The following is a 69,430-nucleotide window of genomic DNA, read 5'->3' as shown; positions in this document are numbered from 1 at the left end:
TAAGGTTGTGACACTTTTAGTGGTGAGATTGAATCGACAAACATAATCTTGGTTGTAACAGTTGTAGTACAAAGCCCCTCCATACAGAACATTATTTGGACCCTGGATGGTGTTGGTAGTTGGGTTTGAGGAGTGGATCTGGACGTTACCTGAAAAAGAAGAAGACAAACGATATGGAAGAATAAATGTGAGAAAATAGTTTAACAATTCCTAGTATGTAAAAAAATGTGTCATTAATAAAAAAGAACTGCAAAAAATTGTTCATAAGGACTTTCTAAATGTAGGTCTCAGAAGGAACCAAGGCAGAGCTGACTATGCACGTGTGCAGGACCAGCACTCATTGGTGAAAAAGAAAGATACTATCCTGCGCCAACAAGTACAGTAGTTGCTAGTCCACCAAATGCTTATCAGTCTCTCTCAGTCTTCATTTACAAATTAAAGTGCACATTAATCTTTGTAAAGATCTGCACAACTGTTGAGCTGAATGCCTCAAATAGTTAGGTATTGTGGATATGCCGAATAAACTTTATATTCTCTATGCTTTCCTTCAAGTTTTACCACAAAATCTGGTAAACCTGCAGGGTGAATGATTTTTTTACATAAAATCAACAAACCACTTCAAAGTGATTGCAATAAAACCCAAAATGCTTTATACATAAATTGTACCTCTGACAATTAACCACAAGAAGAGAGCAGTTCCTTACCTGGGACGCTCACTCCAATGATGAGAGAACTCAGACTGCTGTAAAGACGAACATAGTGGGCATATATATTACTGGAAGTCAACATGACCAGCCAGTACCAGCTTTCTTTGCCTTCCTCTGGTCTGGGATCACGACCCCAGGCTCCGTAAGCGTACGAGCCAGGATATTCTCCTGCTGTGTAGACCCTTGGTCCAGTGACATTAAGAAGCCGGCTGCGTGGACAGGTACCTGAGGGGAGAAGTGTGTAACAGTTGTTCTTTCTGCTGCTACTTTTATGGATGCAGTGCATAGTACAACCAGCTGTCAGACAAATGGCCTCCTACTTGTCTCTAGAATACTTTGTATACCGAGGCAACCCGATATCACAACGAAGCATGGAGTAGACATGCCGGTTCATTTCATGCTTTGCCTCTCCAAAATGTGAAATGTACACACATGCAGAAGTTGCAATAAGCTGCAGTAACAGTAGAGGGAGATATTTATTTTCAAGCCAACATCAAGATAATCACTGGAAAAGGTTTAAACAGACATTATTAACACATTTACATGTATAATAGATTCTGACAAGTAAGGATCCTGGAAAGTACTTAATACGTTTTTGGTAAATAAGGCAAATGTTGACCAAATGCCAATAATACTTCACATTATACAATAATGGCCTTCAAATAGTTTGGTAATGCCTTCATAACTCGTCTTTGTTTGATGGTTTTTAGTTTCATTGTATTGAGCTCAGTTTAGTTCATGTTTGGTCTTCTGTAAAACGGTTTATTAACCCCTTCAGGGCCTCAGTAGCAGCCATCCAACCCCCAACCCCACCTGGTTGTTAGACTCACCCTGTGGGGGCTCGGTTGGCGTGACGGTAGTGTTAATTTTTTTGTTGCACTTGAATAGATCTGCCTTCAGAGCAGAGTTGACTTGCTGTCCCTTTATCACCTGCATGGTGTCAAACCTCTCCAGCTCTTGCATCTCTGCTTTCAGGTTATCCAGCTTGGAGACAGCAGATGTTAAAAGATCAAGCGAAATAGAAAAATGAATACAACACACTTATCAATATCAAATACTTTTCAAAATGCTCTTTTGACCTAATTTCAAGACTTTTTGTTTCCATAACATAATATAACATAACATAACATAACATAACATAACATAACATAACATAACATAACATAACCTAACATAACAGTGATGATGATTTTACAAGACAGTGTAAAAACAATAGTAAATATGCTCTTTAGAGTGATGTCAGTGTTTTGCAGCATGTGGTTGTGAATCTACCTGTTCAGTGGCGTTAGCAGTGAGGATCTGGTGTTGCTGGGTGGTGCTGTTGAGCTTGTCAATCAGCTGCTTGATCTCAGTCATTTCATTCTCTATAACATACAAGCTGAGAACTCCATACAGCTCTCCGTCATCCAACTTGAGGGGGTAGGGACAAATAAGTAAATACTTCAGCCTACTCCTTTTCAAACAAATAATGGAATGATATTTTGTAATGATTGTGAAGGCACATGTTTGAAATGTTTGAAATAAAAATGAACTGAACTGAACTGAACTCTCCGTCATCCTCCTCCTCCTCCTCCAGGATCAGCACATCTTTGTTCAGCTGGGAAAGACGACGCTCCAACCCCAGCAGCAGACTCTCCAGCTCCACAGTCTGCAGAGGCAGCAGTGATTAACCAGGAATGGAGACACACAGCATGAGAGCTTTAAAAGACTAGTTACCTTCTGCGGGGTGATGTTGCTGTTGCAGTCTGATACGTTGGTTTCAACTATCCTGAGTTTTTCATGAGGGAATGCCTTCTCTGAGTTATTCAGCTCGCATGCACACTTTTCTCGTGGAGGAGCCTGAAATTTAAATGTATTTTTAAGTGAAATAAGCAGCAGCATTTAGTGGTATTTGGTATTTGTCACTTCATTCAAAATGGATATTTTATCATTTAAAGGAAGTCTTCAGTATTTCTTACCTGATGGGTGAATGTGAGCAGAGCCCACAGTGAAATGATCACGTACAGCTTCATGGTGAATCACAGAGAGCAGAGCTGAACAAAACCATCTGTAAACTGCTGCAGCAGCTTGTGAACATTCCCGCTAACCTCCGTATGTGAGGAAGTGGATGTGGGTGTGTTTGTATTTCATGCATCATGCATCTCAGTGACATTTGTCACTGTTTTTCATGACATTTTTTGTTAATTACAAAAACTTTTTGAAGTTGTTTTCCCCTTTTCACTGCTGTTCAGCACAGGACATTTAATCATCTACGAATTTAATCAATATGGATTCTCAGAGCCAATGGCAGTAATGACTTACGAAACACAACACTGCATTCTTCAAGATATGAGTTTTCTGTGTTTACTGACATGCACATATTTTAGCAAACCCACTGCATCAGCAAGTTTCTTTGCAGATTTAAAACTGTCAGTGCAATCTGAGTCTTTGCAACAGTTTGCTCAAATGCACTCTTAAACACTATTAGAACACACAACAAAAAACATAATACAAAATAAACTTTATACAATATATTTACTTACTATAATTTTACTGTATTTGCTACATACAGTAAAGTTTATGCTGGGAACATTTTTTGTTTTATAATGTGTATGAGTCACAGCTAAACCTGCGGTGACTTGAAAATGAGACAAGTCGTAAAATAGCCAGAGACTAAAATCACAATGTGTCCAATTGCACCATTTGAATTTTATATTTCGTTCTGGTCTTTGTTATTCGTGCAGTGTGTTAGCCACTACCTCATTTTGGTGCACGCTAAGCTCTTTTAACCGTATCACGTGAGCAGTCTGTGCTAAAATAATGCATAATTTATTTATGCCTCATACAATACCAGACTTGGATTAGCAATACATATTTGTCCAAGAAATTCAAGAAATGTAAATTATTTTATTATTTTTATCTATTTAATTTTCCCAACACATAACATTTGTCACTCCCCTAAGCGTCTCATAGTAACGTAAAAGGTACCCTTTTGTCCTTATGAAACGCTCTGAACAGAAAGCCACTTAAGACACAGTGGTAAGACACACTTGAAGCACAGGCTCCAGCCATCCATTCCAGCCCTAACCCTAACCTTAACCATACACATAGTGTTTTCCAAAGTGATTCAGGATCTGAAAGTGAACAGATTTGATCTTCATGTCACACATAAAACACATTTATAGATTCAACCTGCTCTCATGCCGACGACTATGACAAATTGTGGTATGTTACGTGTTGAGATGAGAACGTGTTGAATAATATTACGAACTGCAGGCAGGTCAGTTTAACACCAGGACTTTTTCACAATATGCTGTAGACAATTTATGATGTAACATATGTGATTTGGACCTTCCCTAAAAAATGTATCAAAGGAAGCTGTCATGAATTTACTAAAGAAATTAAAAATGTGTTCATACCACAGTTTTGTTCTGTGGAGTATGATAAAGACAGCTCTCAGGTGCTAGACACAGCTCCCGACTTCTCTGACAAAAACTAGAGACCACAAAGACAACAGGTGGAAAACCACAATGAAATGAATCAAACAAGAGTGGACAAAGAACATGAATCCAGATTCCAAGATGGGTATTTCACGGCCATTTGAAATTGTCACTTATACAAGACTGAGGTCTCCAACTGGAAGCAGTCCATCTATTTTTTGCCACCATATTAAAGACATCAGATAAACACAAGGTTAAGTAAACATAGCAACAGTAATGTTAGGCAGTGGATGTCAAGAACCAAGTACAGTCTATCTGACAACACAAAGATAATTGTCTGTTTTGATACAGACATCTCTTAAACCTTTATTTATTGAATAATCACCAGAGATAAAGTTTTGTGTACAGGCAGCAGTCTAAACCTGTTGTAATAACACTCTGTTAACACTATTACAGTCTGCTAGTCAATAAGCATTCATAACTCAGTGCTGTGGCTGGATGATGCAATAAGACCCTGCATAAACGCAGACGGTGACTAATATGTACCCTTCTGCATGTAAATTCTGCATTTACATGCAGAATTTTTGTTGTAGATCCTGTAACAGTGAAGTTTTAGGAACAGAAAGTGCCCACTTTGCACTCAGACTGCAATAATAATTTTTTATTTTTATATTGTGGTTTGTGTTATGCATGCAATGTCTTAGCAATGGTTGAATTTATTGTGTTCTAAGCTCTTTAACTGCTTTACATACACCAAGTTTCCGGTAATACCTTTAGCACAGAGTTTGATTATGTTTTAAAGTATTGCAAACACATTTTTAGAAATTAAAAGGTTTCTTTTAGATTTTCAAATGAAGTCTGAGTTGGTCACTGATATACTTTAGTGGAATATAAGCACTAAAAGAAAAGAATGGGCTTAAACTTAGTTATGCTTAGACTTGATAATCAATATGCTTTGTTCATATTTTCATTTTGAATTGGAAATGTTAAATTTGATTAATTTGCTGTGCAGATGTGCATTAGAAGATTTAATTTGTGTTCTGGTTCAAAAGTAGTTCACTTAGGTCTTGGCAATTAGAGGACAACACAAATGGTCATTTAAACTAACATCTACTGCACAGCTCATAACATGTTTTCCAAAGAAGTGCTCTTTTCTTAGGCCTTGGGGCCATTGTTGTGGTCAGCGCCAAAGATGATTTAGACTTTAGAGGGTAAAGGATCAGTTATTCATTTTGTAACAGCTGTAACAAAATAAGTAGTTTAAAGCAGGGGTCTCGGACTTCACAACTCAGATTTTAGATGTGTCCTTGATCCAACAAAGCTGATTTAAATGGCTAAATTACCTCCTCAGCATGTCTTGAAGCTCTCCAGAGGCCTGGTAATGAACTATTTAAGGTGTGTTGATCCACGGTGAGATCTACAACCTGCAGGACACCGGCCCTCAAGGCCTGGGGTTACGAGACCCCTGGTTTAAATCAAATACAGCTTAGATAAATTTGGCAATATTGCATTTCAGCAAATGGTTTAATGTAATTCATTAGAATGTTAGGGGGCAAAAACACAAAAGTATTTGTCACCTCAAACACAAAAATATTGACTCTCATTAGAATTTTTTTTTAACTTTTATATAAAGTCAGTTAAAGATGTCAATAAAAAATCTCTTAAGTCAGTAAAAGACAAAAACAAAAAAATTAGCAAACTAACTAATAAAATTAGCAAATTATTAAACACTGACCATTACTATGAAAATTAACCTTAAAAGTTACCCCATATATGAAGGTTTTTCAGCCCTTTTTTCTGACCTTCAGAAATATTTATTTTACTGGTGCAGTTATTTGAATCGAATCTTTTATGAATTTACTCAAAAATCACTTTATAGTAAACCATGTTGGAGTCAGAGTAGACATGTAGTGTCTGGTCCACAGGGCTGTAGTTCAGGGCTTGAATGTTGGGAGAAATCTTGCTGATGAAGATGCCTAGGTTGAACCGCTCCTTCCCCGTCACGGTATTGAAGGAGTAAAAGATCTCCTCGAGCTCTTGGTTGACGTAACGTGTGGCGTAGAGAACACCGCAGGCCATGAAGGTGTTGGTCACCGCCTGCTTGTACACTGACGTTTGCCAGGTCTTTCCAAGTGCAGGTGGTTCACCCTCCTCCACCTTGGACAGGATCATGTTGCCAAAGTCCAGGGAGGTGGTGAAGACCACCCAGACACCAGATTCATCTGTTGCAAGATCCAGATCAGTGTATGGGTAACACTCCTCAAGGTGGCAGAAGTTAGCCTTTGAGTTATATCTGGTTAACAGAGGACAACAGTGAATGTTTTACACTTAAAAAGCAACTCTTATTCATAAATGAATGTTTCCATCATAGTTATGTCTCATATTCATGAGCTCAAAAAAAAGTTGTGGAAAAAAACCTAGTGCCTTGGTGTAGTTCTAAGGTAGTAACGTGTTTGGTGGTGAGGTTGAAATGACAAACAGCATCTCGGTTGTAACAGTTGTAATACAAAGCCCCTCCATACAGAACATTATTTGGACCCTGGATGGTGTTGGTAGTTGGGTTAGAGGTGTGGATGTAGACATTTCCTGGCAGAAAAAGAAGTGAAAGGAGAAGAAGCAGTGTGATGGGGAAACTCAAATTTAAGTATCATTGGTTGTGTTTTTAGAGAACGAATAAGCAATTTAGATCTACACAGTATGACACATTAAAATATGCACAGTTAGTAAAGCATCAATACATAACATTCTTTAATAGAACTTTATCAGGTAATGACTTATATTATTCTCTTATGAGAACTATTTACTAGAATATCTCCTAGGAAGTCTTCCAGTGCAGGTGAAGTTATTTCTTTCTTGCAAACATTTTACAATTTATTTCAAAGAATAGTCACAGTTTATTTAAACGTAATATTTGCTAGAATCTGCACCCGATGCTACTTTAGTCAGTTTTTTTTTGTTGTTGTTGTTGTAAAATTTCAGTGCATGTTAACTTTCTAATGATCTGTATCACCGGACTTCAACATTTGTGAAGCTCTGCAGTCACTGTCATTCTCATTTATTTTCAGTAACACAAGTTAAAGGAAAACAGGTCTTCATTGTCTTTAAAAAATCTCAAAGGAATTCGATCCTGTCATCGGCCACTTCAAAGGGACAACTGGCACGTTTGACACTACACAGCAGTTCCTTACCTGGGGCACTCACCCCCCTAATGAGAGAGTTCAGGCTGGAGTAAAAACGAATGTAGTTGGAGTATCTGTTGTTGGAAGTCATCATCACCAACCAATACCAGTTTTCTTTCCCTTTCTCTGGTTTGGGATCACAGCCCCAGGCTCCATAAGAATACAAGCCAGGATACTCTCCTTCTGTGTAGAACACTGGCCCGGTAACACTAACAAGCCGGCTGCGAGGACAAGTACCTGAAGGAAAATTAAAGTGTGTATTAACTGTGAGCCATACTAGTCCTATAGAGGTTTCAACCTCTTAACAATCGCAAGTGAGGCATAACTCACCCTGTGGAAGCTGTGGAAGCTGGGTGAGTGCCTTCACTTCCTTTTTGCAACTGTCCAGGTCTGTCCTCAGAACCTCGATGGTTTGTCGTCCCTTTATCGCCTGCATGGTGTCGAACTTCTCCAGCGCTTTCATTTCTGTTTTCATGATCTCCAGCTGAGAGAAAGAAGACATTCAAATGTGGAGCCAAACAGAGAAAAATGTATTTCTTAACATGGCTTGATACTCCACAAATCAACAAAAGGGCACTCAAAACAATGAATATACAGAATATGTTTAACAGAATTAAATGTCACTGTTCTGTTAACACCATCTATAATATCGAATAGTGAAAACACAATAGTAGATGTACACTTCAGGGTGATGTCAGCGTTTTGCAGCATGTGGTTGTGAATGTACCTGGCGAGTGGCGCTAGCAGTGAGGATCTGGTGTTCCTGGGTGGTGCTGTTGAGCTTGTCAATCAGCTGCTTGATCTCATTCATTTCATTCTCTATAAGATACAGGCTGAGAATGCCATACAGCCCTCTGTCATCCTCCTTTTCCAGGATCAGCACATCTTTGCTGAGCTGGGTAAGACGTTGCTCCAACCCCTGCAGTAGACTCTTCAGCTCCACAGACTGCAGAGACAGCAGTGGTTAAACAAACAAACAGTATGACACTATGAGTCGCAGGGTAACTTACCTTCTGTGGGATGATGTTGCTTTTGCAGTCTGATGTACTGCTTTCAACTTTTCTGAGTTTTTCATGGGGGAATATTCTCTCTGAGTTATTCAGCTCGCATGTACACTCTGTATGCTCCTGAAAATGTAAGGGTGGTGTATTATGAATTGTACTAAAGTTTTAAAAAGATTTCTATGTGACCTGAGGCTTCAGTGTTTCTTACCTGCTTGGTGACGGTGAGCAGAGCACACAGTGGAATGATCACATACAGCCTCATGTTGGACCAGAGAGAAAATTTTGTGTCTGACTGAAGCAGCAACATCAAACTTGTGAGGAATCGTGCGAACGTCTAGAGAAGAAATAAAAAATGTTGACAATCACAGACACAGAACGAAAGCGAGAGAAAGCACGACACAAAGAGAGAAAGAGAACAACAAGAAACAATAGCCACAAAGAGGAAAAAAGAAAAACACACTGTTACTACAGATACTGCAACACAGTGAAATAAAAGCAACAATAAAAAAATGCAGAAAACTATTACACCTTAACTGAATAAGCACATTCCTGTGCATCTGATAATAAAACTTGGAATACGTGGAATATACAAAGATAATCCAAACAACTGATTCATGCACCTTTTTTTGAGGATTTTAAGGACATTTCATATGCAGCTTCTCTCAATGGAAGATGTAGTAACAGGTTTCAGGAACAGGAAGTGAAAATTCTACATGAGTGCAAAAAATACCACGGAAAGAAAAATCATGTCATGTCCAATTATACCATTCACAATTAATTTTTAACTCTAGAGGTTGCTATCCATGCTATGTTTTTGTGCCTGTTAAGTGTTCAAATTGTGCAGTTGTTATCGTTACTCGTGCTACACAACTGGAATTGGTGATATCCTGTACAGTTCAGTTTAATTTAACTGATTTGAATTGTAATGTATTTTTATGGGTTGATTAACTCACCACCCAATAACATTTAGGATGTGAGGAAAACAATTTGTATAGTTTTGAAAAAATTTATCATGTTTTTCCTTTTTTATATATGAAATATCGATAAACATATCTGGTAAACGTTTGAGGTCTCCATTCTCATATGTTGTCTTTTATAATTATTGACAAAAACCAGCAAACAGAAATGAGTCAACTGGAGAAAGACTGAAAGATTTTAAAGCAACACATTCTCTTCCCAAAACGTAACATACCGACGCTATCGCCGTGTCTCAATTCCTAGGCTGCATCCTGCTGCATTTGTAGACCGATTAAGGCACAGCCAGGGGACAAAGGCTGTCCCAATTCGAAGGATACTACAAATGCGGCCGACAGATGTGTCCCTCATTTCGGGTGTATCCTTCGTGGCCCAACCTATCCCAGAACTCATAGCGCGGCCCAGCCAATTCCAGTTTCCAACAATCGTGGCAGCTCCTTACTTTTAATATTACTCTTATTACTACTTTCTGTGTGACAAAATAAACCTTTAAGATCTTTTCAGACAAGAATGTAACAGTGTACTGAAAATATAGTAAAACACAATTTACTTGTTTTTTAAATATATTTTTTGTAAATATGCATATTTCGATTGTAAAAATACATTCAGAAATGTATCATAATTTCCCAAATATTTGTCTGTTATGTGAGAGAATGATCTGTTAAATTCAAATGTAATACTATGGAAAAATATATAAAATGATCAAAAAGGAATGAGAATAATCAATAATTAAAGGAGTAATTTCAATAATTCAGAGGTAACAAGTGAAAATATAATTAATAGGAATAAAAACAAAAAAAAACATATAAAACATTGCACGACCACGCTGTGCTAATTATATATTTTAAAAAATAAATGTAGAGGTAGGAATTGCAATTAATATAAATCTCAAAGTATTCACAACATTTCTGAACAGAAATAGGCCTCTGCACCTGGGGTGAGGGTGTGGCCATGAAAACAATGTGACATGCCATTGGATGTTGGGACACATAATAACATGACGCTAGGTATCGGCCAATGAATGTGAACTAACAACCACAAGGTCGCGGGTATGGGTGTACTGTAGGAAAATCCTAATATAAAAGTATTTTACTGTGCATTTTACAGTTTTGTTCTGTTCTTGTAGAATATCATTAAAGTTACGTAAATAGACTGTGATTTCACATTTCAAATGTAAATTAACGTTAAATCACTGTAATGTGATGCCAATGTTCACATTTTGGACAGAGAGGACAGATGTTTTGAAAGAGGAGTGAAAGAAGCCATCTATGTCCACTGTGAGCGACCATCTTTGAACAGAGGCGGGGGTTTACGACACCAACTGTCTGCCATCTATAATCCACTTTTGAGTTAATGATTTCACAAATATCTGTCCGTTATTTGAAAGATTGAATTGTTGAATTCAAATGTAATGCTATGGAAAAGTATATAACATGATTCCTATAAGCTTGTGTTACGTCACATAAGTATTATTATCATTGCTATTTAGGGCAATCGTGGCTCAAGAGTTGGCAGTTCGCCTTGTGATCAAAAGGTTGCCGATTCGAGCACCGGCTCGGACACTCTCGGTATTGTGTCCGTGGTCAAGACTCTTCACCTACTGGTAATGGCCAGAAGGGCTGATATGGCAGCCTCTCCTCTGTCAGTCTGTCCCAGGGCATGCAATCATTATTATTTAAGCAAACTGCTAACTGTATATTTCTGTATATTTACGTATTATGATTCTTATTGCCACATTCATTGACCTTGTTTATAGGTGATTTCATTGTTTGATCACGTCAAAATGTTCCTAATTTAATGTCTAAAAGCACTTGGAAAAGGCAGAATCCCAAGTAAAATTGGCGCAACAAACTCTATTTTCATTACTGAAAATAACTGTATTTTTATGAGAAAGTTATTTTCTGTTATTTTACGGTAGTATTTTGGCGCCCCAGCTGCTGGAATATTACCAATTTTTTAAGATGTTTTTTTTAACAGTGCACATAAAGGCAGACAGTGACTAATACGTGCATCTATTTTGAGACATACATGCTGAATCTTAGTTGTAGATCCTGTAATGGTAAAGTTTCAGGAACTGAAAGTGTCCACTTTGAGTCAGACTGCAATAATAATTAGATTTTTTTTTAATTCTGTGGTTTGTGTTATGCATGCAACATCTTACAGTAAATCATTTATTGTGCTCTTTTAACAGTCTCCAAGTTTCCAATGATAATTTATGATAACGTATAAGGTTTCGTTGCTAAGCAAGTACATGTTTAGAAGTTGCTACTTTTCATTACATATTAATATGTCAATGTAAATGCCTACCTTTTAGGGTACGTAACAGAGATTAGAAGGGCTTAATTTTTTACTTTTTTATTCAGAACTGATAAAAATAGTTTAACATAAAAAAGGTGATAGAATTTAAAAAGTGTCTCTTGTTATTTAGTTTCTAAGAGTGTATCACTTTTATCTAAGTTCACCCTTGTAAAAATCAGATTAATTTGTTACAATATGCTAAAAGGGCCGTTTCCATTGGTTACAGGTTTTAACATTTTAACGTTAAAGTAAATGTATAACATCTGCCAGTAGTAATCTATAATAATTAAAAAAATTTAAAAAATTAATAAAGTAGGAAATAATCCTGTTAGGAAGGAATGAAAACATTTGGAAATGAGAGCTGATAAATTAACAATACATGAAGGAAGTGGGAGGGGTCCTACAGAAGTCCAGCTTGATGCTTTTAGTTGTGTCATCCAATTGCTTTTAAGTCTGTGACGCAACCCATCAGTGACAGGAAACAGGCCAGCAGGCTGTGTGTTTGTTGTCAGTGAGTTTATTAGAGAAAACAGAGGAGCACTGTGTGTGTTTGTGTGTGTGCATCTTTGTTGGTCCAGTCTCAGTTTTTCCAGCTAAACATGCTGCAGATACTTCTATTGCTACTGCTGTCATCCACGGTAAGTTACACTTCAAAGCTAATGATTTAATATAGTATTTTAGGAGAAAAAGTTATTTGAGTAGCCCGTGAACAGTTCCTCAGGATTTAACCTGCTGTACCCACAATCAGGCTGACAGCCGGAGTCAGCGAGTGTCGGGCTACAAGAAGGCAAATGCATGTGTGTGCCAGCTAAACTCCACCATGTGGCTGTTCCCTGCTCAGAAGTTTAAGTACGTGTTGGAGGAAGTTCACACCTGTGAAGGATCTCTGAATAACCTACAAGAAGAGGTAAGAACTCATGTAGCATTATTTTACTCACCTCTGCTACTTAAGCATAAGTACCAATTGCAATATTATTGCTTCATTATTTATAATTTTTTTATTATCACATATACTATATATTGGTATGTAATTTTTAAATGTATGTGTTACTGAAGTTTATATTTTCATATCATTCCTCTGCCACCTTCAACAGATTTATTTTTGAACAACAAAAAGATTTGTAGGATTCATATTGAAAACTAGAAAACCTATGGCTTGTTTTTGTTCTTGTTAAACTTACATTGTCAGTTGGGATTTAAATACACAGCCGGCGTCCACGGTGTTTTATTTTTCAGTTATATTCCACATTGGCCTTTTGGAATCTCTATTCTATAAGTACCTCCTCGTTTATTATACTCTTATACTGAAATTTGATATGATATGAGAAAGTATGCACAGTAAAATTTGTAAAATAATATAATGTAAAATAATCACTTTTCATAACCATTTCAATGTTTGATATTAAATACTTTAAAAAAGTTTAAAAAGCAAAAACACTGAAATACCCACAGAATTGATTTCCTGTTACCATTAATTTTATGTTATTGTCTGCCAGATAATATTTCAACTTCAGTCTGGGATCAGAATATCACAGGATTTTTTTGTCTGCATTTCTTGCAGCTGACGTTCTCCAGCCAACGTCTTCCACTGATCCAGGATCAGTTTTCCAACTTTACGGCTCGGCTGGAACCCTACAACTACCTGCATTTCAGGGGCCTGTATACAGAACTGTCCCTGCGCCAGCTGGGCCAGGAGCTCAGCCAGTTACAGGTGGACATCGATGTGGTCCACAGCCAGCTTAACAACTCCGAGACACAGAAACTCTCCAAAGAGGTAGAGCTAAAATAGCAAATGGCAGCAAAAAACAACAGAAAGAAAAGATTTAATGTTATACTATGTCAGGTCACATGTGACCTGTTGTGATGTAACAGAATTATCAATAGAATAATATTATATCCATTTCTGATAGGCTGATAGACTACATAAACATGTAAACAAGATGCAAACAATAGACACGCTTAACATGAAGACTGTGAAGGAGAAACTGCGCTACCTAAAGAATAATGTGGAGACCTGCAAGTCAATCCCCAAAGACTTCAGAGGTATGTGTGTGTGTGTGTGTGTATGTGTGTGTGTGTGTGTGTGTGTGGTGTACATGTTTAGATATCTTTGTGAGGACAGAAAATTAACATGCTGCTATACTTATGCGGACGAAATGCCCGTTCACACGAGTTTGAGGCTCAAAATGTGATTTTAGTGTCAGGGTTACAACAGGGTTAGGGTTAGGCATTATTTTTGATGGTTAGGTTTAGACTAGGTGGCTGGGGAAAGCATTATGTCAATTAGATGTCCTCACTATGATATGAAAAAATTGTGGGTGTGTGGGATTGTCAGTGAGAGACAATTATCAATTAATTTGTAATAATCAATTATTCCTGAACACAGTATTTCTCAGTGATTGGGGTATTGGACTTTCTTTGTATTTTGATTCTACCTATGCACAAGGAATGGTGGAGAAGACCCAGTACAAAGCTGTGTCACTCAAGAACTACAAGAACTAGCTTATTTTCCCTGATCCTGTCTGAAAATAATATTTGAGCCAAACAGACACTCTCACGGGATCATAAATAAATGATCCCGATAGGTGACAATGATTGACTGTATCTTATTATCGCCTTCAGAAACCTCCTGATCTTTCTGCCTTTCCAGGTCATGACAGGCACTGCCTCAGAGGTCTGATCACCAACATCAGTGACCCTATCACAGCTAAAGTCAGTCCTCATGGTAAGAGCTATATCTCTGGTTCGTGGGGAAAACAAGCCCAGAAAGAGAGCGAGGGGCAGAAGAACAGTTACTGGGTTCAACCTCTGCTAAGCAGCCACATCTGGGGCAACACTGTGCGCCTTTACCAAACCTATGAAGACCTCATGGCCTCAACAAACCACAGAGAATTTACCTTTGCTTCATCTTACAGTCATCCCAGCACAAATGAAGGTCCGAACGCCGTCCTGTATGGCGAGGCTCTGTATTATCACTGCTACCGCTCTGCAGACATTTGCCGGTATGACCTGGAGACCAACGAGGTCAAACGGGTGACTCTTCCAGGCACCGGTGTGGGTTTCAACAACAAGTTCCCCTATTGTTACTACGATTGCCGGCTCAATAGTGATGTTGATGTAGAGGCAGATGAAACAGGACTGTGGGCTCTCTATGCCACTATAGGTAACCATGGTAACCTCGTGATCAGCCGCTTAGTTTGGGACAGCGAGGTGAAGAGTCTCAACGTGACACAGACGTGGGAAACGAGGTTGTTCAAGAAGGCAGTAAGTAACGCCTTCATGGTGTGCGGTGTGATGTATGCGACTCGTTACGTTAATGAGTACCGGGAGGAGGTGTTCTACGCCTTCGACACAGCCACAGGCAAAGAAGACAACTCACTAGCAATACCACTGGAGAAGGTAGCTAAAGCAGTGGCTAGTCTAAGCTACAATCCCACCAACAAGCAGATCTACATGTACAACGATGGATACTTGCTGGCCTACCAGGTTTACTTCTGATCTAAAGCTTGTTAAACAGTTAGAAAAAAGCAATGATTTAAAGTTCAGTTTGAGGACTATTTTATGCAAGCAATACAAATATCACAAATATGTCATGTATGCTGTAAAAAATTAAAAAAATCTATCTATCTATCTATCTATCTATCTATCTATCTATCCATCTATCCATCTATCTATCTATCTAGGCCTAGCTTGAGGGTACACGTTAATATTTTAGCTGTTATGGGGCTACAACTCTTGATGCTTCCTCTACCATGGGGGCTGCTTTGGACTTTATCTTCCATATCTGCTTCCATTGCTGCACATGGACGTCCCTCTCCTGTCCTGGTTCTGCTGGAGGTTCCTTCCTGTTAAAAAGGAGTTTTTCCTTACCACTGTCGTCAAATCACTTGCTCATTGGAGTGATATGATTGTTGGGTTTTCTCCGTTTTTTTATATTATTATAGGGTTTTTACAATATAAAATGCCTTGAGGGAAGTGTTGTTGTGACTTAGTGCTATATAAATAAAACTGAACTGAATTCAAATTTAGGGTTTTGGTGTTGCAGAAACTATGTAATGTAAATGAGAAAGTAAACACTATTTCAAATTTAGGGTTTTGCATATTAGCAAATATTAACAAAAATCATTGGAACCTTAAAAGAAAATTATTTAAATACAAACTCAGATGAAAACATGACATATTTCATCATGTCACTTATTTAACAAAATATATAATCAATGTGAAAAATTAAGTGCAGTGTACTCTATGATTCAGTAAATTGTAGAGACACGTGTATAATCTTTTTGAGAAACTTTATCAGTCAGTCAGATTATTATTGACACATTTTGACTCTCTTTTCTTTACAAAAATTGTTCATTCGATTAAGGTTCTCAGGCATTGATTTGTGCACTTGTATTATGAACCATAAATGTGTAACATTTTATCTGATACTTGAAGGAGAAACGAAAATGTTATCCATTGTAAATTTCAGTCATTGTAAATGCACTGCAAAAAATTAAATTAAATTAAAAAAACTTTTTCTACTCACATTTTATGTTTTTTGTTAATACAGTATGTCAAAATGAAAACATAACTATAAATTCAGACACGTGAGGTCGTGCTGAAAACAATGATACCAAACAAAAATAGTTTTTAAAGGTGAAATGTAGAGGAAACATCAAAAGTAGTTAAAAATGTCCAATTATACCCTGGACCCCAGAGGGTTAAAAAAATGTTTAACCCTCTGGGGTCCAGGCCCAGTAAGGCAATAGTTACTTTTCAAGTAATTAATTACTTTTAGAATCTTGTAACTCAGTTACTAACTCAGTTACTTTTTGAAGAAGTAACTATAATTAATTACTTAAAGTAACTTGCCCAACACTGCATATTAAAAAAAAGCTAGTAAATGTTGTGATATTTTGATACCATGGTAGCATTAACAGGATATTGTTTTATAGTGATATTATACAGGAAAACTGTTACTCAATAAGGCCCATTTACTAGTTGTTTTTCTCTTTCTCTGTAACCTAAGAATTAATGTGTAAGAATCACAGGATGGTACCTCAAGGTTGAAAACACCACAGAGATCACTTCCTTACTCCCATCCTCCCTTCCTTATCTCTTAGAAAGGAGCTTGTTAAAGGCCAGGTGGTTCGTTTCAGAATTCACTAATGAAAGAACTCTGTATTCTATGTCTAGGAGTGTATTTTGCTGGGATAATCATAAATTGTAGCTGAACTGATAAACTACACAAAGGATACTTCTTTGCTCACAAGGCAGGAAGACGTTCCCTTATTTGGTCTGTACCGGTTTGAACTGAGAATCTGTTGACACACGAACCTTTTTCCTCTATATATACTGTTGTAAGATGAATAAACCTTTGTACGAATAAACCGTACAGTTTCTGTGTCGTTTTGTTCTCCCAGTTGCTCCCGACGTCGTAACTAACACGCTGAATGGCATATTTGACTGTTACTTGAGAATATTTCTTTGAGTTCTATAGGTTATGGACAATCTCTGCTGATAGGTGCTCACGCCTCGGAGGAAACCCGATCCACGGAGAAACCCGGGACGGAGATTTCTTTCAATTTGGTGTCAGAAGTGGGATTTGCTGACGAAGGTAAATACGTGTCTTTTTTTTATTTATAAGACTGTATTATACCTTTCTCAGTGATTCATAGAGAAACGGGATATACTGACGAAGTTTTCCTTAGTGGCCCAGATAAATGGGGTACACTGACGACTTCCTTAGCCCCGATTAAAGTAAATTAAAAGCAGAGAGATACAGGAGGTTGCCTGTTGTTTTGAAAACGAAAATTGCTAGCAATAAAATCGAAAGTAACCTCAACTTTGCCTCAGCAAAAATACTAACATAAATCCTTCAAGCGTGTAAACCCCTCTGGAAATCACTGAACATGGGTCAGAATAATTCAAAGACCTCAGACAGGTCCGAAAAAAAAAATCGAAATTAACTGCAAAACAAAATAAAATAAAATATAAAGTCACAAATAACGGCTCAGTACGACTCCCACTTCCGGTCACGTGTAATCCACGTCCGTGAATCGGTGAAGACTTTCATGATTACGTATCCAGAACATGTGGAAGTGCTTACGTGACTGACTTTGTCTACAACTTAAGAACTGTAAGTTCAATGCATTCTAATTTATTTCCAGAGCCCTATCCCGAACGATTATCGCCAGAAAACAGGTCAGTAGAAAATGTTGAATATCATTTGCGATAAGTAGTCTGCTTAAAAAATCCTGTAGAAAATATATGATAGAATGTCGTGACGTGATACATCGAATATTACCACTATGGAAAAAGGGACCGGAACCAGGTATAGATGCTTTAACATCAAATAAAACTAGTGCAGGCTCTAGCATAGAAAATAAATCTACCACAGGAAAAGCTAGTCTTGCATGTCCAGCCGTTCTGCCTACGGCCCCACCCCCTTACGAAGATGAGACCAAATTAATAGTCGCTGTAGCAGCTGCACGCACACAACGTCAACATTCTGATCTAACCAGCTTAAAAGAAAGTGACAAAAAACCTGAATCAGATGCAACGAATCTTAGCCATCTCCTTGAACAGGACCAGGAAAATCAATATATACGCCGCGAGGAAGAATTAGCAGAACATAGGAAAAGAGAAAAACTTTTGAAAGAAGAATGTGAGGAACTTATGAAAAGCAATTTAGACGACTGTGAAGAAAAACTTTTGCATCAGGCAGTGTCCATAATTGACACCCACATGAAACGCCACGATATCGTGGCTAGAGGTTTAGAGGTAGCTAAAGAAATACCTATTACCAGAACTTTAATAAAGACTTATCTAAAAGGAAAAAAGGAAAAACAAAGCCAGAATGACAAAGGTCCTTACACCAACACTCGCAAACAATCAGAATTAAAATCTAGTGACGTCAATGACACTTACCCCTTTATGATAATAGGAGATCAGTGTTGTATTCAGCCCCCTAAAATCTCAGAATTAGTGGTAACTATTAAAGAGCTTCCTGATCCTCTTAAAAATCCTACAGCCTTTGTCTTTGCATTACAGAGAAGTACCAGGTATCACCACTTGGGTGGTCCGGATTACAGGTACATATTGTGTCAATGCATTCCTGGAGTAACCGAGTCACAACTCATAGGAGAGATAGGTGAATTAGATCCAAAGCATGATAAAGCATCCACAACTGCAGAGTTCTTGTGGGTAGATGATGACAAAATCACCGGTTTCTTCAGGAATCTAAAGAGATTCCTGTTAACAATGTCCAGAGACAAAATTGACTTAAATGCAGTAACAATGTGTAAACAGAAGCCTGATGAATCTATCCTAGTATTCATAAAACGCTTTATGCACTGTTGGGCTAATGAGGCATGCATGCCAGAGGATGGAAATGATCAGATTTTCATTACTACCTTTTTGAACAATATCCACCCTGAATGCTCTCAGTTGCTAAAAGTGACAGCTACTGATAATCTCTACGAACTGAGTAAAGATGCTTTCTTAAAGCTTGTAAAACTGAAGGCCAGTGAATTTTAATCCACAAGGTAGACAAGCTAGAGGTGCAAATTTGGCTCCGTTTTCCAGCAGCCGCAGACACCCAGAGCAAAAATGAATTTGTGTATTTCATTTAACACAAAGGGTGAAATGTTTGCTGACACTGATAACAGCTTATGTTTTTTCGGCCCTATGCACCGACATCATGGAGAAGGAACAGCCTCTGTGTCAGCTGGACGCCTCAGCAGAGAATGAAATCAACATCTTTTTGTCCGGTACTCCACGTCACACACTGTGTCAAACACGTGTACAGATGCCACTACCAGGATGGCTCAGACAGGCTTGACGTTCATGACTGCATGACACGCATACAGGAATCCACAGCACCACGTCCAGATCTAGAGCAAACACCTATCCCAGACTCAGCCACGGTTTATGTGGACGGGTCCTGTTCAAGGCCGAATGACAACTCATTTCTTTGTGGCTATTCAGTGGTGACATTGCCTGACATCATACTAGAGGCTCACTCATTACCATTTCACTCAGCACAAAAAGTAGAGCTCATGGCTTTAATACGCGCCTGTGAGCTACATGTGGATAAGCGTGTGACAATTTACACAGACAGCCGCTATGCGTTTGGCGTCGTACACGACTTTGGCACATTGTGGAGACAAAGAGGATTTAGATCGGCTGACGGAAAACCGATCGCTAATTCTGATCTTGTGCAAAGACTTTTGCAGGCTATACAACTACCATCGGCCGTTGCAGTTGTGAAAACGAGAGGACACAGTACAGCTGACACAGACGAAGCAACAGATAATGCCCTAGCAGACGTGACAGCCAAGGCTGCAGCTGCATTGCAGCTCCCACCTCCGCAGGAAGTATTATCTGTGCCCCTACAGCTGCCACTTGTTACACTCCCAGACTATTTAGACACAAATGTTGATTTAAAATTCATACAAGAGCAGGCCTCTGCATCTGATTACACCTATTGGGAGAATAATGACTGTACCTTAGATGACAGAGATGGCTTATACAAAAATCTTGAGGGTTTGATTGCCCTCCCATCTTCCCTGCTGCCAGTCCTTATCCGACATTTTCACGGTGTGAGTCATGTCGGACAAAGTGGGGTAATAGATGCAATAAAATCAAGATTTGTAATTGAAAAAAACATTGCATGCAGTAAAAAGCATATTAGCAACCTGCCTAACATGTGCACGAACTAATGTAGGGAGACCAAAAGCAAAACATCAGCATTTACCACAACCAGATTTTCCATTTCATACATTACAAATTGATTTTACACACATGCCAGCACAAGGAAGCATCAAGTACTTACTGGTAATAGTGGATCAATTTAGTAAATGGGTAGAAGCTTATCCAACATCAAAAGAAACTGCAGAAGTAGTCTGTCAAAAGTTGAGCAATGAAATAATACCCAGATTCGGGATACCTCACCAAATTAACAGTGATAGAGGACCTTCATTCACATCAGAAGTAATTCAAAAGTGTGCTAAAACTCTAGGAATAGACTGGAAATATCATGTGCCATACCACCCTCAGAGTTCAGGAGTTGTAGAAAGAATGAATAGGACCATAAAAAATCGCCTGACTAAAGCAATGATAGAAACAGGAATGACCTGGGTCAAATTACTTCCTCAAGTCCTCTGTAAAATTAGAATGACTCCATCCGCAGCAACCAAATTATCTCCATTTGAAATAATCATGGGAAGACCGTTTCCAACACCATGGTCAGCTTCCAGAGGGGCACCGCTATTGGAAGGGGACATAGACACTGCATTGTCCGACTATGTTCACAATCTGGTAGAAACACTGAATAATAACTATCAGAAAGTTTGTCTCTCTCAGCCTCTCCCCTCCACAGCTCCAACTCATCAGTGGAGGCCAGGAGACGCGGTGTTGGTGAAGTCGCTAAAACCAAGGACACTCGGGGAGGCCGCGTTTTCCAGCCCCCAGACTGTACTGGCAGTGATGAGAACCAGCATCCTCACAGACGGACAACCTCAGTGGATTCATGCCAGCAGGGTTAAGACCAGCCCAACCAGACCATCTCAGGCGTCGGATCAAGCAGACGACGTCTCCGGCGAGCCAGCGCCCGGATCTAATACACCTACACACACGCAATCACTGATTAACACACAACGCCTGAAAGAGCCACAACAAGGTACTCGAACATCCAGCAGGAACAGAAAGCCGAGAGTACCACATGATGTCTAATCTGATAAAGCTAGACTCATTCCATCCTGATAATGGAGAAAATGAAATGCCCATTGTCATCATACAGCGCTTATTCTATGTCTCTCGAACCTGGGACCAGGCCAGGAGACGACTGAAGAACTGTGTTTTTTCTTATATATTTAGGTTATTTCACATTTATGATTTGTCTTTAGATTATGTTATTACATTCTGTCTTTATACTATGTTATCATTTCATGATAAAAGGAGGGAACTGTTGTGATATTTTGATACCATGGTAGCATTTACAGGATATTGTTTTATAGTGATATTATACAGGAAAACTGTTACTCAATAAGGCCCATTTACTAGTTGTTTTTCTCTTTCTCTGTAACCTAAGAATTAATGTGTAAGAATCACAGGATGGTACCTCAAGGTTGAAAACACCACAGAGATCACTTCCTTACTCCCATCCTCCCTTCCTTATCTCTTAGAAAGGAGCTTGTTAAAGGCCAGGTGGTTCGTTTCAGAATTCACTAATGAAAGAACTCTGTATTCTATGTCTAGGAGTGTATTTTGCTGGGATAATCATAAATTGTAGCTGAACTGATAAACTACACAAAGGATACTTCTTTGCTCACAAGGCAGGAAGACGTTCCCTTATTTGGTCTGTACCGGTTTGAACTGAGAATCTGTTGACACACGAACCTTTTTCCTCTATATATACTGTTGTAAGATGAATAAACCTTTGTACGAATAAACCGTACAGTTTCTGTGTCGTTTTGTTCTCCCAGTTGCTCCCGACGTCGTAACTAACACGCTGAATGGCATATTTGACTGTTACTTGAGAATATTTCTTTGAGTTCTATAGGTTATGGACAATCTCTGCTGATAGGTGCTCACGCCTCGGAGGAAACCCGATCCACAGACGGAGATTTCTTTCAGTAAATACGTTGTACTAACAAGTTGACAATCTGTTTGAATTTAATTTACTTATTTAGATAACTGCTACTCTAATGTCACTGCAAGGATTTCTCCACAAATCTCAAAACAACAATCTTGTGACTTTTATGAGAATATGACATTTGTATGTTTACATAAAAAAAGATATAATAACATAGTTAGACTGACTCTGAACATTAAAACCACTACACTGGAAATTATTGATTTTATTAAATAAAGAGAGTACAAGGCAAAGATGAACCTTTTATTTGCACTGGTTGAATTAGCTTAATGGAGAAATACATTGTTTATGAAATGTGATGCATTAAACATGAAACATCTTGAGGAAAAACGGTGTTGGCTATACCATGTTTTACTCGACCACCTATTTGAATTTCAGACTTTTATAGAAATCAATCAATTTTGCAGAAATGAAACAACAACATCAATTTACCCAAACAACACCTTGTAGGAAACCATGTTGGAGTCACAGTAAGCATGCAGCATCTGGTCCACAGGGCTGTAATTTAGGCTTTGAATGTTGGTAGACATCTTGTTCATGAAGATGCCAATGTTAAACCTCTCCTGTCCCGTCACGGTGTTGAATGAGTAAAAGATCTCCTCGACCTCCCTGTTAATGTAACGTGTTGCATAGAGAACGCCACACGCTATGAAGGTGTTGGTCACTGACTGTTTGTAGACTGAAGTGCGCCAGGTCTTTCCAAGCACTGGTGTTTCACCCTCCTCTAGCTTGGAGAGAACCAAGTTGCCAAAGTCCTGAGTGGTGGTGTAGACCACCCAGACACCAGACTCATCTGTTGCCAGGTCCAGGTCAGTGTATGGGTAGCATTCCTCAAGATGGCAGAAGTTACCTTTTGAGTTGTACCTGGTTAACAGAGGATAGCAGTGAAAGTTTCTGTCATAGTTATTCTTTAAACTAACATTTTCAAAGTTGAGTAACAAACCTGGTGCCTTTTGGTAGTTGTAAGGTTGTGACACTTTTAGTGGTGAGATTAAATCGACAAACATAATCTTGGTTGTAACAGTTGTAGTACAAAGCCCCTCCATACAGAACATTATTTGGACCCTGGATGGTGTTGGTAGTTGGGTTTGAAGAGTGGATCTGGACGTTACCTGAAGATGAAAAAGAAGGAATAAACATATGTTAATAGTTTAAAACTATAATTTGCTTCACAAAAATGTATCAGTAATTAAGACAAACTGCAAAACATTGTTCTTAAGAACAATGGCAGGTGAGTATTATTTAGTAAAAACACTCCAGGATAACATGGGCTGGGAACCAATGCAGAACTGTCTATGCACCTGTACAGGACCAGCACTGGAACAAGGGCTGCTTGTTGAAAAAACGTAATACTGATACTTGGTATCTGTCATGATCCGGAGTCTGTGACTCCGTGTTTATGTTTAGTTTATTAGTATTCTGTGGTTTTGGTCACCTTGGGGTGTTTATCATGGTTCATGTTCATATGTTCTGTGTCCCCCAGTCTGTGTTAAGTTGGTGTGTTATGTCATTGCGTGTATGTGTTTCCGGTTTTATTGTGAAGGTCTGCGTCTTATGTGTGTGTTTTCAGTTTGTCTCCCTACTCTCGTCACGTAATCACTCCCAGCTGTGTTCCCCACCTGTGTGTAATCTCCCTGTGTTCTCTGAGTGTATTTAAGTTGTGTCTTCTGTCATGGTAGTTGCTGGTTCGTCTGCGTTATTTTCCTCGCCGCCATTCTGTGTTGTTTCCCCTTGGTCTCCCTGCGTCTTCCCGTATGTATTTCTCCGGACCTCCCTGCATCCTCATTCTGGTTTGTCTTCTTAGTTTACCCAGTTTAGGTCTCTAGTTTCATGTTTTGTCGCCACCGCTGTTTGTACTTACCCACCACTGTAAATAAACACTCACCTGCGCCAGAGCTGCTGCCTTTTTGGTCCTTTCCTACAATCCCACACGGCTTGCCTCGGCAATCCGTGACAGTATCAGTATAACTTGCTACCAAATGTTAAAGCCACTTTTATAAAGGGTTGCATAACTCGATTTTAGGTACAGTTAGGTAGTTACCTAACAAACTCACTGTACATGGTCCTTTCCAAACACCTTCAGTAACCCAAAGTACAGCAAACCTCTAGGGTTAATTATTTCATCTTTGAAAATTCAAACAATTTAATAAGCTACTTTATTACCAACTTCAGAGTGATCCCAGTAAAAACAGTAAGGGTTTTTTTGCATTATGTGGGAGGGAAAAAAACAACAAGAAGAGAGGAGTTCCTTACCTGGGACGCTCACTCCAATGATGAGAGAACTCAGACTGCTGTAAAAACGAACATAGTTGGAGTATCTGTTACTCGAAGTCATCATCACCAGCCAGTACCAGCTCTCTTTGCCTTCCTCTGGTCTGGGATCACGACCCCAGGCTCCGTAAGCGTGCGAGCCAGGATATTCTCCTGCTGTGTAGACCCTTGGTCCAGTGACATTCAGAAGCCGGCTGCGTTGACAGGTACCTGAGGGGATAAAAATAAAAAGGATTATTAACTGCTCCAATCCCCTAAGACTCCCACTGCCACCAGAAGAGAAATAAACAAACAAACACATAAAAAAAAAGAACAAACTCACCCTGTGGGGGCTCGGTGGGTGTGACGGTAGTGTTCATTTTTTTGTTGCACTTGAATAGATCTGCCTTCAGAGCAGAGTTGAATTGTTGTCCCTTTATCACCTGCATGGTGTCGAACTTCTCCAGCTCTTGCATCTCTGCTTTAAAGTTCCCCAGCTGAGACAAATTTTGATTGTTTACAAGATCATAAACAGAGTGAGGGACAAAGATACAGATGTCAGTGTTTTGCAGCATGTGGTTGTGAATCTACCTGTTCAGTGGCGTTAGCAGTGAGGATCTGGTGTTGCTGGGTGGTGCTGTTGAGCTTGTCAATCAGCTGCTTAATCTCAGTCATTTCATTCTCTATAACATACAAGCTGAGAACTCCATACAGCTCTCCGTCATCCTCCTTCTCCAGGATCAGCACGTCTTTGTTCAGCTGGGAAAGACGACGCTCCAACCCCAGCAGCAGACTCTCCAGCTCCACAGTCTGCAGAGGCAGCAGTGATTAAGCAGGAATGGAGACACACAGCATGAGAGCTTTAAAAGACTAGTTACCTTCTGCGGGGTGATGTTGCTGTTGCAGTCTGATACGTTGGTTTCAACTATCCTGAGTTTTTCATGAGGGAATGCCTTCTCTGAGTTATTCAGCTCGCATGCACACTTTTCTCGTGGAGGAGCCTGAAATTTAAATGTATTTTCAAGTGAAATAAGCAGCAGCATTTAGTGGTATTTGGTATTTGTCGCTTTATTCAAAAAGGATATTTACCCATTGAAATGAAGTCTTCAGTATTTCTTACCTGCTGGGTGAATGTGAGCAGAGCACACAGTGAAATAATCACGTACAGCTTCATGGTGAATCAGAGAGCAGAGCTGAACAAAACTCTCTCTAAAGTGTTTGATTGTGGCACTGGGACTGCAGCAGCACCCTCTAATTTGCGAACACTCCCATTATCCTGTGGATGTGAGGAAGTGGATGTGGGTGTGTTTGTAGATTATGTATCACTTTGTTTTCTCTATTTTCTGATTTGGATTACAGCAACACAGAGAATTTGCACTTAAGCATGGGAAATGACAGTAAAAGCATCTTCGGCTGTACAAAATAACTATCTCACATTTAATAAAGTACCAAATAAGAATTAAAGTACTGAAACCTAAAACTCTGTTAAAAAAAATCTGGAACACAGACTTCTGTCACTGTTTTTACAATTTTTTAAACTACAAACTCTTTTTAAAAGAAATGTTTTCTCTCTCTTTTTTTTTTTAATTATTTCAACTCATCAGCACTAGCAGTTGGAGGGCATGCACATTTTATCATATATCAATTTAATCAATAATGTGGATTATCAAAGGCTGTGAAAGTAAAAATTTGGAAACTACCACACAAAAATACACTGTATATGTGATATTATATCCTACATGTGGTAAAGTTTATGCTAAATAATACAATGTCATAATGTTGCCTCTGAATCACTGCTAAACCCATGGTCTATGTTGTGAAGCTGAGAACAGTGACTAATACATCTATTTTAATTTTTTTTTTCATGAAATTGATTCAGGAACAGAAAGTGACCCTTTTGCATGAAATGCAAAAAATAGCCACAAAGCAGCCACAATGTGTCCAATTGCACTATTTGAAATTTAATATTTAATTTTGGGCTCTGTTATTCATGCAGTGTGTTAGCCACTACCGCATTTTGGTGCACAGTAAGCTCTTTTAACCGTATCACATGTAAATGTACAGTCTAGTGCAGACTTTCTTCTCGTCCCAGACAGGCCCACATACTGGGACAATCCCAGTCCTATTTAGGACACATAAGATCTCTCTTTTAGTGCTTGTGTTTGAACATAAAACCATTAACACGAAGAAGAGATGGAAACGAGTCCAAAGACATTTCAAACCACCTGCCACAGCAATTCTTAGAGTTTTATTAGAAACAGGTCCAGGTAAAAATTGGGCTACAAGACTACAATACTGATATGTCTACCATGTTACATGATGAAGATCAGGCTCTGGCAGCTTTGCTGGGGTCAGCCAACACAAACAGCTTTGTATTAGCATTTTGTCTGTGCAGATGCTTGACAAGAGCCATACAATAAAGTTGTTTCTTTTCACACAGTTTGCACTTTACTATCATGCTCTTGTTCTCTTGTGCAATAAAAAGAAAAAGTAATGTCCGCATCTTTACTCCTTTGTGGACATCACATTTTGGGTTGTCTAGACCAAAATACTAAATTTTGCTCTACAATGGCCTGATATCCACCTATGAGGACTTGTACTGCCACTGTTCTATCAAAATTTAAAACGAATGTCCGCATGTGGATCAAATTTTTCACAGAAAGAAAAATCAGGTAAAAATAAATAATTGGTAATTCTTTGCTTTTTCATTGATCAGGTCCAAATCAGCCCAAATAGCAAAGAGAAATTAAAAATCCATGCCATGAAAGATTTCGGGAGGTTAAAGCTGCAGATTTCGCCGTTATGTTATTCCTCTCTGCATACAAACTGAAATCAGCTGATAGCAGGGCAGGTGTGCAAGAAGAAAAAAGCATGTTTTTTAAATTGTTTTTTATCACTATAGGAGTAATGGAAGATGCAGGTTTTGGGAACAGAAAGTAAAAATTCTGCACTGTGCGCGTAAAATAGCCACAGGGGAAAAAAACATATGTCTAATTGAACCACTTGGAACAGATTTTTAATTCTGAGGTTTTGTACTTGTGCAATGTGTTAGCTGCTACCACATTTTTGTGCACAGTAAGCTTTTTTTAACTTCACTATGTTAAAATAATACAGTCTTCAGAGCTACTTGTCCTATAGTTGAAAAAAATAACTGATATGTTTTCCCAAAAAGTTCAAGCTATTTAATTAGAATAGAATAGAATAGAATAGAATAGAATAGAATAGAATAGAATATCAATATCCCTTCCTATTGCAAAGTGGGAAGCAGATTTATCAGTCAGCTTAGACCAAAACTTCTGGTCTCAGATTTGCTCAAAAACCTTTAAATTAATTAAAAATCCCAGTCTGCAATTAATACAATACAAAATACTACATAGAGTGCACTATACAGGTCATCGGATGTTCAAGATGGGCTTTACATCTTCCAACAAATGCTCACACTGTCAAGGCAATACACCAGACAATTACATTCACGCTCTTCGGTTCTGTCCACCAGTGCAAAAGTTTTGGCGCGAGATATGTGAAGACTTATCAAAGTGTCTGAAATGTAACATTCCAACTTCCCCCTTAGTGTGTTTACTGGGCAGTTTAGATAATGTCACTTCAGAAAAGAATATAGCCCATATGATTTTCACTGCCCTATGCATAGCCAAGAAAACAGTCCTCATGAACTGGAAAAATAAAAATAATCTTAATTCTAACCAATATAGAAATTATCTATTAGATTACATTAGTCTTGACACAGCCTCTGCCACCACATCAGATCAATTGCTCTGGGTTCCTTTTATCAGCTCCATCACCTAGTGGGGGTGGGGGGTCATAGTTTGGTCCCGCCTTCACTGTTGTGATTGGTGTGGGGGTAGGGACAGGCTTAGGACGTCGGGGGGTTCCCCGGAGGCATCTTCCTTGGGGGGCTCAACCCAGGGTAGCGGTCATGTCCGGTTGGGGGCTCTGTTGGCTCTCAGGTGACTGTTTCCTCGCGGCTGCGTGCAGCGGGGCTAGGGGAGGGTCTGTGCTGATGGACGTGGGTTACTGACCTGGTAGCCTGGCTGGCCCTGGGTGGGTCCGGGATGGGCGTGAGGTTCTGGGGGTGCTCCGTCTCTGGGCTGGGGCCCGGGCCGGGCCTTGGGGGCTTGGGTCCTGGTTGGTGTGTTGCCGGGGTTGTGGGCGGGTGGGTGCATGGGGGCCCAGCCCTGGAGCAGGGTGCCGCCGGTGCGTCGAGCCACCTGGGGGGCTCTTCAACTGGTGGGGGAGATGGTCACATCTTGCAGGAGCTCTCCTCTCTTCAGGAACTCTCTCTGCAGGAGGGGGAGATACAGGAGAGGTGGAGGAAGATCTCAGCCTGGGCGTTTACTGTCTTATGTAGTCTGGAAGATGAGTGGATGGTGGGGTGGGTGCAGTTTTCTCTGTGGTGGGGTTGGGTGGACTGTCCCGGGCTCTGTGGGGCCGGGGGGCGCTGCTGCACTGGGCCCCGGTCTGGATGGGCCTGGGCCCCCTTTCCCTGGCGGGTCGCGGAGTATGGGAGTGCCTACTGGGGTCAGCGGGGGAGCTGGCCCCAGGGAGGGGTTACCTGCCCCTCCCTTCCTTCCCTCCCCATCTCCAGCTGCCTCCCTCTTCCCGCTCCACCACAACCACCCACACATGCAGGGCCTTGGAGTAGGGGTATGTGCAGAGGAGGCTACCCCCCCCCCCCCCCCCTGTCCCCTTCTGGCTGCCTCTGCCTCAATTTTATCCCACAACTTAGACATTCACATTATTCACACTCTCATTACACATACATATAGGATCTTGGGGGTGGGCACAATCACGGAGTCCAAATTACCATCAGGGTGTACACCTCACCCCTGGCGTCGTTGCCCACCTCTCAATTTTAAATACACTTAGACATTAAGGGCTATCAGGAGGGACCATGCGCTTACCTGCTGCTCCTTGGCAGGTAGCTCCATGCCCTCCTGGGTTTTAATTGCACCTTAGAACACACATGCATCAACACTACAATGAGCGGGTGGAGGGAGGTTTGGAGTCTTCTCCCACCCCCGTTCTCTGCGGCCTGCTGGAGCGGGAGGGCTAGGAGGAGTTGGCCGTCAGACTGCGGTCTGGGGTGTGGGGCCTCCCTGCTGCTACGGAGTCGGGGTGGTCTGCCTCTCCCCACCGCAGGGAAAAGGGTAACACCACCTGGGTCTGGGTGCAGTTCCCCCCTCCAGGGGCAAGGGTACCTAGACCCGGTTTGTAGAGTACGCTTGGGGAGTGTGATCGTGTGTACAGCGTCTCTTTATGTCTGTCTCCACGTTGGTTGAGTGTGGAGTAAGTGCACATGAGAGCATGAGGGTGGGAATGAATGTTTGTGTCTGTGTGTGCCTGTATGTCTGTGTCTATATGTCAGGTTGGGTATCAGACACCACCTCTCTGGGGACACCTCAGGCCCTCCAAGGTTTGGAGGCCTATCTCCACCCACCACCACTTCCCCTGCCGGTGGCGGACTCCCTCAGGTGTCGGTGCGTTGGTGGTTCTTTGTGTCTGGGGGTGGGCGTCCAGGTACACACCGGCTCACTCCTTGGCGGCCGCTTATCGGGGCCTGGAGCCTGGGGCTCGCTCGGGCCCCTTCGGAGGTGGGGTGCCCCCGGCCTCTCGGCCTGGGGCTCGGTCACTCAGGCACAGCTGGGGGCCGGCGGAGCTCATGGGCGCGTCACTGCAACTCCCCCTGGCTTCTGCTCCGCAGCTGCTGAGTGAACCCTCATCTGGGACTCTCCTCAGCTCTTACTGGAACAGTGGCGCGGCTGCCCCTCTGTTGGTCTTCCATGGTCTCTTGTGTTCTGGGGGCCTCTGGATGTCTGGAGTTTTGATCTCCTCCATACCCGCTTCACACCCCGGAGGACGGGGCTGTGGCCCCCCCACACTCCCTAGCAGATCGTTACATGGAGAAACCTTTGGAATACAAGCGCGCTGATCCACACAGGTATGCACACGGGTGTTCACTGCTCGTAGACCCAAATTACACCTTTCTTGGCCGCTACTTCGAAGCACATCTGTCCTGCGTGCTGCACAACAACATTGAATATTTAGTATTTACTGCTGTTTACACTTAGCTAGATTAATGCGATGGTGTTGTGTTTAGTATGTTGCTTTGTTTTTTTTTGCTTGTTTTCTATTTTTCTCTCAACAGGTGATCCAGGAGATCTTTATTTTTTTTTCTCCCCCCCTTTCTCACTGTCCCTCTCCCCTTCTGTTTTTCCTTTCCTTCCTCTTTCTTTCTCCCTTTCCTATCCCTCACTCATGTCTGTCCCATCTGTAACATCTGAAAATAAAATATAATAAATAATAAAAACAAAGATCGACCAAATGGACCAATACGGCAATGCCACAATGATCCATTTGGCAAAGTAAATCCATTGGGTATCCTTGTTGGTCTTCAGACAACAATTCTGATGGCTAAAGAACCAAATGGGACAGGCAAAAAAAACAACAAAAAAAAGAATAGAATAGAATCGAATAGGGGATCAGGACCGTCCGACCTTCGGTTAGCCATTCCGGGTGTCAGCTTCAGGACTTCCTCTCTGTAGTCTGCCTCGTCTCCCTTTGAGATGAGTCCGACTACCGTGGTGTCATCAGCAAACTTGATGATGAGAGTGTTGTTGTGGGTCGAACTTCAGTCGTGGGTGTAGAGAGAATACATACAATGATTTCCTGAGGTCAGATGGCCCAGGATGTGAGTCAATGCAGATTGACTGCCGAGTCATGTACCATGGAGGTGGCTCTTCTATGTTGTGCAATACGTTTATGAAGTGGCTGTTTGGTCTCTCCAATGTAGAGGTCTGGGCATTCCTCACTACACTGTACAGAATACACATTGTTAATTTTGTGTTTAGGAGTCTTTTCTTTGGGATGGACCAGTTTTTGTCTGTGTGTGTTGCTGTGTCTGAAGTACACTGGGATGTCATGCTACTCTCCTGAGTTTTTCTGATACACCGGCTACCATCCTAGCATCTCTTATCGGGAACACCCCACATCCCATCAATCAGCCAAAATGTGTGCGCGATCCAACGTGAGGCACACATGAAGCGGTTCAAAGATAAAATAGCAGAATTGTTACGAGAATTTGAGCTATGATTTCAGATTTTTGGTGAACTGGAGTAAGACTTCAAAGTGTTTTGCTCGCCGTCCACCTTGAATCCCTCTGATCTGCCTGTCAGCATCCACCTTGAAATAATAGACTTGCAGTGTGACCCGGATTTGAAGGGCAGAGGCGACATTAAGTTGCCGTTAGTAGGATAAGGAGTTGGTAAGCCAGAGCAAGGAGAACATATTGTGCAAAGAAGTGGGCTGCAAGGTCACGAGATTGGGAGGCAGGAGATAGAGAGGGGGTTAGCAGGCATCTAGTTTTGAGAGACAAAGGTTGTTGATGTCTATGTTGTAAAATCATTAAGCTGTTTTATGTCACATTATACCTCTGATTAAAGATTGCGGAATCATTATAGTGTTTTATGATGCATTATACTGCTGATTTATAAGAAATGCTGTCTGTGTAGAATCGTGGCCTTATTTCTGTCATTAGGGAGAACAAAACTATACTGCACAGGAAACCAAGGTCGTAACTGAAGCTCACTGAGAGGGAGAGAAAGAATATGAATGTTTAAGTTTTATGACTTTGGGGGTGGATGGGAAGCTATAAGAATGTGTGAAATGGTCAGACACTTCGAGATCTGTCGGACCCCCTCCCGTGTATATCTCCTGGACATTTGTATTGCTCAAAGTGTTTGTATGGAACAAAGAGAATTGTATTGATTACAGTGATTATTGACTGAGCATTAAACACCGTTGTTCTTCCTTCAGCCTGAAGATCAAAGAATTGTTTTTTTTTTTTACAGGCCCCTGAACTAAAATGAGTTTGATACCCCTGGTCTATACCAAAATTATTATTATTTTTAATTATGTTGATAAATACATGTCTTACATGTGTCTTTATTAATTTTTGTCCAGCACTAACAGTCTTAACCTATTGTGATAACAAGCTATAGTCTGCTACAATCTGCTGGTCATGTTTCAGAGATGGATATTCCAATAGTAACCCATATAAATGACTAATACGTGCACTATTTTGAAGCTTTACAAGGATGTTGTGGTTGCAGAGCCTGGAATGGGGAAATTTCAGGAACAGAAAGTGTCCACTTTGAGTCAGACTGATATTTTATTTTTTTAATTCTTTTTTTATTCTGTGGTTTTGTTATGCACACCATGTCTCACCACCGATGATTCATTTTGCATTCTAAGCTCTTTTAACTTCCCTAAATCTGCCAAGTTTCCAAATATACATTTTTGGCAAATATATAGTTTTACCAACATGAAGCACATTTTTAGAAAGTAGAAGTTCCTATTTTTTATGTGATGTGTCATATACGCAGCGACCATGACATAAGTGTTCCCATTTGGGCATTCGAAATCAGCAAAATTCCAAAACTATACCTGTAAAAATAAGTGGGCCAATGGCAGTGGATGTTAAAAAGTTAACTGTAGTGTGAGAACTGAAAAAGCTTACCTTAGAAATATCAGGTGCTCTTAATTGATTGCATGTCTTAACACTGCAGTCTTTCATCAAATTAATTAAATGATAGTATATTTTGTAATATTCTGAAAAGATTGTTATTAACCCTATGAGGTCTTCCATCATTGTTGATGAGCCCAAAAACCAATATGATTACTAAGTCATATACTATATTTTCAGAGAATAGTGACCTTTTTTTTCTTTTTGAAGAAACTGAAAGTGTTATAATATTGCATTGTATACCCTCTCCCTGGTTGTGAATATATAATGAGATTAAAGAATAAAACATATTAATAATAATAATAATAATAATAATAATAATAATAATAATAAATAAATAAAAATATACTGATCGGATTGTCACTGACCTTGATAGGTTAAACTGCAGTAGTAAGCAAGGTGAAAGCAGATGTAGCAGAAATCATAGTTTGTCAGGGGTTTTTTTTTAATGTAAAATAAATAAAAAGTAAGCAAAAATAATTGAGAATTAAGATTAGCAGCTCATGGTTATTTGCAATTTTGGCAATTCCAGGCTTCAGTTCCAGTTTAATTTATTAATGGGATTCTTTAATCCCATTAGTATCCTCTTCAGCACAGAGATGTTGACTCAATACAGGTTGTAGCCTCATTACACAGAGAAGCCTGTGCTTCCCTGAGCTTTACTCTATACTGTAGACTACATCAGCTGTTAATGCAATGGAATTAACAGCTGGATTTCTGAACAAGCATGGCATTATATCATAGTAATACATCACTGTAAATGCCCACTTTTTAAAGTTTAACTTTTTTCATTAGTCATAAAAATGTTCACTATAAAAAAAAAGCTAACGACTACAACCTGCAAAGGTATATATTATTTTTGAGTGTCTTTTTTAAGCAGCGTTTCAAAATTAGATTTTCATACTAACATATGATGAAAACTTAATTTCTACTGGATTTGTTGTTTTAAACATGAATTTAGCTTTAAAATCAGTGGGCAGTTCATTCCACTTTTATTATATAGTTAAAAATAAATAAATGAATGAGAAATCAACAGTTGAATGAAAAAAACGAAATAATCGTCTAAGGAAGACTGAAAAGGGGAAATGAGAGCCAGTAAACTAACAATGCATATAGAAAGCGGGAGGGGTCGTACAAAACGCCAGTTTGATGTTCTTAGTTGTGTCATTTGTCCAAGTGGTTTTAAGGCTGTGGAGCAACTTATCAGTGACAGGAAGCAAACTGGCAAATTCTGAGTTTGTTGTGAGTGAGTTTTTCTAAAGAAAACAGAAGAAGACCGTGTGTCAGTGTTGGTCCAGTCTCAGTTTCTCTAAAAATGCTGCAGCTGCTTCTATTGCTGCTGCTGTCAGCCACAGTAAGTCACACTTCTAGTCGATAAATTTAAAAAAGTATTATACGTAGTATTTTTTGTTGTTTGTTTACCATGTAAATAGACTTTAAGAATTTGTGCTCCTATTTGCAAAATCAGGCTGACAGCCAGAGTCAGCGAGTGTCGGGCTACAAGAAGGCAAATGCATGTGTGTGCCAGCTAAACTCCACCATGTGGGTGTTTCCTGCTCAGAAGTTTAAGTACGTGTTGGAGGAAGTTCACACCTGTGAAGAATCTCTGAATAACCTACAAGAAGAGGTAAGAACTCATCTATATGCTTTATTGTACTGAAGTAAGCTCTCAGGAACTAACGTTGTACTATTAAACAACTAAAATACAAGTAAAAATGAATCAATAATCAAGAAAACATTATTTAATAATTCATTAATTATTATTATCATAATGAATACTAAGTATGGGTATAATCAATCAATTGATATTTCATTATTTAAAGATAAACACTGTATCAAAGTTTTTTCATAACATTCATATATTATTTTAGATGCTGCTTGCAAAAGACTTGTCTTTGAAAATAAAATAAAAAGCTTGGCTTCACTGGCCTTTCTTACATATATCTTATCAGTTGGGGATTCAAATGTTTAAAATTATTGTTGTTATTCTTAATAATATGAGACTACACACACTCTAAAAAGTAATTAATGTGACCTTTAGTCATTACTTACATATATATGTTGTTGTGAAATGAAAAATCAAGTTCATAAATACTGTTAGACTTCCTAATTAAAATTTTTATTTTATTGAGTTCGGGTGACACATAAATTATGCCTCTTTACTCAATATATAATCGTGATTTGTCTGAATTTAAAATCTTCTTTTAATCAAAAAACAATATAATTTTAAGTTCTGTCGATGTAAAATACAACTTGATGATGTGTAAACAGCTCACAGTTCCCTTCTTCTACTCAAGCGGACATATTCAACAGCACGTGTTCAAGGTTTATCAAGAGCTGTGTTCGTCGCGAACGGTGAGTAATTTTATGCGAAATTACACATATTTGCAGTCGCTCTGGATTTTGTTAGTTTACTTTAAAACAACGACGTAACATACATAACATACATCTTAGCTTGCCCCCGCGTTTGTGTGTTTTAATATACACACAGCAGCTAATTCCACGATAGCATAAATTGTTGGGCTCTTTTTGGAAAATGTAACACTGACGTTACTCTAATGCAGACCACTGTAATTGTCTTATAATTATTAAAAGATAGCGGACGTTGTTAGCCCCGGCGCAAACTACTATGCTAACGTAGCTAGCCAAGCTAAGTTGTGTTCACTGTGATTTTATTTTTGAAATGTGAAATTTATTTTTTGAAGGGAAGCATTTTATGTTAGTAATTGTTAAGAAACGCTTCTAAATTTTCGTAACGTTACGGGGTGAAGTTCAACCCCATTGGCTTCTGCGCAGGAAGTGCGGTCGCCATTAGTCCGGTGTGTCTGTTGACCGCTAAGAGCGGTTCTTCACCGGCTGCTCGGCCTATTTTCACAGGTAAAAGACCAGACTTAAGTGCACTGTGCCGCATATGGTAGGGTAGTTAGTTTTCCAGCACCCAGTGTATTCAGGTCTATGTAGTTTTGAATGTTTGGTTCTAGCTCACACAGCTTTGACAGGTGAAACTTATTCACTGTATTGAAGACTCACAGGTGAAGTTGAAAATACCATCTTTTGTATTTTTGTGCAGGCACGACTTTCTGGTGTTATACACTGTCCTGGCGTTGCAGATCTAGGGGTTCCAGTTAAGACGTGGTCAGCCTTCTAAAGAAAGTGGGAATCTCACCGAAATATTCAGTTACTTTGCTGTGTTTCTTGCCAGGACAAAGGCTCAAACCATCATCTTTTCCTGGTATCGAATACCAAGGGACCTTCTGAAGTAAGCTTTAACAAGTAAGCTTGAATTGAGTAATTCAGAATCATGAATCATGCTGACTGCAAATGAAAAGTATGAATTGACATGAAGGATTTTCAGGAGCCGATTTAGACTTGGGACTACATTACGACAAAGCACTGCTGTAAGCCTCCACATGGTTATAACACAGCAGTTGAAGCCACTGCCGACCAGTGTCTATAAACCAACATGCTATTTGTGCAATATTTCTTCAACAAATCAAAGACCCATCCATTGTTACTGCAGCTTACTATGCTTGTATAGTAGTGGCTGTGTGTGTTTGTTTATGGAAGCTGGAGGCTTTTTCAACTGTTGCGTTATATCCATGCACCATGCAGTGGATGTTTACAGCGGTGTTTGTCGTAACTGCAATGTAGTCTCAAGTCTAAATCAGCTTCTGCAAATCTTCCGTGTTACTTTTGCACTTTTCATTTGCTGTGAACATGATTACTGAGCTCCCAAGAAATATTTGTTTTCATTACTGAGTCATTTTAATCACTTTTGCACACAACATGCTAGCACCTGCTATTCACTTACATTGTTTATGCTCTGCTAAAGCAAATGGATTGCTTCCGGATCAGGAGAATTAGTGTGCTGTTTACAAAAGGCTTGTTTCTCACTTTCTAACTGTGACAATATGGCAATAGATAAAATTTCACTTAGAAGTGGAATAACCCTTAAAAATGATTTATTAGATTTTCTTTTCAAAGTGGAAAAACAAAACTGTGAAAAACAAGACATTTTTTATTTTAAACGTTGGATTATGGTTTAATTTAGCTTTTAAAAATTACAGAATGACAAAGTAAAATCACTGAAAAACACAAAAGACAACCTGTTTTAGCTTATTTTCCTACCTGTAGTAGTTCATTCCCTTATGCACGTCATCCTGAAGTGCTTGAGCTATGTATTTTATACATCCTAACATTTTATTTCTCCTACAAGGATGAGGAGGAGCTCAACGCAGACCTTGCAATGCAAATCATGAAGATTGCTATCATTGGTGATGGGCCTGCAACCATCATCGTTGAGGGATCCAAGATCCTGGAGAGGATTGATGTTGCCAGATCCTGTGCTTTGATGATGGGCGTAATCTACGCTCTGAACCTTACCTATCCCAAGCAGCTGAAATTTACCTTTGAGGTATTTCAAAAGCTATGCCTTGAGCTTGATGGACAAAAAGCCAGCTCTAAAGTAATGAATCTTAAGTTTGGTATTTTCTAAGGCAGACTTGATAGACCATTCGTGAGTGAGTTTCACAAAAACCTTATTCCTGCATTTCTGGCACTACATCAATGTGTTTTACTAAATTTTAAAGCGCTGTTCTTAAGTCTTCTGAGTTAATGTTTTGCCGTGTCTTAAATGCTGTTATTTGCACATTTTTAAGGAATGCGTTTAATTTCTCCCATGACCTGTGTTCTGAGGGTACTGGTGTGTTTTAAAGTTTGTGTAATGCCCTCTTTAGCTGGCCTTAATCTTGAGGGTGAAAAGTCAAATATAGAAGAGAATCAAGAATACTTTGTAAGAGTGCTGACAAAGTTGAATGAAAGAAGCTTTGCTCATTTTATGTTTAAATTAGTGCATTTAATGTCTGCCTGTCATCTTTTGTTTTGATTCACTGTCACATGTTAAAGTAAAAAAAAAAAAGAGGATTCAAGTAGTAGCTTGTATTACAATTTTAATACACAGTTCCTTAAGTTTCAGCGGGCAATTTGTGTTCTAGGAAACGGAAGCCCACAAATCTTGCACTTCACACGCACGTTAAAGAATTGTGATGTTTGTTATTGTAATTAAATGGGTCTAACTCATTTGAATACATCTGTCTGAATTTCTATTCTTTCTGCGCACCAGGTACGAGTCCCTTAGCTGATGTCCAGGTATTTGGCATCACATCTGCCGCATTCAAACAAATACACACAACATCCATTTCTTTTTCTGAAGGTCATGACACAAGAGCACACACAGCGCATGTTAAGGCTGACCTTCGTTTGGGGAAAAAAGTGATCGACAAGTTTCTAAGGTCTTAGAACCTTGACTTCTTTGTGGGCAGGCACCACCATGCATGAGCCTGCCCACGCGGTAGTCATGGTTATAAGACACAGCTTTTGATCAAGGTTGTATTTTGGAGCGACTTAGCCTGCTGGGAAACAGGTAAATGCCCTTATAGAATCTCCTGTAGGACCAAAAAATTACTACACTGTAACCAAAATATCATATTTGACCAACATAAATACTATTTATGCCGACAGTTAAGTTCATTTTAATTATAAATGTGTTTTATTTTGATCAAAAAGTTACTTCACCATACATAAATATAATCTTGGATCAACTTAAATTCCTGTGTATTTGTTGACAATTATTAAGTTCATGTTACTCAGAATGTGTTTTTTTTTGTGGCCAAAAAGTAACTTCACTATACATAAAATTCACGTTGGATCAACTTAAATTTTTGTGTTCTAGTCGAAAATTATTAAGTTAATTTTACTTAAGAATGTTTTTAATTGTGGCCAAAAAAGCTACTTCACCATACTCAAAAATATTGCTTTGAATTAATGCTATTCTGCCAGAAGTTGGCTTAACTCAAAAATTCTAGTGGAAAACGTTAACATGCTTTTTTTATTTGAACCAATGTTTTATTTATTAGAGTGCAGCTGAGGTCCATGATCTCTTATCTTTCAACAGATGGATATCTATCTATAATAGAAAATATGTACAGTATTTTATAATATAGGGTAACCACTTTTTCTTTCCCCTCAAAATATTAACTTTTTAAAATTTGGATGTATTTTTTACATAGCTCGTATAGGAAAAAAAGCCATGTCTTTGAACAAAGGATTTTTTTTGTCTGCATTTCTTGCAGCTGACGTTCTCTAGCCAACGTCTCCCTCTGATCCAGGATCAGTTTACCAACTTTACGGCTCGGCTGGAGCCCTACAACTACCTGCACTCCCAGGGCCTGTATACAGAACTGTCCCTGCGCCAGCTGGGCCAGGAGCTCAGCCAGTTACAGGTGGACATCGATGTGGTCCACAGCCAGCTTAACAACTCCGAGACACAGAAACTCTCCAAAGAGGTAGAGCTAAAATAGCAAATGGCAGCAAAAAACAACAGAAAGAAAAGATTTAATGTTATACTATGTCAGGTCACATGTGACCTGTTGTGATGTAACAGAATTATCAATAGAATAATATTATATCCATTTCTGATAGGCTGATAGACTACATAAACATGTAAACAAGATGCAAACAATAGACACGCTTAACATGAAGACTGTGAAGGAGAAACTGCGCTACCTAAAGAATAATGTGGAGACCTGCAAGTCAATCCCCAAAGACTTCAGAGGTATGTGAGGTGTGTGTGTGTGTGTGTGTGTGTGTGTGTGTGTGTGTGTGTGTGTGTGTGTGTGTGTGTGTGTGTGTGTGCGTGCACATGTTTAGATATCTTTGTGATGACAGGAAATTGGCATGCTACTATATTTGTGAGGACCAACAGTCACTTATGGGAACAGAATGCCTGTTTGGCATTTTTGAGGTGCAAAATGTGATTTTAGTATCAGGGTTACAGTTCACACTCTGGGTCCACACACCTGAATCAAATGATTAGTTAATTACCAGGCCTCTGGTTGAGGAGGTAATTTAGCCATTTGACTCAGCTGTGTTGGATCAAGGACACATCTAAAACCTGCAGGACACCGGCACTTGAGGCCTGGAGTTCCATACCCCCAGTTTAGGCTATGGCTTAGGGTGAACGTGAGTGAGGGCCCTTTGGTGGCTTGGTTGATTTCCATGGACGGGCTGGCTTGGCAGGCACCTGATGCGCTGGTTGGGGCTTGGAAGGTGGTTGTGGACTGGCAGGCCGCGCAGGGCATTGACAGGCGAGACCAGGCTACTTTGAGATGAGACTAGATGAGACGTCAACCTCTGGCTGAATCGTGGCTGGACCATATATGCTCGGCTGAGCATACAGCTGGCACAAGAGGCTGCTGGCTAGGGTCTCCTGAACCCCCAGCTGGAGCATAAAGTTGGAGGCTGGGCTCTCATGTACCCCCAGCTCAAACATGAAGTTGCTGACTAGCCCTGTCTGACCCTCCAGCTGGCACAGCGGACCTGGGCAACCTCTGCTGAGCCCCCAAGTGGGAGTAGAAACAAGTACTTCTGGGGACCCAGAGCACACTGAGTCCTTCGACTCTGCCTCTGGATCCGACCCGGCCCATATTTTAGACCCACAGGAGTCTAGTTTGGTCTCACAGCAACCTGTCTCACAACAAACAGTTCTAGCTGGCATTAGAGCTGAAAATCCAGTCTCTACATTGTCTATAATAACAGAATTCCCAGAAAGTGAGAGAGGACAAAGACACAAGGGGAACCTACACAGACAAGGAGATTACACATTTTAAACAGAAAAAGGCTTATAAGCAAGGAGACATGGACGATAACGAGTCTAATATACTAGACTCAACTTCAACTAATACCAACTAATAATAACCCGAGAACTTTATATTATTTCATAAATAAGAAAAAATACAAAATAACTCAAAATGCTGGGTCACCGACCCAGCCCTCTGTCAGACCCAGTGCAGAGCCATCCCAGTCTAGAAATAAAAAGCTTCCCCTTTTCAAAGCAAGGATACACCTTAAGGGGATGATAAGTAATGATGATAAATGACAACAATTGACTGTATCTATATCATCATCTGCTTCAAAAACCTTCTGATCTTTCTATCTTTCCAGTTCAGGACAAGCACTGCGTCAGAGGTCTGATCACCAACATCAGTGACCCTATCACGACCAAAGTCAGTCCTCATGGTAAGAGCTATATCTCTGGTTCGTGGGGAAAACAAGCCCAGAACGAGAGCGAGGGGCAGAAGAACAGTTACTGGGTTCAACCTCTGCTCAGCAGCCACATCTGGGGTAACACTGTGCGCCTTTACCAAACCTACGAAGACTTCATGGCCTCAACAAACCACAGAGAATTTACCTTTGCTTCATCTTACAGTCATCCCAGCACAAATGAAGGTCCGAACGCCGTCCTGTATGGCGAGGCTCTGTATTATCACTGCTACCGCTCTGCAGACATTTGCCGGTACGACCTTGAGGCCAACGAGGTCAAACGGGTGACTCTTCCAGGCACCGGTGTGGGTTTCAACAACAAGTTCCCCTATTGTTATTACGATTGCCGGCTCAATAGTGATGTTGATGTAGAGGCAGATGAAACAGGACTGTGGGCTCTCTATGCCACTATAGGTAACCATGGTAACCTTGTGATCAGCCGCTTAGTTTGGGACAGCGAGGTGAAGAGTCTCAACGTGACACAGACGTGGGAAACGAGGCTGTTCAAGAAGGCAACGAGCAACGCCTTCATGGTGTGCGGTGTGATGTACGCAACTCGTTACGTTAATGAGTACCGGGAGGAGGTGTTCTACGCCTTCGACACAGCCACAGGCAAAGAAGACAACTCACTAGCAATACCACTGGAGAAGGTAGCTAAAGCAGTGGCTAGTCTGAGCTACAATCCCACCAACAAGCAGATCTACATGTACAACGATGGATACTTGCTGGCCTACCAGGCCCACTTCAGATCTGAAGCTTTGTAGCTAGTTATTGTCACATGACCAAGCCCCCCCCCCTCCAAAAAAAAACGCAATGGCTTTTTCTGTGCAACAGCAATCTTAGCAGATGTTGCAAATGCTGAAGATATATCATGTATGCTACATGCATGCTGCAAGAAAAAAAAGCAATGATTTAAAAAGTGCAGTTTAAGGACTATTTTATGCAACAGTGATGTTAGCTACAAATACCACAGATATGTCATGTATGCTGTAAAAACTGTTCTTATACTAATAATGTCATTTGGTTAAACTGAATGCAAACACCGGTTAGAACCATAATAAAGTCTTCAGTACCAAAAACATCAAGATTTTAACTATTTTGGGTTTACAGCTTCTAACATTACTGCTAACACTGTAGGGGTAGGTTTAAAAAATTGATTTTATCATAGAAATTGATTTTAGTTTGAATAATGTGATATTGATACCCAAAATCGATTTTTAAATGTAAATGTATTTTGCTAGAAACGGCAGAGTCTGAGGTTAAAGCTCACAAAACTGTTTCAATCATCAAACAGATAATGATGTAAACGGATTTTGCAAAAAGATGTAAATGCAAAGCATGCCCCCCCCCCATTCACCCAACGGGGACATGCCACTGGGTGCTGAAAGGCAACATCTCACAGATTCTGAAGCTGCAGGTTTCATCACTCTCCGACCAAAATTCACTGAACCAGCAGCAAAAGAAGATCAAGACTACGCTTCACGTTTGAAAAGGATTGTCACGAATTCTATCTTCCTCTTGCTGTTTTGCTTCCACCATGAGAAAATCACACTTCATGCACAGCTTTCTCTCTCTGAATGTACTAAAATTTCTGTTTTTTGCATTATTCACTTGCTTATTACGCACCAGTCTACCGTTGTGTAAAGTGCTGCTGCCCGCTACTTTTTTCTCCAAAACAGACTTCCGAAAAGAAGGGCCAATTTCTGCTGTTCAATACCAAAAAAAATTAAACTTTAATAATTATGCCAAATTATAAAACGCTTAGCTGTAGTCGCTAATAAAACCTCCTTAACTTTGCTCTGCTTCACTTCAGCATTAGGTAATGTTTATATGCTGATTCATGGTTTTCTTCAGTTTTTGATGTACTGCAAAATATTTTTAAGGTGTTTATCTGCTATAAAAAGCCAGCCAGAAAAATCTCCTTCATATTTGTTTGTGTTTTATTCTTAGGTACAATAATGGATTGCATTTATATAGCACTTTTCTAGACACTCAGGCCCCTCTGGCCAACACCAGTAGGCGGTAGGTGAAGCGTCTTGCCCAAGGACACAACGACCAGGACAGATAGAGCTGGGGATCGGACCGGCAACCTTCCAGTTACAAGATGTGACCTCTAAGGTCTCACAAGTGTTAGATTTATTTTTATATATATATAGATATACATAGATATAAAATAATGGATTTGTACTGATAAGATAAGATAAGATAAGATAAGATAAGATAAGATAAGATAAGATAAACCTTTATTAGTCCCACAAATGGGAAATATTTGGGTCACGGCAGAAAGTACAAATTTAAGAGCAGGTAATACTGCACATCAGGGAGACAGTTACAGTTGTGTATGGGATGTGTGTGTGTCTGTCTGCACGTGTGTGGCCATCTTCAGAGACCATGTTGTAGAGTCTGACATTAAGTTGGGAGGAAAGTCCTGCAAAATCTCTCCATCCCAGCCTGGGTGCCGCAGCCTGCCACTGAAGGAGCTGCTCAATGCTGTCAGAGTCTCTTGAATGGGGTGGGAAATGTTGTCTGACAGGGACGACAGCTTAACCACCATTCTCCTGTCACTCACCACCGCCACTGGGTCCAGAGGGCATCCTAGAACAGAGCTGGCTCTCCGGATCACCCTGTTCAGTCTCTTCTCTTCCAGCAGAGATGCTGCCGCCTCGGCAGACCTCACAGTAAAAGATGGCTGAGGCCACCACAGAGTCATAGGTCTTCAGGAGTGGGCCCTTCACTCCAAAAGACCTGAGTCTCCCCAGTAGGTACAGCCTGCTCTGCCCTTTCCTGTAGATAAATGATCAGAATTATAATATTTCCGTGAATATTGACTGTGTCAAAATTGAATCGAATCACTGGTGGAAATCAAAATACATTGCCCTATACCATTGGGACCACTTTGGATTTTACCTTCCATATCTGCTTCCATTGCTGCACATGGACATCCTTCTCCTGTCCTGGTTCTGCTGGAAGTTCCTTCCTGTTAAAAAGGAGTTTTTCCTTTCCACTGTCGCCAAATCACCTGCTCATGGGAGCGATATGATTGTTGGGGTTTCTCTGGGGTTTTTTTATATTATTATAGGGTTTTTACTTTACAATATAAACACAACAGCGTATCAGTTGAGTGTAGGCCATTGCACCTTGGTGGTCTGCGCTTGAATTATGAACTATAAAATGTGTAATATCAGATACTTGAAGAATAATTTTTAAATGTTACACAATGTTAAGGTTAGTCAGTGTAAATGCTGGAGAATATTTCACAAATATCTCCATAAACAATGTAAATGGTAGATACCATTAGAAAGTAGGAATGTTTTTATTCATGTGGCCATTTAAAAAAAAATTGTCTGTAAAATTAATCATAGATTAGTTTTCTGCATTCAGAAAAAAGAGGATTTTTATGTCACGCATGGAAAGAGCCAGTACTTAGAGTAATACACTGGTACAACAACTAACGAGTTGATAATCAGTTTGAATTTAATTTAGTTATTTAGATAACTGCTACGCTAATGTCACTGCAAGGATTTCTCCACAAATGTCAGAACAACAATCGTGTAACTTTTATGAGAATATGACATTTGTATGTTTACATAAAAAAAAATATAATAACATAGTTAGACTGACTCTGAACATTAAAACCACTACACTGGAAATATTGATTTTATTGAATAAAGAGAGTACAAGGCAACAATGAACTATTTATTTACACTGGTAGAATTAGATTAATGGAGAAATACATTGTTTATGAAATGTGATGCATTAAACATGAAACATCTTGAGAAAAAACTGTTTTGAATTCAGACTTTTATAGAGATCAATCAATTTTGCAGAAATGAAACAACATCAATTTACCCAAACAACACCTTGTAGGAAACCATGTTGGAGTCACAGTAAGCATGCAGCATCTGGTCCACAGGGCTGTAATTTAGGCTTTGAATGTTGGTAGACATCTTGTTCATGAAGATGCCAATGTTGAACTTCTCCTGTCCCGTCACGGTGTTGAATGAGTAAAAGATCTCCTCGACCTCCTTGTTAATGTAACGTGTCGCATAGAGAACGCCACACGCCATGAAGGTGTTGGTCACTGCCCGCTTGTAGACTGAAGTGCGCCAGGTACGCCTAAGTGTTGGTGTTTCACCCTCCTCTAGCTTGGAGAGAACCAAGTTGCCAAAGTCCTGAGTGGTGGTGTAGACCACCCAGACACCAGACTCATCTGTTGCCAGGTCCAGGTCAGTGTATGGGTAGCATTCCTCAAGATGGCAGAAGTTACCTTTTGAGTTGTACCTGGTTAACAGAGGATAGCAGTGAAAGTTTCTGTCATAGTTATTCTTTAAACTAACATTTTCAAAGTTGAGTAACAAACCTGGTGCCTTTTGGTAGTTGTAAGGTTGTGACACTTTTAGTGGTGAGATTAAATCGACAAACATAATCTTGGTTGTAACAGTTGTAGTACAAAGCCCCTCCATACAGAACATTATTTGGACCCTGGATAGTGTTGGTAGTTGGGTTTGAGGAGTGGATCTGGACGTTACCTGAAGAAGAAAAAGGAGGAATAAACGTATGTTAATAGTTTAAAACTATAATTTGCTTCACAGAAATGTGCCAGTAATTAAAACAATCGTGCACTTTACTTTATTCCACTTTAAGTAAGGAAAATGTCAGTGTTCTCTTATAATATTAAAGAGTAAAGTCACTTTTATTGTGGTCTGCATAATTCAATTTTAGGTACAGTTGGGTATTGTAGTTACCTAGCAAACTTTAAACGGTCCTTTCCATACACATTCAGTAACCCAACGTACAACAAACCTCCAGGTTAATTTCTTTCTTTCTTGGAAATTCAAATGATTCAATAAACTACTAATTTACCAACTTCAGTGTGATCCCAGTATAAACAGTAAGGGTTTTTTACATTTCGTAGGGGAATAAACAAAGAGAAGCGAGCAGTTCCTTACCTGGGACGCTCACTCCAATGATGAGAGAACTCAGACTGCTGTAAAGACGAACATAGTGGGCATATATATTACTGGAAGTCAACATGACCAGCCAATACCAGCTCTCTTTGCCTTTCTCTGGTCTGGGATCACGACCCCAGGCTCCGTAAGCATACGAGCCAGGATATTCTCCTTTTGTGTAGACCTTTGGCTCAGTAACATTAACAAGCCGGCTGCGTGCACAGGTACCTGAGGGGAAATGTATAGTGTGTGTTAGCTGTTCTCCGTGAGGCTACTTTTATGGAGGAAATGCATATTATAACAGGCCTTTTAAATTTATTTATATGACAAACTAGAAATTCTTTTATCAATGCATGCTGGGGTTTATTCATCATATAACGATTGAGCTTTCTTTTACTGCAACTACTTTAAAGTAATAATTGTTATTATTATATTATTTATTAAATGAATTCGGTTCAATTCATGATAGCTTGTGTAACTACCTTTTGAACAAATAACTTGAATTAATGATTTTCTGTATGACATTATGTGTTTCTTTCATCTTGTCGACTTCTTCTTTGCAATGTTGCAAAGCTCTCTGAAGGACCCAGCCAAGCATCTAAGTTCGGTTGAGGTTGGGACCTAGCCTTTTACTTCACATATTTTTATTTGAGGTTGTATTTACCTAATTTTAAAGCTTATTGATAGCCATGTTTATCAGTGCAAGTGATTCCTTGTTGCTATTTGAATCCAATTTCAATGCACTGATTGGATTCTTTCATCAGCTGACACAGGCGATCGAGATGATTGATTACTCTAGTGAAAGGCAATGGATAATTAATGGATCCTCACCACATGCAGCTGAGCACTTTTTCTCACATTTGTTTCAGCTTTTCTGACTCAATGACAGATCAAGATTTGGTCTTATTAAGAACTTCACCTATTTTGTATTTTCAATTCAACTGAGTCCTTAATTTTTGTCATCTTTAGAAGTTTAAGGAGCTTGGAAAGAAAAGCGTCTGGACTTCTTTGAGTTGCTTGAAGACGTTTCACCTCTCATCCGAGAAGCTTCTTCAGTTCTAAGGGTTAAATGGTGGAGAGTCCCAGATTTAAACCCAGTGGGAGTTTCCCCCCACAGAGGGGCAAAGGACCCCCTGATGATCCTCTACTTAATCACATGAGCCAAGGTGTGAAAGCAGGTGTGGGTCACAATCAGCCAGGGTTTCGGGTGAGCTCATTGTGAAACCTGGCCCCACCTGATCATGTGATTTCCTGAGGTCAGATGGCCCAGGATGTGAGTGGGCGTTAAGGCGTCTGGGAAGGGATCTCAAAACTGGATTATAGATGGCAGAGAGTTGGTGTCGTAAACCACCGCCTCTGTTCAAAGATGGTCGTTCACAGTGGACGTAAATGGCTTCTTTCACTCCTCTTTCAGACCATCTGTCCTCTCTGTCCAAAATGTGAACATTGGCATCCTCAAAAGAGTGACCTTTGTACTTAAGATGCAGATGAACTGCTGCGTCTTGTCCCGTGGAGGTGGCTCTTCTATGTTGTGCCATGAGCTTGTGAAGTGGCTGTTTGGTCTCTCCGATGTAGAGCTCTGGGTATTCCTCGCTGCACTGTACAGCAAACACCACATTGTTAAGTTTTTGTTTAGGAGTTTTGTCTTTCAGGTGAACCAGTTTCTGTCTGTGTGTGTTGCTGGGTCTGAAATACACTGGGATGTCATGCTTGGAGAAAACTCTCCTGAGTTTCTCTGATACACCGGCTACATAGGGGATGACAATGTTGTTGCGTCTGTCTTTCTTATCCTCCCTCCCTGGTGTCTGATCTTCTTTCCTGTGCCTCTTTGCTGACTTTATAAACGCCCAATTAGGATAACCGCATGTTTTAAGTGCTTCCTTTACATGTGTGTGTTCCTTCTTTTTCTCTTCAGGCTTAGAGGGAACATGTTCTGCCCGATGGTGTAGGGTCCTGATTACCCCAAGTTTGTGTTGCAGAGGGTGATGGGAGTCAAAGAGGAAGTACTGGTCCGTGTGTGTGAGCTTCCGGTAAACTTCAATGTTGAGGTTGCCATTCTCTTCAATGTGCACAGCGCAGTCCAGGAAAGGCAAACAGTTATCCTTTGTGTCTTCCCTGGTGAACTTGATGTTTTTATCCACGGCGTTAATGTGCGCAGTGAAGGATTCCACTTGTCTTTTGATTTTGACGCAGGTGTCGTCTACATATCTGTACCAGAGGCTGGGTACTCTCCAGAGGTGGGTAGTAACGAGTTACATTTACTCCGTTACATTTACTTGAGTACGTTTTTGAAAAAAATGTACTTTTAAAGTACCTTTTTTGCACGGTACTTTTTACTTTTACTTGAGTACATTTGTGAAGAAGAAACGGTACTTTTACTCGGTACATTAACGGTACATTTGCACAATTCGAGTCGTTACTTTAAAACAAAAATAAAAATTTGTTTAACACATTAGATAACATGCTGCCAGTGGAGTTTTTACCAATGAGATGTGGCCATGCAGTCACATGACCAGTTTGAAACTGTGGCGGGCAGAGCGGCCCAAGCGTTTCAAAGTAGCGGACACACGGAAAGAAGAAACATGAAAACATGGCAGAGTCTACGCTAGAGCTGAAGAGAACACCCTTGGCCTCATATACAAAGAATGTTTTGCTTAAAAGCAGAACAAAGGAACAGCTATGTCTTCAGTGTCGGTGTCTTCAGTGAGAGCCAAAACAAACCAACTTTTCAGCGTGAAACAACTCAACTCGTGTAACCTGAGGAAACGGTAAGTTTTCTCTAAATATCTTTTTAGCTCTGGTTAGCTGGACGTCAGTCTTATGTTACAGCAGCTGTCATATTTTCGGCGCTATGTTGTAGTGAGATAAGTTTGTGGGTGTTTTGTGCAGCTTCGGCTGTCCTGTTAACTGCTCGCTGGTTAGCTAACATGACCTATAAGCTAACAGCTAGCCTGGTTAATGATGCTAGAGTTCAACGCGCATGCAAACAGCTCGTCTCTACTGCTTTAACTGTTAAAACAGAAGGCAATACTGCGGCTGACAAGGTTTAATATGTGAAACAGCAGCTTGTTTAGTTTAAACGGTCTACATTAAGCTGGGCAAACACTGTGCGATTTTTTTCAGTCACGTTATTCAGCTCCTGCTCAAACTGTACAATTGAATCTCAGGGGTTAGAAGTTCATAGGTCACGATGCAGGGCCTGACACTCTGATGCGACCTGAGTGCTCAAACTGTGCGTCCATAACATGAAGCTTATCATACAAAACCTGTCACTCGCTCTCCCTCTCTCTGTCTTTTACTCACACAGACACACACACACACACCATCAACTTTGCTAAATTACTAATGAAAAACATTGACAAGGCAGCTGTGATTGAGCAGCAATGTCCATCCAACTCTTTTCATGGTTGTTGTAGTCGTGATAATTTTGTGAGGCTACATTGAAAAGCCTCAGATACGTAAGCGTAGAGCTGCCACCCAGGCAAAAGAAAAATAGAGCTATATCACGTTATAACGTGAAAAGTATATTGTTCTAACAACCTCACAACCAATGTGATATTATGTGATATTATATTGTTCAGATATAATATGAATGTGATATTATATTGTTCAATAGAGCTATATCACGCTATAACGTGAAAAGTTTATTGTTCTAACAATATACTTTTCACGTTATAACGTGATATAGCTCTATTTTTCTTTTGCCTGGGTGGCAGCTCTACGCTTAGGTACTCGGATGAGCTTGCCTCATCCTACAAGTTGTGCCTCCATCTCTTGTGTCCAGATCACATGCTGCACTGCCGTGCTGCTCCACCTTTTCTCTTTCATTTCTGTGTTTGTGCGTGCGCAGTGTGACAGACTGTGTTGAGGGGCGACAGGATTTCAAACAGGTTTGATTATCATGCGACCGTACGATTGATGATTGGGAGCTGGTTGTGAGGTGTTAACTGCTTATCGTTACCCCATGTATACTACATGATGCACACACGATAAAGGCAAAACACGGGCCGATCCCCAAAACGGTTGCGCGACTGAAAAATCGGTTCAAAATGGGCCAAGAATTGCACAGTGTATGGCCAGCTTTTGGAGGCTAGCTCCAAACAAACATCTGCAGCTTGGCAGCACAATAAGCCCCGACCTAATTCTTTTGCAAACGTTACATCTTTCCACGGGTCTCCACTTCATCAGACATCACCTAGACTCAGAACTGGATGAGGCCAGCACAAACAGCGGCCTATTCGACGAAGATGATGGATCCATGGGGTCAGGAAAACCAGAAAAGGCGGGTAAAGGCGGTGATATGTAACGCGGTCAGTGATTTTGTCCCTTTCAAGGTCTTGAAAACTTTCTTTTTGTAGCTGCTTGTGGGGTCTCGCTTTAAGGCTTCGTAGGTATTGTTGTCACTGATATAGTGATGTTGTGGTCTTTGCTCAGGAAAGCAACGGCCTTCTTTTCTTGTAATGTGAGGTTAGACGGAGGGACTTTGGCACTGGAGAGGGTGGCGGAGACTTTCATTCTGATTTGCTCTGCTTCTGTCTGTGATGATTTGTTAATCCGTATGGCAGTTTCTGTGGCTGTGATGAGGTCCACTATGGGCAACTGTTGCGGAACAATGGCAAAATTGAGTCCTTTGGCTAATACTTTGTTTTCAGGTTCAGTGAGATTCCGGTCTGAAAAGTTCTTCTCCCATTTTTCCTGACTGTCCTCAGGTGTGTGTTCTTCTCTGAGTTGTGTAGATTCAGACTGGGGAGTGGGTGTTCAAGCAACTCAAAGAAGTCCAGACGCTTTTCTTTCCAAGCTCCTTAGACTACGATGACCTGGATGACTGAGAACCTTCACAGACATCTTTAGAAGTTATTTTCTTCAGTGATCTTCTCCATATTTATCTTATCTTACATTAGCTTAGTTAAGCTTACCTTGGCTTAATGTAAAGATCAGTCAAGTTGGTATGGACACAAATGATTTCATGCTACTAGGCAATATGAATTTACAAGAAAAGATTATTAATTGCTCCAACCCTCAATAATTGGTTCCCACCCCCACCAGGAAAAGAGAAACAAATAAACAATCTTTTTTTTTTTTTTTTAAAAACTGCTTGATTGACTCACCCTGTGGAGGCTCAGTGGGTGCGACAGTAGTGTTCAGTTTTTCGCTGCACTTGCGTAGATCAACCTTCAGAGCAGCAATGGCTTGTTGTCCCTTTATCACCTGCATGGTGTCGAACTTCTCCAGCTCTTGCATCTCTGTTTTCAAGTTCTCCAGCTGAGACAATTTTGGATTGTTTACAAAATCATGAAAAGAGCAACAGGCATCAGTTAAAAATCTATTTCTATATCTATTTTACAATTTTTTTGTACAATTTATTTAAACAATTACTAAATGCAACAACAAATGAATGTCTGTTTAGCTTGCATTTAATCCCAAAAATTTTAAATGTATCAGATATAGATTTGTGGGGTGTAGAATTAATGTTTTATCTTTAAGGCTCATGTACACCCATTATCTTATATTACACAATTACCTCATAATTTGTATCATGCATTTATGTTGTATCCTTCATCGCAAACCGATATGCATTGCAGAGTAATTTGGGATTTAGACTGCTACACTCAGATACTAAGACATAAACAGAGTGAAGCCTTCTTTTCTGAGGAATGTGTGAGGGCGATGGTCTACCTGGACTGGTGGCCCTAATTGAAAGGTAGTCACAATTGCGGTTACTGAGGCTACAGTCTCCACTGCCTCCGTGGTGGGTATGCATGTGAAGCGAGAGACTACATCAAAGAACACCATGGTTTCATCTGGATCCAGGGTAAATTTCTGGACCTTGTCGGTGTAATCGGTGGAGTTCTTGATGTGATACAGGGTGTTCTCCCCACACAACACAATGCACTACCAGATGAGCTGAATGAGTTCTACGCTTGTTTCAATACCCTAAACACCAACCAACACAGAGGGATTCTACCAGTAGAGGCAGCTCTTCACTCACTGTGACTTTGACTGAAGTATGCAAGGTTCTGAGGAGGACTAACCCCCGAAAAGCAGCCGGTCGTGACAACATCCTAAGCCATGCTTTGAGGGTCTGCTCTTCGGTGAGGTGTTTACAGACATTTTTAATTTATCCCTCATCCAGTCAGCTGTGCCCACATGCTTCAAGTCAACCACCTCCCCAAGAAAAACAACATAACCTGTATGAACCTGTAATGAAGTGTTTTGAGAGGATAGTCCCATATCAAAGATACCATCCCGGACACACTAGATCCTCTGCAATCCTCTGCATATGGTAAGAACCTTTCTACCGAAGACGCCGTTAATGCAACCATCCAAACAGCCCTTTCAGACCTCCAAAATAAGGACACCTACATTCAAATGCTGTTTACAGACTAGAGTTTTGCATTCAACACCATCATTCCAAACAGACCGTTGGGAAAGCTCTCCACTCTTGGACTGACACCCTCCCTCTGTTGCTGGGTCCTGGACTTCCTCACTAAGATACTCAATGGTGTAAAGATAGTGAGCACAGGGATCCCCCAAGGCTATGTGGTCAATCCACTCCTGGACACCCTTTTCACCCAGAACTGTGTCTCTTCCCAGTACAACACCTCCATCATTAATTTTGTTGATGGGAGATGATCATCATGATGACTAAGGAGATGATTGTTGACCCGAGGATGAGGAGAGACCAGCACGCCTCACTATACATCAACGGGACTCAGGTGGAGACGGTGAAGACATTCAAATCTCTTTGTACCCACATCAGTGAGGATCTCACCTGGACCCATAACACACAGCAGATCATCAAGAAGGTTCAACAACAACTCTTTTATCTAAGAAAGCTGAAAAAATTTGGATTACCCTCCAAACTGCTCAGCAACTTTTACAGATGCACAGTGGAGAGTATTCTGACAAACTCCGGGAATGGAAATAACACCATTCAGGAAAGGAAGGCTCTCCAGCGTGTCTCTAAAATGGCGCAATTCATCTGCGGAGTACCCTTGCCATGCTTAGAGTCAGTTGGGGTTTATTCTAACTTATTTCAGTTATTTTTTTATTTAGTTGTTTGTAGGGAACTTGCAAAATGACAATTTCATTGCTCAGCGTAAGCATTTGTGTTTTGCAGTGTATATGACAATAAACTTCTTAAATCTTGAATAATTCTTTGATAGCCCATGTGTTTAAAGCTGTTTGAGATATTGTACTACCCATAAAAACAATAACCTGGGTTAAATGTATGTCTTTGTTCATTGTTGTTCTTGCACTTTCTTTCTGATTTTCCTCCTTAAGTCTTTGTCTGAGAATTGCACACCTCCGGTAAACTGGAAGTGAACAGCGCAGAGGAAAAGTGAAGACAAAGTAGTAAGAAATGGTCTATTCATTAGAGTGCGACACCGTTTGTGCAAAGAGGATACTACAGGTAAAAAAAATTAGTGCCAACTAGTGGCAGGACTGAGCTCAAGTGCTATCTGGCTCCATCTGGTGGAAGGAGGGGGGGTCTGCAGAATCTTGGAATCTTCTGGTGACAATAACAACAATGTGTCAAACGATGATTAAAGGGAAGCTAAGCTCCTTAGACTACGATGACCTGGATGACTGAGAACCTTCACAGACATTGTGTTGTGTAAAATCTTAAATAAAATTGCAACCACCAGCTGAGCTCGTCTTTTGAAGTGAGATTTATCAAAAGAAAAAGAAAAACACTGCAGAAAACGTTTTTTAGGAAGGACACCGCCCTGAACTATTTTATACCTCCCCAAACACTCTCAAACAAAGAACATTCCTCATTCTCAAGGTAACTGAGGCCAGAAAAGCAGCTCTAGATGGCTCCACTCTGGTCCACCTTTGCCGACAAGCTCACCTCCACCATATCAAGGCACAATTCTTGAGCAACCACCCATGCAAGCCTCACTCATGGTGGACAGATGTGGAGTTTTAGAAGAGAAGGGAGCTGCACTACCACATTGTTTTTACTGCATTTTTTTTTACCAGATTCAATAAAAGTGTTTACTGCTTTTCTCTTTGAGCCACAGGTCCATGGTGCCATGTAAGCCAAATTTGAAATTGCAACCGTCTAATAATAAATTGTGAAAACGTATAATATGAGTGTTTTTCACTTTTCTCATGAAAACACTCAGCTGGGACAAAGATACAGTGATGTAGTAATCTTTAGAATGATGTCAGCATTTTGCAGCATGTGGTTGTGAATCTACCTGTTTAGTGGCGTTAGCAGTGAGGATCTGGTGTTTCTGGGTGGTGCTGTTGAGCTTGTCAATCAGCTGCTTGATCTCAGTCATTTCATTCTCTATAACATACAAGCTGAGAACTCCATACAGCTCTCCGTCATCCTCCTTCTCCAGGATCAGCACATCTTTGTTCAGCTGGGAGAGGCGATGCTCCAACCCCAGCAGCAGACTCTCCAGCTCCACAGTCTGCAGAGGCAGCAGTGATTAACCAGGAATGGAGACAAACAGTATGAGAGCTTTAAAAGACTAGTTACCTTCTCTGGGGTGATGTTGCTGTTGCAGTCTGATACATTGGTTTCAACTATCCTGAGTTTTTCATGAGGGAATGCCTTCTCTGAGTTATTCAGCTCACATGCACATGTTTCTAGTGGAGACACCTGAAAGATAGATTAACTGGCAAGTGAAATAAGCAGAACATCACATTTAGTGGTATTTTACATTTTTTACTTAATAGAAAATAGATATTTTTTCATTGAAATGAAGTCTTCAGTATTTCTTACCTGTTGGGTGAATGTGAGCAGAGCCCACAGTGGAATGATCATGTACAGCTTCATGGTGAATCAGAGAGCAGAGCTGAACAAAACCCTCTCTAAAGTGTTTGATTGTGGCACTGGGACTGCAGCAGCACCTTCTAACTTGCAAACACTCCCACTATCCTGTGGATATGAGGAAGTGGATGTGGGTGTGTTTGCATTTTTATCCATCGCTTTGTTTTCTCTATTTTCTGATTTGGATTACAGCAACACCGAGAATTTGCACTTAAGCATGGGAAATGACAGTAAAAGCATCTTCAGCTATACAAAATAAATATCTCACATTTAATAAAGTACCAAATAACAGCTAAAGGATTCAAACTCTGAGTCACTGTTAAACCTATGGTCTATGTGTGATGAGAGGAAGATGCAAACCAATCCAAAAGCTGTGAACAGTGACTAATGGATGTATTTTATTCATTTTTTTTTTTTTTTTTGTTATTTTTTCATGAAATTCTATCAGGAAAAGAAAGTCATGGTCATACACTAAATGAACTATTTGAATTTTATAGTTAATTCTGGGTTTTGTTATTCATACAGTGTGTTAGCCACTACCACATTTTGGTGCACACTAAGCTCTTTTAACTGTATCACATATAAATGTACAGTCTTGTGCAGACTTTCTTCTCGTCTCAGACAGTCCCAGACACTGACACGGTCACTGTCCTAATGAGGACACGGATAAGATATATCTTTTAGTGCATGTGTTTGAACATAAAGCCAATAACACAAGAGCTCTAAGAAGAGCTGGAAACAAGCCCAAAGACATTTTTAACCACCTGCCAGCGCCATTCTCCTGTCAAAACTGGTCCATTTAGAAATTAGGCTGGAAGATCAGACTACAAGACTACAATGCTGAATGTCTATGGTTACATGTTGAAGGTAAGGCTCTGGCAGCTTTGCTGGGGTCAGCTAACACAAATAGCTTTGTGCAGATCTGAAAAAGAAACAAAGTTGTGTTAGCAATATAGAAGAGTTTTGTTTCTTTCCTGGACACAGTTTGTACTTTCCTATCATGCTCTTGTTTTCTTGTGCAATAAAGCAGTGCTATTTTATTCCTCTCAGCATACAAACTGAAATCAGCTGATGTGCAAGAAGAAAAAAACATTTTTGTTTGTTTGTTTGTTTTTTTGTTTGTTTTGCATCACTCTAGGAGTAATGGAAGGTGCAGATTTTAGGAACAGAAAGTGAATAACTTTATGCAAAGTTTAACTGAATGAAACTTGGCTTAAAGATGACATTGCACAGTTTTTCTCATTACTTCAATATAATGTACATCTATGTAGAGAAAACAAAATGTGGAAGGTGTTTCGATTTCTATTCATAACAACGTTGATTTTGTTGATAATAAGGATGTTACTATTCACCTTACTCTAAAATGTCTTCCTTTAGTATTTCATATTATAAAAAATATAAAAATCAGTTTACTAAAAGATTAAAACTAGCCAAGAAAATTTTTGTTCTGAAAAGTCAGGGGAATCATGTAAAAATGTTCAAAACACATGGAATGTCATTAATGAAATGCTAAATAAAGAACACTCTGGAAGTATTCCATCTGAACTATCCAATGGCATTAAGAATTTCAGTATTTTGCTTGATACTTTTTTGGTAATGTTGACCCTTCATTAGCTAAAAACATTGTAATATCACGCAATGCCATTTACAAAAAAGTTTAGCACAATTATTGTAAAGGTTTGGAGATGAGAGGTGTGGACCCAAGCGCAGACAATGATGCAGGAGAGAGTGTCTCAAACGGAAAACAAGCCTTTACTTTGCCTGATGAAACACTACAGAAACAAAAGCAGAGGAAAACTGAAGGAAGCAAACTAAACCTGAACTGGGTAAAGCTAAGTATAACAACATGGGGAACATAGAAAACAGAACCTTACAACCGGGAATGTGGCACATGAAACACTGGGGATGACAGACAGGCATGATACACAGAATTATACACAGACACTCCGACGAAGAACAGAGGAAACAACGCACTAAATAGACACACAAGGTAAGAAGAAAATGGCACACAGGAGGGAGACACAGCTGAACGTGGGACTCTCCAAAGTAAAACAGGAAATACAAGACAGAAAACCACAATTCCCAGAATGAAACTCAAACTAGAAACACAAAACACTGGGTTGCAGACACATGACAATGACACCTATTCTTGTTTAGGTGTGTTTGACCGTCCAACTCCTAAAAAGATTTTGCAAATAATACTAAAATGAAAGACGTTGCTCCAGGCCACATCAAGATAAGAGCTAGTCTTATTAAGAAAGTAGATCCTCTTATTGTTGAACCCTTTACACACGTTCTTTCTTTGTTCTTAAAAATAGGTATTGTACCAAGGGATTTAAAAGTAGTTAAAGTAATTCCTTTATTCAAACTTGGAATATACTAGTTTCTTTAGTAACTATCGGCCTATTTCTGTGTTACCTGTTCTCTTCAAAGTACTTGAAAAATTAGTTCACACAAGAATTTCAAAACATCTGTCTGATAGTAATATATTGTATAATCACCAGTATGGATTCAGAGAAAAAAATGCCTATGGCTCTTCTACAGGTCTACAGTAGTTAAAATTACAACAGATTTAGATGACGAAAAATATTTTCTGGGTATATTCCTAGATGTGCCAAAGGCGTTTGACACAGTTAATTTTTAAATTCTCTTAATAAAATTTAATAACATTGGAATATTGTTCTTGAATGGTTTCATAGTTACCTTTTTAAAAGAGAACAATATGTCTCTATTAATAACCAGAATTCCAATAGACTTAAACTTGTATGTGGGGTTCCCCAAGGTTCCATTTTGGACCCTCTCTTATTTTTAATTTAAATTAATGACTTTAAAAAATGTCTGTAAAAATGTACTCCCTATTATGTTTGCAGAAGACAATTCTCTTCTGTTGTTGGTTGGAGCAGATCATCGCGTGGCTTCCCACAGACCCAAGTGTGGGTCCAGTGCACCTTCCAGCCAGCTTGCCAAGGCTCGGGGGCTGGCCCGTTCCAGCTACGAGAGGGAGACTCCAGGGCATGAGCAGACATTAACCCATTTCCATTTGCATTTCTCCACAGGTCTCGGCGACTGCAGACATTGTGCCTTACTAGCCGAGACCCGCACGAGCGCCAGTGCAGGCATGTTGGAGGTGCGAGTGACTGGGACATGTCCGCTGGGAGACCCAGGGTGACCCAGGAAAAAACACTGGAAGCCCCAAAGATACACCCACCACTCACTTGGATCATGACAGAAACCACTTCTCTGGTGAGCACCATTTTGATATGCGGCCTGGCGTGATGGCGCATTGACGGCCCTAGGGGTTACCTGAGCATAAGAGGCAAATTGTTCAAAATAATTGACTATAAAATAATTGTCACACTTTCGTTTGGCTTGTTCTGAGCCCCTGATACTTTCCAGCGCCTCATGGACCAGGTGCTGTGTCCACACGCTGCATATGGTGCCGCCTATTTGGATGACAACAAAAGAATACACTTTATATAAGATATTACATCCTACATGTTGTAAAGTTTATGCTATGTGATATAATGTCATAATGTTGCTTTTTAGGCTGTGAAACCCACGGTCTGTGTGTGGTGACCGGAAGATGCAAAACCAATCCAAAAGCTGGGAACAGTGACTAATACATCTACTTTTTTCATTTAAAAAAAATCATGAAATTCCTTCAGGAACAAAAAGTGACTCTTGTACACTGAATGCAACGAATTGCCACAAAACAGCCACAGTGTGACCAATTGCACCATTTGAATTTTATATTTAAATCTGGCTTTTGTTATCACATTTTGGTACACACCATGCTCTTTGACCATATCACATGTAGATGTATAGTCCAGTGCAGACTTTATCTTTGTCTCAGACAGTCCCACACACTCACACAGTTCTTGTTCTAATGAGAACATAGATAAGACCTATCTTTTAGTGTTTGTGTTTGTATATGAAGACAATAAGACAAAAAAAGAGCTGTAAACCAGCCGAAAGACATTTTAAACCACTTGCTACGGGAATTCTTTTGTTGAAGAAAAATTCCTGGTCCAGGTAGAAATCCCACTACAAGATCGAACTACAAGACTACAATACTGAATGTCTTTGGTTACATGTCGAAGATCAGGCTCCGACAGCTTGGATCGGGTCAGCCAACACAAACAACTTTGTGCAGATGCTTGAAAAGGAACAAGGAACTTAGTTAATAGAGTTTTGTTTCTTTCCTGGACACCGTTTGCACTTTCCCATCATGCTCTTGTTTTCTTGTGCAATAAAAAGAAAAAGTAATACCCACATCTTCACCAGAAGAAAAAAAACATGTTTATTTGATTGTTTTTCATCACTCTAAGAGTAATCGATGCAGGTTTTGGGAACAGAAAGTGAACATTCTGCACTGAGAGTGTAAAATAGCCACGTGGTACAACTGAACCATTTGAAATAGATTTTAATTTCTGGGGTTTTCTACCTGTGCAGTGTGTTAGCTACTACCACATTTTTGTGCATGGTAAGCTTTGTGACTTTCATAATGTGTAAAGATTTGTTAAAATAATGCAGTCTTCACATCTACTTGTCCACACAAACTGATATGTTCCCCAAAAGGTTCAAGCTATTTAATTTATTTGTACTTTTTTATTGATTGATTAACTGTACTAAATTGGATATCCTTTATCATATTCTCTTTCTTAATTATTGGCAAAAATTAAGAAATACAGAGAAGCCGAGAAAAACAACTAGAAATCAACAACTACGAAACCCAACAGAAGAGGAACTGTGTTCCTTCTTTCCGATATTGCTATCGCTCTGTACAGTTACATCTAAAATTTCTTCAACTAGACTGACAGGCATTTTTTTCTGGTTTAAATACACATATATTACATGATTGTATATATGAAATCTGCCACCCAGCTGGGGTCTTTCTCTGTTGGGTTTACATGCTGCAGATGCTGAGTGGGTTTTGTCTGGACACCCAGCATCCTCCCACAGTCCAAAAATATGCATGTGGGTCTATTTCTCTAGTAGTACCTCATCTCTTAGCTTAACTCCAGCCTCCTACTGAACATGAATTAGTAAGCAGTTAACCTTGTGAGGCCTGAGTTGTCATCAACCCAAACCCTGGCTCTGATAAGCAAAAAAAGACCTTATAGGAAAAAATGTAAAAAGTTTTTAGATGTTTCCAAATAATTATTTGTTTGTCACCTGAGTGACAAACAAATAATTAGACAGTTGAAAAATAAATTAAATGAAAAAAATCACAAACTAACCATAGGCCAAATTTCAGTTACTAAAACAAAACTGTTGATTCTTTGTTCTCCAACAAAAGCAGTCCAATCATTTTCTGCTACCACTTCAAAAACAGCTTCATGACTTTAAAAAATGTTAAGTTTACAGTACATACTAATGGTAATATTGGATAATGTGTGATATTAACCAAGACTACATTCACTTCAATTCAATTTTATTTATACAGCACATTCATTTATAAATCACTTTTGCACTAAATATTGTAAGGTAAAGATCCTACAACATTGAAAAGATAATAGAGAAAACCCTACAATCATAGGACCCCCACGAGCAAAGTGCTTTTGTTAGGGTACCTGGGTCTGGTGATCCAGTGGTTTTGATTTTGTTCATCTATATTCTGTTATATTCTGTTTATTTCTTGCTCCCCAAGTTCTTTAGTGTCTCCTTATTTCCAGTCTTAGGTTTTGTTTATATGCCTTCCCTGTGTTCAGTGTTATGCTTTTGTCATGTCTGTCTCAGTGTCATGTCCACGTTACTGCGTTATATTTCCTGTTTTACGTTGACAGTCTGTGTCCCATGTTAATGTTTTCAGGTTTGCTCCCCCTCGGTCTCGTTAAGATAAGATAAGATAAGATAAGATAAGATAAGATAAGATAAGATAAGATAAGATAACCTTTATTAGTCCCACACGTGGGAAATTTGTTTTGTCACAGCAGGAAGTGGACAGTGCAAAAGTTATGATGCAAAAATTAGAATACAATAAGAATAAATACAGTACACAGCTGTACAGAATAGAATAAAATAATATACTATATACAGTAGAATAAAATAGAATAAAAATATACAATAAGATAAAAATAGAATACAAATACAAATACTATATACAACTGAGTAAAAATACAACGATGACAGAAAAGATTATTGCACTTAGTATTATTGCATATGTATGGATGTGTGTGCTTGATCAGTTAAAGTCTTTATTATGGAGTCTGACAGCAGTGGGGAGGAAAGACCTGCGAAATCTCTCCGTCCCACACCGTGGGTGCCGCAGTCTCCCACTGAAGGAGCTGCTCAGTGCTGTCACAGTCTGCTGCATGGGGTGGGAGACGTTGTCCAACAGGGATGACAGCTTAGCCGCCGTTCTCCTGTCACTCACCACCTCCACTGGGTCCAGAGGGCATCCTAGAACAGAGCTGGCCCTTCGGATCACCCTGTTCAGTCTCTTCCTGTCCCCAGCAGAGATGCTGCCGCCCCAGCAGACCACACCATAAAAGATAGCAGAAGCCACCACAGAGTCATAGAAGGTCTTCAGGAGTGGGCCCTCCACCCCAAACGACCTGAGTCTCCGCAGCAGGTACAGCCTGCTCTGCCCTTTCCTGTAGAGGGCGTCTGAGTTATGAGTCCAGTCCAGTCTGTTGTTCAGATGAACACCAAGGTACCTGTAGCTGTCCACAGCTGTCCATGTTATGTCTGATGACTCCCAGCTGTGCTCTCCTCTTGTGTGTCATTCCTTCGTTATCCCTCTGTGTATTGAAGCCTTATGTTTTCCTTGGTCTGTGTCATGATCTCCCTTTCTTTTCAGTTTAGTTACGTTCGTGTTGAGCAATAAAACTGTTTTGAGTGCACTTTTTACCTCCTGGTGTCTGCACATTGGGTCCTCCATTCCTGCCTAGTGCACACAGTCCAGCTTTGGCAACGATGGGAACAAAAACTCCCTTTTAACAGGAAGAAACCTCCAGCAGAACCATTCTCATGGTGGGGAGGGGAGGCCTCTGCCGTGACCGGCTTGGGTTAGGGGAGGAAGACAGGACGAAGAAACGCTGTGGAGAGCCAGATATCAATAATAACTAATAATTAAATACAGAGAGGTGTATAAATACATAGTTAGTGAAAAAGGTGACTCAAAATAATTGGTACCGTCTATTTCAAAAGTTTTTTTTTAATTATGTTGATAAATACATGTCTTAGATGTTTCTTTATTATATTTTGTTTATCGATAGCAGTCTAAACCTGTTGTAATTACAAGCTACAGCCATCTACAATCTGCTGGTGATGTTTCAGAGCTGGATAATGCAATAATACTACATCCTTACTGTGCATTCTAAGCTCTGTATTGTGAGATGTGTGTGTGTATGTGTATGTATACATATATATATACATATATATATATCACTTTATTTACAAACATAAGCTTTAACATCTACCAATACAAAGTAATACCTCTCTGCAGATGCCCATTTTTTAAAGCTTAACTTTATTTATTAATCATAAAAAATGTTGACCATAAAACAGCTAATGACTACAAACGTCAACACTACAAGGTAAATTGTTTGAATCATTTTCTTCTGCAAGCAGCTTTTTCAGGAATCTGATTTTCATACTAACATATGATAAAAACTCAATTGCTATTGGATATAGTTTTTTTTTTCATGTGAATTTAGCTTTAAAATCAGTGAGCAGTTCATTAGACTTGCTTTACATAGTTAAAAATAGATAAATAAATGAGAAATAAACAACAACATTTTTAAAAAATGCAATACTCCTCTAGAACAAAAAAGTGAAAATGAGAGCCAATAAACTAACAATGCATAAAGAAAGTGGGCGGGGTCTTACAAACCACCAGTTTGATGTTCTTAGTTGTGTCATTTGTCCAAGTGGTTTTAAGGCTGTGGAGCAACTTATCAGTGACAGGAAGCAAACCGGCAAATTCTGTGTTTGTTGTGAGTGAGTTTTTCTAAAGAAAACAGAAGAAGACCGTGTGTCAGTGTTGGTCCAGTCTCAGTTTCTCTAAAAATGCTGCAGCTGCTTCTATTGCTGCTGCTGTCATCCACAGTAAGTCACACAGTATTATATGTAGTATTGTTCTGTTATTGTTTGTTTACCATGTATATAAGTCTTAAGAATTTATGCTCCTATTTGCAAAATCAGGCTGACAGCCAGAGTCAGCAAGTGTCGGGCTACAAGAAGGCAAATGCATGTGTGTGCCAGCTAAACTCCACCATGTGGCTGTTCCCTGCTCAGAAGTTTAAGTACGTGTTGGAGGAAGTTCACACCTGTGAAGAATCTCTGAATAACCTACAAGAAGAGGTAAGAACTCATCTATATGCTTTATTGTACTGAAGTAAGCTCTCAGGAACTAACATTGTATTATAAAAAAAACTGTAATACAATTAAAAAGCAATCAATCAATAATCAATAAAACATTATTTAATAATTCATTAATTATTATTACCATAATGAATACTGAGTATGGGTATAATCAATTAATCAATTTGTTTTTTTTATTTTTATTTTATTGCTATGTCTAGTTTTATTACTATGTGCATATTAGTATTGTACAGCACTTTGGTCTACCAGGTGTGTTTTTAAATAAATAAATGATGATGATGATGAATCAATCAATCAATGTTTCAATATTTAAAGATGAACAGTTTATCAAAGTTACTTTATTTTTTATATCATTTCTCCAACCACTTTTTCTTTCCCCTCGAAACAATAACTTTTTAAAATTTGGGTTTATTTTTACATTGTTCCTATGGAAAAAAAAAGCCATGTCTTTGAACAAAGATTTTTTTTGTCTGCATTTCTTGCAGCTGACGTTCTCCAGCCAACGTCTTCCTCTGATCCAGGATCAGTTTACCAAATTTACAGTCCGGCTGGAGCCCTACAACTACCTGCACTCCCAGGGCCTGTATACAGAACTGTCCCTGCACCAGCTGGGCCAGGTGCTCAGCCAGTTACAGGTGGACATCGATGTGGTCCACAGCCAGCTTAACAACTCCGAGACACAGAAACTCTCCAAAGAGGTAGAGCTAAAATAGCAAATGGCAGCGAAATACAACAGAAAGAAATAAGTTGATGTTATACTATGTCAGGTCACAAGTGAACTGTTGTGATGTAACAGAATTATCAATAGAATAATATTATATCTGTCTTTGAAAGGCTGAGAAACTACATAAACATGTAAACAAGATGCAAACAATAGACACGGTTAACATGAAGACTGTGAAGGAGAAACTGCGCTACCTAAAGAATAAGTTGGAGACCTGCAAGTCAATCCCCAAAGACTTCAGAGGTATGTGTGTGTGTGTGTGTGTGTGTGTGTGTGTGTGTGTGTGTGTGTGTGTGTGTGTGTGTGTGTGTGTGTGTGTGTGTGTGTGTGACATAGAGAGACAAGGGAATAAATCAGTTATCAGTTAATATGTTGCAATCAATGATCCCTTGTGACAGTGATTCTTAAATGAGATGGCAGGAGTGTATTTGTATTTTGGCTCTAACAAACTGAAACTAATGAGAAACACAATTTTTGTTTTTAAGATTTATGTGTGCATTCATCAGTTAGAAAAACGGAGTTTAGAAAATTCTGTGGCAGAAAAGAAAACAATTAAGAGCTGATGGTCAGGTTATATCCACATTCCAAAAGAAGCATAATGTTTTTCAGTCAAATTGAGTTGCATTCAGATGACGGCAGTACCAGCCAACTTAAGTTGATAAGTCAACTGATGTCCTTTTATGCTCCCAGTTGTTAAATAAATGGGGTACTTTTCAAAGTACCTTAACATGAATAGCATCTACAAGACCCTTTGCCACATACGTCCATGGCAACTCCACCTTATCTGATTTAACCTCCTAAGACCCGAACTCTTTATTTGGTGTCTGAACACAGCAGTATTTTTCCTCAGTACAAAAACAAAATGAGAAACAACAACTGTGCCCCTTTTAGCAAAATTTCTGTAACAAAGCAAAAAAAGTAAAAGATTTCTGAGCACTGAATGAAAAACAAAACATTTCTCTCCCAAACTGCTACTTCAAACATGTTTACACCTACTGTATGTGTGTAAAATTTTGTATTGTGGTCTAGACAAGCCAAAATGTGATGTCCACATATGTGGACACCAGGTCCTAGGAGTTTAATCATTGTCATATCTGTCATGAGTTATTCCTGTTCTGTTCTGTGCTGAGCCTTGATGTTGTTCTGCTGAACCTGCCTTGGGTTTTCAACATGTGGAATAAATAATATGTTTTCACCGATCCTCACAGAATTCAGATTTGGATTTTTGGCTCTAACTACGCATGGAGGGGTGGAGAGAACCCAATACAGAGCCATGCCACTCTAGAAATAAAAGCTTATTTTCACTGATCGTGACTGAAATCAGATTTGAGCTCCTTCCCCTTTTCAAAGCAAACACACACCCTCAGGGGATGATTAACAGCTGATGTTGATAAATGACTGACTGTATCTTATAATATGCTTCAGAAATCTTCTGATCTTTCTGTCTTTCCAGGTCAGGACAGGCACTGTCTCAAAGGTCTGATCACCAACATCAGTGACCCTATCACAGCTAAAGTCAGCCCTTTTGGTAAGAGCTGTGTCTCTGGTTCGTGGGGAAAACAAGCCCAGAAAGAGAGCGATGGGCAGAAGAACAGTTACTGGGTTCAACCTCTGCTCAGCAGCTACATCTGGGGCAACACTGCGCGCCTTTACCAAACCTATGAAGACCTCATGGCCTCAACAAACCACAGGGACTTTACATTTGCCTCATCGTACAGCCATCCCAATGCCATTGAGGGTCCCAGTGCTGTGCTGTACGGTAAGGCTCTGTACTATAACTGCTACCGCTCTGCAGACGTTTGCCGGTACGACCTGGAGACCAACGAGGTCAAACGGGTGACTCTTCCAGGCACCGGTGTGGGTTTCAACAACAAGTTCCCCTATTGTTACTACGATTGCCAGCTCAATAGTGATATTGATGTAGAGGCAGATGAAACAGGACTGTGGGCTCTCTATGCCACTCTAGGTAACCATGGTAACCTCGTGATCAGCCGCTTAGTTTGGGACAGCGAGGTGAAGAGTCTCAACGTGACACAGACGTGGGAAACGAGGCTGTTCAAGAAGGCAGTAAGTAACGCCTTCATGGTGTGCGGTGTGATGTACGCGACTCGTTACGTTAATGAGTACCGGGAGGAGGTGTTCTACGCCTTCGACACAGCCACAGGCAAAGAAGACAACTCACTAGCAATACCACTGGAGAAGGTAGCTAAAGCAGTGGCTAGTCTGAGCTACAATCCCACCAACAAGCAGATCTACATGTACAACGATGGATACTTGCTGGCCTACCAGGTTTACTTCTGATCTGAAGCTTTGTAGCTAGTTATTGTCACATGACCAAGCAAAACAAAACAAAAAAGGCAATGGCTGTTTTGTGCAGCAGCAATTTTATTCGGTCTTGCAAATGCTGAAGATAAATCATGTATGATGTACAAAAGAACAACCATAATAAAGAGTTAAGTAACAATGAGATGAAAACTCTTTATGCCCTTTTTTGCTCTCTTTACTAGTATTTTTTTAAAACACACAAAAAAACACACACACATAGACACACACACAGAGACAGACACGCACATTTTTCTTGTTGACTGTGACCAGCTAGTTAATGTATTAATGTTTAGCAGGTGACAAAAAGACATGTTAACATTTCCAAATCTTAAAAATTCCCTTAGAGTGCTGTTACTATGTAAAATGTAAATAAACCCAGGTTTGATTGCCAATACAACATAGAAAACAAATCAACAGCTTAAACTAAGAAAATGTATCATTTTAAAAAAATTGGCTCATAGTAAGGGAACAAATTGCAGTTGTACCAGGTGTCTACAGTAGGTGGCAGTGTGATCCCACTCTGGAGTGGATGAGGACAGATGTTTCCACTGCTGAGCCACGGTTTCCAGTTTCTGGCTGGCTGCCTCTTAGACACACCCAAAGCTCTGCTCCCATAATGACAGAAGCCAAACAGCAGCCTGCTGGCTCAAGACGAAACTCTGCGGTCTGCTTTTTACCATGTATGCGGTGGGACCGAGCTCATGTTTCTGTGCAGTTAAAATAGGCTGGGCAGAATCTACATGTTCTGTAATGACATGCTGGATCCTGAACATTTTGGTAACCTTTACAGATTAAGTTTGTGTTTCTTTCTGAAATCCACCCTTTCATTGTTGGTCTACTAACACTGTCACACACATATGGGAAATAATAAATGACTAAAAACGATCTAATTGCACACATAATGCTAATATCTATATATCACAGTGGAGGCCTCCAACCCTTTCAACAATTTTCCCTTTTTTGTATATCTGTGGAAAATCGCTGCATCAGATAAAAATTACAATTTTGCGTAGGAGTGCACAGCAATTTCACACTACCTTGTTCTAGTAGTGTTCTTAATAATAATTAATATCAAAATGAAATTGAGGTGGTGAAGCATAATTTTTCAAAATTACAAATGAATGCAGGAGCCAAGCGTCCAGGCACAACTGTTTAATTTGCTATTTGATGCCCTCTGAGTTTCTGTGGGCATTAAAGCTGGTATATTTTTATGCTTTTTAACGCCTGTGTTTTTTGCCGTTGCGGTTGTTTTTGTTGTTGTTTTAAATATAAATGAAATTATTTTGTTTTCCATTTGTTGCCAGAATCAGGTGACCACGTTTTCATTAAAACTAACTTTATTGTTAAGGCAAAGTGTAAGTGTTACTTGTGAATCAGTAAAAAACAATCCTCTCTTGTTATATTACTTTAATGATCTTGTTATAAAATGATAACTGAAGTAGAGAGATTCGAAAGCTATAACACAGCATCTTTCAGATATTGTATTAATAAGAATTTACAGGCATATTTTAAGACACCTTTAGCCAAACCAACCTTAAAATAAAGCTAAAAGTTTTACTCTCAGTCTCTTATTTGAAAGACAGCAAACTGTCATGAATCATTGCTCCTTTTTCACAGCTTTTTGATTCAGTTTTGCGAATTACCATGCTAAACATGAGCGTGTTACCATTTACATTGGCGCTTATAATCCTCTGAACACAGAGCAACAGGCATGGCTTTAGAGCTGCAGAATCCAATTGGAGAAACAGTCGCATGAGCATTGCAGATTGCATGAATACACCAATGTCACTACCTTCAGCTTGGCTATTCATACCACAGCTTTTCCTGTAGAAAGGCAAACACTGACTCAATCGATTCCAGCAAATAAGGTGAAGATCTTGTGGAAGCAGGAAGTGAAGCTGAAGTTCTTGAATCCTGGTTTCATTACATTGTCACTAATTGTTTTGGGCTGAGGCTTAATTGATCACTTACAGAGCGTGCTCATCTATATGCCAGGAAGTTCTCATTGTGTCCACAAGGCACGATGATTGCCTGTCAGTTTCACCTTAAGTCATCATCGCATTATTACTCATAAATATGTAATGTTGCATTAAAGAGTCCATCTGATGTGCACAGCCATTATAACTTGCTACCGGTATCAAGTACAGATGATTACCAGCAAACACTGACATTGGCACTGACAACACTCAGTTACTTCTTAAAACAGAATAATTGCTACGATGCCTTCCAGTCAGGTTTTAGACAGAACCACAGCACTGAAACTGCTCTGACCAAAGTGTTTAATGACATATGTCTGAATACAGACAGTGGAAAAATGTCAGTCCTAGTTTTACTGGATCTCAGTGCAGCATTTGATACAGTTGACCACAACATATTACTCAAACGACTGGAGAACTGGACAGGTCTTTCAGGAACTGTACTAAACTGGTTCAAAACATACTTAGAAAACAGGAAATACTTTGTATCAATAGGTAACTTCACATCTGAGCAGACAAGTATCACATGTGGAGTTCCCCAAGGTTCCATCTTGGGACCCCTTCTGTTTAACATCTACATGCTCCCACTGGCACAGATTATAAACAACAACAAAATAAACTATCACAGCTATGCAGATGACACACAAATATATATCACAATGTCACCAGGAGACCGAGGCCCTGTACAGGCTCTTGGTAAATGCATTGAGGAAATCAATGACTGGTTGTGCCACAATTTTCTCCAGCTAAACAAAAACAAAACTGAGGTAATAGTCTTTGGCGCCAAAGAAAAACGATTACAGGTCACCAGAGAACTTCAATCTATACATCTAAAAACCACAAACCAGGCGAGAAATTTGGGTGTAGTGATGGATGCAGACCTAAACTTAGAAAAACACATTAAGACAATAACAAAGTCAGCTTACTATCACCTCAAGAATATATCAAGGATAAAAGATCTGATGTCTCAACAGGACCTGGAAAAACTAGTCCATGCATTCATCTTTAGTAGGCTTGATTACTGTAACAGCATCTTTACAGGTCTACCTAAAAAATCAGTCAGACAACTACAGCTCATTCAGAACTCTGCTGCTCGAGTCCTCACTAAGACCAAAAAAGTGGACCACATCAGTCCAGCTCTGAGGTCTTTACACTGGCTGCCTGTCCGTCAGAGGATAGACTTTAAAGTTCTGATGCTGGCCTATAAAGCTCTGAATGGTTTAGGACCAA

General features: G+C 39.8%; 8 protein-coding genes across 9 annotated transcripts in view; 4 read left to right on the top strand and 4 right to left on the bottom strand.

The window, feature by feature from the left end:
- The window catches only part of LOC147326669 (olfactomedin-4-like), a 3,407-nt gene extending 613 nt beyond the window's left edge, over window positions 1–2,794 (bottom strand). Inside the window, exons 1-7 of the mRNA XM_086302657.1 lie at window positions 2,666–2,794; window positions 2,424–2,546; window positions 2,245–2,355; window positions 1,980–2,117; window positions 1,538–1,691; window positions 705–932; window positions 1–149 (exon numbers count right to left, since the gene is read on the bottom strand). The exon at window positions 1–149 is cut by the window's left edge and continues 20 nt beyond it. Coding sequence (XP_086158783.1) covers window positions 1–149; window positions 705–932; window positions 1,538–1,691; window positions 1,980–2,117; window positions 2,245–2,355; window positions 2,424–2,546; window positions 2,666–2,719 — 957 coding nt within the window. The 5' untranslated portion in view covers window positions 2,720–2,794. The remainder of the gene's footprint in view (window positions 150–704; window positions 933–1,537; window positions 1,692–1,979; window positions 2,118–2,244; window positions 2,356–2,423; window positions 2,547–2,665) is intronic.
- A 1,429-nt stretch (window positions 2,795–4,223) lies between these two features.
- On the bottom strand, window positions 4,224–14,806 carry LOC147326668 (olfactomedin-4-like). Its single transcript, XM_086302001.1, has 8 exons — window positions 14,480–14,806; window positions 8,518–8,643; window positions 8,316–8,432; window positions 8,033–8,251; window positions 7,636–7,789; window positions 7,315–7,542; window positions 6,544–6,712; window positions 4,224–6,419 (listed from the first exon to the last, which is right to left on the bottom strand). The coding sequence occupies exons 2-8, from the start codon at window positions 8,614–8,616 to the stop codon at window positions 5,984–5,986; spliced, it is 1,422 nt and encodes a 473-aa protein (XP_086158127.1). The 5' UTR covers window positions 8,617–8,643; window positions 14,480–14,806; the 3' UTR covers window positions 4,224–5,983.
- On the top strand, window positions 12,075–16,325 carry LOC147326667 (olfactomedin-like). The gene is made up of 5 exons (XM_086302002.1): window positions 12,075–12,220; window positions 12,331–12,489; window positions 13,144–13,356; window positions 13,493–13,625; window positions 14,233–16,325. Exons 1-5 carry the CDS (start codon window positions 12,182–12,184, stop codon window positions 15,078–15,080), a joined length of 1,392 nt encoding a protein of 463 aa, XP_086158128.1. The 5' UTR covers window positions 12,075–12,181; the 3' UTR covers window positions 15,081–16,325.
- Window positions 16,326–22,450: 6,125 nt separating this feature from the next.
- Window positions 22,451–25,730, bottom strand: LOC147326666 (olfactomedin-4-like). Its single transcript, XM_086302656.1, has 7 exons — window positions 25,592–25,730; window positions 25,350–25,472; window positions 25,063–25,281; window positions 24,815–24,968; window positions 24,475–24,702; window positions 23,165–23,333; window positions 22,451–23,085 (listed from the first exon to the last, which is right to left on the bottom strand). The coding sequence occupies exons 1-7, from the start codon at window positions 25,643–25,645 to the stop codon at window positions 22,650–22,652; spliced, it is 1,383 nt and encodes a 460-aa protein (XP_086158782.1). The 5' UTR covers window positions 25,646–25,730; the 3' UTR covers window positions 22,451–22,649.
- An 8,412-nt stretch (window positions 25,731–34,142) lies between these two features.
- LOC147326664 (olfactomedin-like) lies at window positions 34,143–43,025 on the top strand. Its single transcript, XM_086301998.1, has 5 exons — window positions 34,143–34,364; window positions 34,479–34,637; window positions 39,142–39,354; window positions 39,491–39,623; window positions 41,012–43,025. The coding sequence occupies exons 1-5, from the start codon at window positions 34,326–34,328 to the stop codon at window positions 41,872–41,874; spliced, it is 1,407 nt and encodes a 468-aa protein (XP_086158124.1). The 5' UTR covers window positions 34,143–34,325; the 3' UTR covers window positions 41,875–43,025.
- On the top strand, window positions 35,267–39,131 carry LOC147326665 (uncharacterized). Its single transcript, XM_086301999.1, has 3 exons — window positions 35,267–35,365; window positions 36,213–36,269; window positions 37,227–39,131. The coding sequence occupies exons 1-3, from the start codon at window positions 35,267–35,269 to the stop codon at window positions 37,503–37,505; spliced, it is 435 nt and encodes a 144-aa protein (XP_086158125.1). The 3' UTR covers window positions 37,506–39,131.
- A 1,509-nt stretch (window positions 43,026–44,534) lies between the features above and the next one.
- Window positions 44,535–54,921, bottom strand: LOC147326663 (olfactomedin-4-like). The gene is made up of 7 exons (XM_086302655.1): window positions 54,800–54,921; window positions 54,554–54,676; window positions 54,267–54,485; window positions 51,168–51,321; window positions 46,060–46,287; window positions 45,471–45,639; window positions 44,535–45,391 (listed from the first exon to the last, which is right to left on the bottom strand). Exons 1-7 carry the CDS (start codon window positions 54,851–54,853, stop codon window positions 44,956–44,958), a joined length of 1,383 nt encoding a protein of 460 aa, XP_086158781.1. The 5' UTR covers window positions 54,854–54,921; the 3' UTR covers window positions 44,535–44,955.
- A 7,774-nt stretch (window positions 54,922–62,695) lies between these two features.
- LOC147326662 (olfactomedin-like) lies at window positions 62,696–66,851 on the top strand. 2 transcript variants are annotated; one of them, XM_086302654.1, is made up of 5 exons: window positions 62,696–62,899; window positions 62,996–63,154; window positions 63,661–63,873; window positions 64,010–64,142; window positions 65,353–66,851. In XM_086302654.1, exons 1-5 carry the CDS (start codon window positions 62,861–62,863, stop codon window positions 66,198–66,200), a joined length of 1,392 nt encoding a protein of 463 aa, XP_086158780.1. In that variant the 5' UTR covers window positions 62,696–62,860; the 3' UTR covers window positions 66,201–66,851. The 2 variants fall into 2 exon arrangements, with proteins under 2 accessions (XP_086158780.1, XP_086158779.1); XM_086302653.1 differs by having other exon boundaries at window positions 62,696–63,154.
- The last annotated feature ends 2,579 nt before the right edge of the window (window positions 66,852–69,430 follow it).

This window comes from Aulonocara sp. 'chitande type north' Nkhata Bay, linkage group LG7 (assembly GCF_057382095.1).
Source record: "Aulonocara sp. 'chitande type north' Nkhata Bay isolate Kocher_YH1m ecotype deep benthic linkage group LG7, A_spYH_male_GT1.1, whole genome shotgun sequence".
Classification (NCBI taxonomy): Eukaryota; Metazoa; Chordata; class Actinopteri; order Cichliformes; family Cichlidae; genus Aulonocara; species Aulonocara sp. 'chitande type north' Nkhata Bay.
The sequence above is the reverse complement of the archived record's forward strand: the minus strand, read 5'-3'. Positions and strand labels throughout refer to the sequence as shown.

Coding starts and splice junctions, on each gene's coding strand:
- LOC147326668 (XM_086302001.1), bottom strand. CDS start 8,616: ATGTTGCTGCTTCAGTCAGACACAAAATTTTCTCTCTGGTCCAACATG. Junction 8,252..8,315: donor GCAACATCATCCCACAGAAG/GTAAGTTACCCT, acceptor CTGTCTCTGCAG/TCTGTGGAGCTGAAGAGTCT. Junction 7,790..8,032: donor CTGCTAGCGCCACTCGCCAG/GTACATTCACAA, acceptor TCTTTCTCTCAG/CTGGAGATCATGAAAACAGA.
- LOC147326667 (XM_086302002.1), top strand. CDS start 12,182: ATGCTGCAGATACTTCTATTGCTACTGCTGTCATCCACG. Junction 13,357..13,492: donor CACAGAAACTCTCCAAAGAG/GTAGAGCTAAAA, acceptor CATTTCTGATAG/GCTGATAGACTACATAAACA. Junction 13,626..14,232: donor AATCCCCAAAGACTTCAGAG/GTATGTGTGTGT, acceptor CTGCCTTTCCAG/GTCATGACAGGCACTGCCTC.
- LOC147326666 (XM_086302656.1), bottom strand. CDS start 25,645: ATGAAGCTGTACGTGATTATTTCACTGTGTGCTCTGCTCACATTCACC. Junction 25,473..25,591: donor TGCTCACATTCACCCAGCAG/GTAAGAAATACT, acceptor TTTAAATTTCAG/GCTCCTCCACGAGAAAAGTG. Junction 24,969..25,062: donor CTGCTAACGCCACTGAACAG/GTAGATTCACAA, acceptor AATTTGTCTCAG/CTGGGGAACTTTAAAGCAGA.
- LOC147326664 (XM_086301998.1), top strand. CDS start 34,326: ATGCTGCAGCTGCTTCTATTGCTGCTGCTGTCAGCCACA. Junction 34,638..39,141: donor TGAATAACCTACAAGAAGAG/GTAAGAACTCAT, acceptor CATTTCTTGCAG/CTGACGTTCTCTAGCCAACG. Junction 39,624..41,011: donor AATCCCCAAAGACTTCAGAG/GTATGTGAGGTG, acceptor CTATCTTTCCAG/TTCAGGACAAGCACTGCGTC.
- LOC147326665 (XM_086301999.1), top strand. CDS start 35,267: ATGATGTGTAAACAGCTCACAGTTCCCTTCTTCTACTCAAGCGGACAT. Junction 35,366..36,212: donor AGCTGTGTTCGTCGCGAACG/GTGAGTAATTTT, acceptor GTTTCTTGCCAG/GACAAAGGCTCAAACCATCA. Junction 36,270..37,226: donor ATACCAAGGGACCTTCTGAA/GTAAGCTTTAAC, acceptor TTCTCCTACAAG/GATGAGGAGGAGCTCAACGC.
- LOC147326663 (XM_086302655.1), bottom strand. CDS start 54,853: ATGAAGCTGTACATGATCATTCCACTGTGGGCTCTGCTCACATTCACC. Junction 45,640..46,059: donor CATTGGAGTGAGCGTCCCAG/GTAAGGAACTGC, acceptor TTTCTTCTTCAG/GTAACGTCCAGATCCACTCC. Junction 45,392..45,470: donor CAACTACCAAAAGGCACCAG/GTTTGTTACTCA, acceptor TCTGTTAACCAG/GTACAACTCAAAAGGTAACT.
- LOC147326662 (XM_086302653.1), top strand. CDS start 62,861: ATGCTGCAGCTGCTTCTATTGCTGCTGCTGTCATCCACAGTAAGTCAC. Junction 63,155..63,660: donor TGAATAACCTACAAGAAGAG/GTAAGAACTCAT, acceptor CATTTCTTGCAG/CTGACGTTCTCCAGCCAACG. Junction 63,874..64,009: donor CACAGAAACTCTCCAAAGAG/GTAGAGCTAAAA, acceptor TGTCTTTGAAAG/GCTGAGAAACTACATAAACA.